The sequence below is a fragment of the Haemaphysalis longicornis genome, unplaced genomic scaffold (genome assembly GCF_048455015.1).
Source record: "Haemaphysalis longicornis isolate Haplotype H1 unplaced genomic scaffold, Haemaphysalis longicornis Haplotype H1 scaffold_8, whole genome shotgun sequence".
Classification (NCBI taxonomy): Eukaryota; Metazoa; Arthropoda; class Arachnida; order Ixodida; family Ixodidae; genus Haemaphysalis; species Haemaphysalis longicornis.
Genome location: NW_027526445.1, coordinates 42,507,476 through 42,579,564, shown reverse-complemented (window position 1 = coordinate 42,579,564; position 72,089 = coordinate 42,507,476). Strand labels below are relative to the sequence as shown.

General features: G+C 46.7%; 1 protein-coding gene across 1 annotated transcript; it reads right to left on the bottom strand.

Moving 5' to 3' along the window:
- Positions 1 to 16,419: 16,419 nt before the first annotated feature.
- Mage (necdin, MAGE family member) lies at positions 16,420 to 65,890 on the bottom strand. Its single transcript, XM_077681627.1, has 10 exons — positions 65,812 to 65,890; positions 65,163 to 65,240; positions 64,999 to 65,052; positions 62,605 to 62,668; positions 48,782 to 48,861; positions 43,566 to 43,663; positions 35,194 to 35,276; positions 31,280 to 31,322; positions 21,070 to 21,247; positions 16,420 to 17,005 (listed from the first exon to the last, which is right to left on the bottom strand). Exons 1-10 carry the CDS (start codon positions 65,812 to 65,814, stop codon positions 16,919 to 16,921), a joined length of 768 nt encoding a protein of 255 aa, XP_077537753.1. The 5' UTR covers positions 65,815 to 65,890; the 3' UTR covers positions 16,420 to 16,918.
- Positions 65,891 to 72,089: the final 6,199 nt, after the last annotated feature.

Below are 72,089 nucleotides of genomic sequence, written 5' to 3'. Positions count from 1 at the left end.
CCACCTGTTGCTGAACGCAATCCGAGCACGCAGAGAACACGCGAGGAGCAGCGGAGAGCAGGCGAGGAGGAGTGGGGGAGAGGGCACACCTAGAACGGCTGTTGCGGACGCCGAGGCATGCCAACGCCGACATCGCCGGGTGACATCGTGAGTTAAAGAAATGCTCTGCATTTAAAATGCCAGTGTGTTCGAGATTTTGGCGCACGTTAATGATCCTGAGGAGGTCAAGACTAATCCGGAACCGTGCACTACGGTGCGCCTTTTCGTCTACGTAATCGATCAAAGACAAAAGCACGGTGAAAAGGGGAGTCGGGCGAATGCATTCCTAATCAAAATACCTGGGAACAGGTCCAGGACGCTCTTGTTCACGTCCCGCTTCGGGTTTTTTTTTTTTCGATGGTTTTCCTCACTGCTGGGGTCTGCGTGTACAGGTCTCGTCAGTTGCCTCATTCACGTATGCGCACACAGCCGCGGCATGCTTACTGCGGCCGGCGATTCCCGCCTTGCAAGGCCACGTCGCGGAGGCCACGCACCGTGTGTGACCGCCGATCTGCATGCGAAAACTCAATTTAGTATCCACATCTTTGTGTACTTAGTTTCTTAGAGCCAAGACATTCGAGAGGAGCGGGCGAAACCAGCACCAGCAGCACGGGAGCCCGGTACGCGTGCGCCGCTCTAGGGCGATTTACCGCCGCGCGCGGCGCTACAAGTATCACTCCGGCGGACCACCCGGCCTATCCGCACGCCGCTATATCGCCACGGTGTTACGGTGTAGCCTTTTACAGTCCCTTCGCCGCCTTCGCCGCGGCGTACCCAAGAGGTTTCGAAAGCCAAGCGGTTTATATAGTCATAAGAGCAGGATACTCGTGAACCGCTTGCGCTTAGCAGTGGCTTAGCTCGGCTACCGCCGGATACGTACGTGAGGTAAGGTTCAGCTGGCTATTCTTAACTTTCCTAATTGTCTTGGATTAGCTTATTATCGTGCTTAGTGCTGCCTAAAATCCAATCAAAATCTAATCAAAATCCAGTCCAGTCCAATTCAAAACAAAACCAAGCCAAACCAAGCGAATGCAATGCAATTCTATGCAATCCAATCGTTGCGCTTACGAAAAATGTGCCAGTGCAACGCTGGCACCTGCGGGGAGAGAAACACAAAGAGAACAGAACTCCCGCTTGTGCAATTTGAGGCAGTGGGCGCGCGAGCACTGCGAAGGCGGGAAACTTTATTTACATGGTGTGGTAGCAGTAAGCGGATAACGGGGGTACAGCCCTATATGGCGTATCACTGCTCTGCACTTCCGAGAGTTCTCACATTATGGTAAACGGCTTTTATTTTATGTCGATGTACTTATAGGTAGGCCAGTGCGTGCCCGCAGGATTTTGCAATATAGCATGGCGAATTCATGATATCGTGCTTTAACTGGGGCGAACCATACATCGTGATTTAACAGGCATTCAACGCCTGCACTGCCTCCACGAACGTGCGGACAACCTCCGTTGTAGCGCTTCTGAATCGGCCTCCCATTCTTGTACTGCCGTGAAGCTCGTGCTTCCAAACAAATTTTATCTACCACATCAACTCGGTTGCCTCTCCACCCTCGTGCAGCCTCACGCCAAGTATGCAGATCCATCTGTCGACAGCCTTGTGGATGGTTACACTATTCTGCTTTGACTGTAGAGGTACATACAGAATTAAACAGAGCAAAATAACGGGGGCTGAATTGGAACGCGGCGCCCCCTAGCAACGCCAATGGACAGCAAAAATTCCCCGCATTTCCCCGAGGGGAAGAATGCGAAAGTGCGAATGCAGGAGTTGAATTTGCGCGGTTCGGTAATGTTCGCGAAAGAGAGATCACACATACACACAACTACAAAGAAAGAAAGATGCATTTATTCACAGACACCTATTTGTGTTGTCGTTGTACTTGATTGCTAGAGCGGATCTCAGCTTTGAAATTTTGTGTCAGTACTCCTTTAAGCGGGTGCATTACCCCTTCTAACGCCAGATTCCTGGCCAATCCCCCACGTGGGTATGTGCCATGCACAGACACCTATTTGTGTTGTCGTTGTACTTGATTGCTAGAGCGGATCTCAGCTTTGAAATTTCGTGTCAGTACTCTAGCCCTTCTCACGCCCGATTCCTGGCCAATCCCCCACGTGGGTATGTGCCATGTCAGCGGCCAGGCAGCGCGCGCCCATCTCCCCCTGTTGCCAAGGAAGACGAGGAGATTCCTGGCCAATTTCCCACGTGGGTATGTGCCATCTCCCCCCGTTGCCAAGGAAGACGAGGAGCGCGCGCACCCGCAGCTGTTGCTATGTGGACGGACGGCGGTCAACGGAATTCAGGGTCGCTTATAAAGTGCATTCGCACTTAAAAGCGGCGTTCCGGGTATGCGTGCACAGTGCAGTCCACGCCCGTTCTGATATCAGGGGCGGTATTCTCGTGATTGTCCCTTTTGTGTCCCTTTCAAAAGTGTCCCTTTTGAGAGAGCTCTGATTGCCTAAAAGCAAACAACCGGATGTGACGTAACGCAAGCGCGGCCTATATACTTCGTTTGACCGAGGCTTCTGCGAACAGGCAGTTTGAATTTCAAGCAGACGGTTTTTTTGAAGACGTCATGAATGCGCCGATTATCTCCTTGTTGGCTCGCCGGCGGAATAAGCTGTCGAAAAGCAATGTTGACCTGTTCTATGTGCCCCGAAAACCATTCTGCCACCATTTCCGCCTCTCAAAGAGTACCGTACGGTGGCTGTGCGACGAGCTCCGGGACGGACTTGTTCGGCGGACGCGCGGGTTCAGCGTCGAGAAGCAAGTGTTATGCGACCTTCGTTTCTTCGCTAGCGGTGGCTTTCAGCCAGCGGCCGGTAACGAAGAAACGATATCGCTGTCGCAGCCCTCCGTGAGCCTGTGCATCATACGCCGACGCCACACAGTTAAATAAAGGATCGTCTGTGAGCTAGCTAACGGTCAGCAGGTGCAATGGAATAAACGATCGTCTGTGAGCTTGATAGCTGTCGAGCAGACCACAGAAATTACACAAGCACTCCACATGACATTTATAACCTTTTATTGGTACTTTACGCATGCCCATACCAGCTTAACGTTCGTAGACATCTCGCTCAACATGTACGTCGTTAAATAACGAAAATCACCCCCTCTTACACATTTTACTCGTAGAGCTCCACAAAAATGTCAACGACGTAATGCACCCATCTAGGTCCTCGGAAAAGCCCGCGTCAGCATGCGACAAGTGCGTCGATGCCGAAATACGAAACACGACGGTTATCTTGATGCAGAGGCATTGTCACCGACCTCGAAACGGAGTCCAACCGCGAAGAACTCAGTAGCCGCAGCATTGTTTACACTTCACTGCCACAAGGAAACAGCTGACTGCAGCTGCCATCTTTGGACGTTCCTCAAATTGCGGTGAAACTTTCAATGTCGTTACAAAAAAAAAGTTCATCGCGTTTAGTTTTTCAAAATATGTTCAAATAATCACATAAAAGGTACACTGATACGGTTTTAGTTCTTTAAAATGCGTTTGCAAGAACAGTTACGGTGTTTAAATCAAAGGCCCACTGCTTAACCGGATGTACGTCACGATGAAAGGGACGCAAAAGGAACGTTTTCAAAAGGGCCAGTTGCGAGAATACCGCCCCTGTAAACGTCGCGCCTGTTGCGTGTTTCACTGGGCGATACCGGTATCTAAAGGGAGCGCTTGGCTGTACAATGACGCAACTTGCATTATCACTCTCAGTCGTCAGCGGAACCGTATCCACCGCTTTCGAATTCAGGGATGCTATGCGCTTAAAACCGCGCCTTATTTCTAGCCATGAAACGCAACCATAGATATCCTCCTCATGGGTGGCATATTATTTTGTGCCTAACCGCTTTCCTGGTGTCTTCATTTGAGATATAATATAACTAAACCGACAACAAAATGTTGAAGCAGAATATGCCCAGCAGGTTTCAAGAGTACAAATCTAGATAATTTTTCAGTCGTAAAAAATGATTGATTGATTGTAGGGTTCAACACGCCGACACAATGAAGGCGATGGGGCACGCCCTAGTGGAGGGCTCTGGAATAATTTTGACCACCAGCGGATCTTTAACGTGCACCGAAATCTCGTACACATGGTTTATTTGTTTTCCCCTCCATCAGAAAATCGGCCGCCGCCGCTGGGAATGAACCCGCGACCTTGTGCTCAGCAGCGCAACGGCTTAGCCACAGTCATAAAAAATCAACGTTCAGCTATTTTTATTGTGCGGAATAGCCTCATTTGTGTTTAGGTAACGGCTATAACGAATCAACTCAACAGTGTTCGCATGGCAGGTAAGCAATACGCGCACGTGCCCGATGAAAGTTTGGCTGACAGGCTTGCATTAGTATGCCGCCCATCAGCAGGAAGGACTGCGGGGATTGCGCATTATAGCCCGACACATGGAAGTTATAGATGCGGAGCATCTCTTGCTCGGGTGGATGTCACTCTTCCGTTCCCCGTCCACAGCGCCTCTGATGATGATTGTAGCAGGATGCCAAGAGTAATTGGCCAACCAAAAAATCTATCACGAGATAGCTTCGCGTCAACCACCGTCGTCAGCTTCCCGCAGGAGAACCGCTGAAGAAGAAGAAGGAGAAGAAGACAAAGGTGCGATAATGAGGGCGTGTGCGTTGCTCTCAGCCGGTGCACCAACGTAAACAACCTTTACCTCACCAACGCTTAGATGCGAAGCATCTCTTGCTCGGGGGCATGTCACTTGTCCGTGCCCCGTCCGCAGCGCTTCTGATGATGATTGTGGCAGGATGCCCCTAGGGAAGGCCAACCAAAGAATCCATCACGAGATAGCTTCGCGTTCATCCACCGTCGTCATCTTCCCGTAGGGGAACCGCTGAAGAAAAAGAAGGAGAAGGAGACAAAGCTGCGAAGAGGAGGGCGTGTACGTTGCTCTCAGCCGGTGCATAAACGTCAACAACCTTTACCTCACCAACGCTGACGGAGACTACCATTCTACCACAGAGACGACAGCATCGACAAGAACATGATGGACGAGTTTCTGCGTCTCGAGAACCACCGCCTACTCACCGTTACACAACAGTTTTGGCGTTCCTTTGCAACCGGTGTGGACCCGAACACGGAATTCCCTCTGGCGCTACTAAACACCAGATCGCTGAACATAACAGCAACACAATGGAACCACACGAAGCCCCCGTGATGTTTCGCATCCTCATCAGGGTTCTCTACGGGAGCACTCATGATGGTGTAAGTTTTTTCTTAATTGGATATTTTTCTTGGAGCGGTCGCAGCTGACGGCTGCGAGCGGTAATGTAACCAGCGCATATGTCTTGTACAGCTAAGCGTTCTATTTTGAAAACTGTCACACCCAAATAAAAACGCCAGCATAGCGACGACTGAAAATATCACACAGAGTTTCGGGGCAGTGTTGGCGCATTCCCTGAACGCCGCTCGTTGCTTCCGTTTGCTTTTCTAGGCGGTGCCGCAGAGCATTTCGGTTCTCCGTTGAAGTGTACCTGCTCCTGCAGCGGCCGTGTTGTCTTAAAGCCATCGGGAACCTTTAATTCGCGATGTAAGTTTCTGGCCGTCTTCAAACTATGTTTTTTTGTTTTTCTTTTAAAAGCCAATAAACGCAACTCTTTCGGGGGGGGGGGGGGGGCGTAATACGCCAGATGACTTCTCGCTTCGTAGCCGTTAAGCATTAAACTCACTTGAGCAGCATCAGAGACATTTGGGTTCGCTGGGCTATCTTGTGCACTGCACATGCCAACTGTGCTGCCACGGCACCCAAAAAGGCTGTTGAAACTCTTCCGGGAAAGCATTTCAAGATACTACGAATAACACGTATGTGTAGGAAGAGTTAAAGTGTACCACAAAAAGGTATGGTACGGCAGGTTTCACAAATAAGAAAACACCAGTTGAAGGGGACAAAATTGAGTGTAATATCCTCTGAATATAACGTAAACAAACTAAACATCCATGGAAAAATTTCAGACCTACGTTTTCATTGAGTATTTGTCTTGCAGCTAGCGAAGAAGAAACTGGGCAGATTTGGCCGCCCTGAATGTTGTACGTCAACTTAACCATATGCATACGTGTGACGCGCGCTGAATTGTCTTTTCATGCAGTTTACGTTACCGACATCAACAAACTTCACCAGAGTCCTAAAATGCAATTGAGTCGTTTCTCCTCAACATGAGATATTTTATAGTTCCTTCGCGGAACATTCTACGTACCGCTACAACAGAATCATAACGTTGGACGGGTTTTATCAAAGTTTACTGCTATAAAACGTATTATTGTTCCATTTCTTTTCAAAAATAAGCATATATAATGTAAAGAGCATTCCTAATTTTAGAAATTCTTTTAGTCATGAACTATATGATGAGCACAACTATATTTCAATCCTTACGTAGCATTCTGAAATACCGCATACTACCTCTAAGCCGGGGGGTAAGGAACGTATTATATAAGCGTTTTAGTTGTTCAGAATGATAGCTGTGGGTAAACTGTGTAAGAAAAACCTCGGGCGCGCAATGACACATGGAAATAACATAAAAATAAGGAGTGCTTTCGCACAAAGGCTGGCTCAACAAATTTCGCACACCCCTTTGATCCCAAGATGCAGACGTGGACCTTAGCGTATAAAGCGTACACTGCGCTCGTTCCATAAATTGCGGATTGCATGTTGCCTATTCCCTGAACACCTGACATCCTCGTGACTGTGGAACTTCAGTGCGGTTGATGAGTTGTTCGATCGGATGTCAACATCTTGACCCATATCCCTGAATTGGTTCACCACACAATACACTACCTGTTATTTAAAATACTGTTTTTTGTGGGAAAACCAATTTTTTTTACAATAAGTGCAAAAAACGCCATTTCTAAGCGTGCGTAATATCAGATGTTTTGGGTGCGATTTAAGCTCGAAGGAAAGCCTTGGTAACACAAAATTTATAGCTGGTACCCTCTCCGCTAAAAATGCCAAATATAACGCATTTCTGTCTAACTTAAAGACACGAGTAAATAATGCCACGCCATAAATGTAAGCTTTTGCTTTTATTTTGGGCAATGGTTCTACCTGCGCCAGACGCTCCAATGAGCTGATGGCTCGGCTGAGATCGTGGACCGAGTTGGCCAAAAACAACAACACTGGGCCGGTTGTCTGTTCAGGGCTCGTTGGAGAGCTTCTCTACCATGAATGCTTCTTTCTCTTGTTGCGCCTCTTTCGGTTTCTCTAGTCTATGCGCCACAGCGGGCGACAGGGCACGAAATGTGGGCCATGAAACCAGACCCGCAGTAGGCATCTGGCCTTGCACTGAGAAAATAGCACATCCATGTTCAAATTGAAGGTCGACAGAATTTTTTTTACAAAACTTCCTCCACGTGTGTTTCTTTGCTCTCATACCTGGTCCAGCTGTAAAAGACAGTTCACCTATCCCAGGTACCAGCAACAAAGTCCAACAAATGCTGTGCAACCTGCATAGAGTCCTTGAGCCTGTTTTGTTCGAAGCACCTACAAAATGCGCGGCTTTTTGACGTTATAAAGACTAGAAAGTGCTATTCCGATGTGCTCAAAATATTTTATTCTGTTTTCTTTCAAGGACGTTTTAAATGCATTGCTGTTTTGCACCATATCCACAAACGCGAGCTGTGCGTCGATTCATGGAACTCATAAATCTTCGTTGTGACGCAAATATAAAATAAAGGATTTTTATATGTGACGCCGTTCCAGGAATACATAGAAAACAAGAAAAATGCCAGCAAAGCGAAAATAATGAAAGTGAAGTGATTTAGTTGCAACGATAACTGGAACATTTGAGTCGGCAGGGAAGTGCAACTCAGGGACTTAGGAATGGTAGGCACGGACGCATCGCAAGTGCCACGACGACTGGACGGCTATATCTGACGGAAGAGTGACGCAAGGCGTTATGGGCCTTAGGGTTGCAATAGTTCGTGAGAGGCACGTACTGCGGCCATCATGATTATTTGGATTACCCTAATCACAAAAGTAGTGATTAGGCGAATAATAAACTGCTTTTGCACGAGATCACTTCTCAGGCGATGCGAGGGTGGTCCCTTGGCGTAATGATATCAGGCGTAAGGATACGCCTAAAGGCCAACTACAACGATATTTTCGAGCGCTTAAATGCAGTTTTCCAGTAGTATTACTTCAAAAGGTACTACATGCAAATTGTGGAGTCGCAAATGTGCCTCGCTGCATCGTAAAAGAAGATAAAAATGGTCTTTTTTAACAGAAACTAAAAAAAGGGCGGTCATTAAGGCCAGCCAAAATTAACGTATTAGTCAGGGATTTAGTGGAGCAGCCTGTGAGTTCTCCCACGGCTACCTGCGTTAAGACGGCGCGCATTCGATGTGTCCGGTCGTCGTTTCTTCAAAAACTTGAGACATGCGCAAAAAGGGGTTCGGAAGTTTGTTAACTGATGTAGCAGCAATCTGTGGTAGAAGAGCAAAGAGAGAAGTAGTCACCACAAAGACAGAGCTCCTTGTCAGTACCACCATAATAGCCACATCGAACCAAGAAGCGGAAGAGATAGCTAGGGCACTGGCCCTGAAGCAGAAGAAAGCCACGGTGGTCGTAACTGACTCCAAGGAAGTGGGCAGGAGATTTAGTTCGGCTTGGGTGGCACCAGAACGCAGCCCATGCTGTCAATAAAATTCCCCTATTGAAAAGAAAAGATTGTGTGGACGCCTGCGCATTGCTCCATGGAAGGAGACGAATTCGCCAACCAAAACGCCCGAGAACTCTCAGACCTGGTCTCGGAGGATGTGGAGAAACCTATACCTCTTGTAACATAACACAATATAACACAACATTACAAGATTAATCTACGGACTTCCCCACTACCTTACCCAAACCTCACAAAATCACTACAAGCATCTCTCTGACTCTTACAAACACCTTCCCGCATCAAGTTTTTCCACAGCGGATATCCCCCAGACAATATCCGGCAGAATGAAGATACTGCCCACAATTAGGTACACTCAGACATAGTATCCTAGAGTGTGGAAAAAACAAGCACCTACCACCCCTTCCCCACATCCCAAGTCCTGAACAAGCAGTATATCTAGCCCTTGCCTCTCGAACCAGCTCCTGGCCGCCTATAGGGCTGCCGGTTCTATGGTAGCTCATGGATTCTCGCGAGGAGAGGACCACTACTGTAACATCATAAATGCCGTGACAATAAATCTCTCTCTCTCTCTCTCCTTGTGTGTGTGGTGTTCGTGTGTGTCTGTGTGTGTGTGGGCGTGAGTCACGTTGGCCTCGCGAGTGGCGCGCGAGAACGCCCAACGCGAGGCCAACGTGAATTCGTGGCAGGTCGACTGTTCGACCAGCCACGATGGCGCAGTGGGCCGCCAAGCGAGCTGCCGCACTCGTTCTCGCCCAGCCCCGGCGCCAGAGCAGCGATTACAAAGGGGAAGCCGCTAAGCATCAATGAACACAGCAACGATCGCTAGAATGACCGTGCATGTGAAAATAAAGTTGCACAAGCGAATAAAAAGGGGTGACAGTGAGGTGAAAGAACTGTATTAAGGTATAGTCATTCGAAACTGTAGAGATAGCAGCGACCAAATATCTGCCTCGGTTCTAAGCCTAAAGTTCCCAACATCCGAGGCGATCCGTGCAACCCAAGCCGGCTAGAGCTGTTGGGGAAGGCGTTCTTCTAAAGTTCGTCGCAAGCAAGTGCTGCGTTTGGGTTCCTCAGCCTTTTGTGGGGCCACCAACGTTCGGTTCCCCTATTCTCAAACTGCGTATATGCAGCAATGCCATATTCTGCTGACCGGCCGCGCAGCGACCCGGCACCAGCTAGCCCCTCCGCGCGACGCGGTGACCGGCGGCGGCCGCATCGCTGCCAGTGCGCATCGCAGGCCCCTGCACAGAGCTTGTTACCGGCGGTCCGAATGTAGAAACGAAGTTACACATGCGAGGAAGGTGATGGTGGTGTGTTGAAAAATTGTGCTAGGAATTATGGCTAGCGGTGGTAGTGAAAGCGGTGAACCAATATCTGCACAACTTCCCTGCCCCCGAGAAACAGAAGTCGAACTGCAGCTTGCTGGGCCAGTTGGTACATATCGACGGTCCGGGAACCAGCGAAAAAGGACGCAAAACACGAGGAGAGACGAGACAACACAACGCTAGACTAGCAACTGAAATTTAATAGAAGAAACCGACACCCTCTGTGAACAACCAAGTCAACGCATGCGCCAACACGTGCGCGTGAAACGAATGAAAATGGTATCGTTACTAACTACCTCTGCTTTCGTATCAACCCCACGCTAGTTTGAAGGAAGCCGATGTCTTTATCGCTGAGGGCGATAGATGGTGCGCTATTGCAGTCGTCTTCCTGCTGTTGTCTTATGAAGAACGCCCCTCTAATTCTTAGTCCTGCCTTTTCCAAGGATCGTTACACTATCGAATAATCGATAGTGTATTATTCGATAGATGACTATGATTCGAAGGAGCTTCAAAGGAGTGCAGACTTTTATTCTAGTGGAACAATACGGGGCTCCCCGTTTCCGCTTCCCGAAGCCGATGTATAAACAGCAGATGGGGGTGCCCCAATATTTACAACTTCACTGTGAACTATGCAAGTATGAAGTGCAAGTGAAACTTCCGGTTCATACGACTACTACAAAACCACTACAAGACTACTTAATGCCTAAGACTAATTAATGCTTAATGCCTTAAGTTTTAATCATTAAGTCGCTGCTACGCGCAAAAATCTAATGCCCTTCGCCCTGATGTCATTTTAGGTTTAACGAGTTTTGCACAACTCATTTACCTTCGCAAACGCATCTGCCTACCCTCGAACGCGATGAGCTCCAAATGAAGCCAACGAAACTCTCAGCACCAGAGTGTTGACGCGGAAATGTAGCTGAACTTCGAAATAAGACGATTTTTTGTGCACAATTGGTGACGAAGTTTTGAAGAAGACGAAGTTCACTAGTACAGAGGCAAAAGTAAGAACATCGCGTTACTCTTAGTAAAGATGGTTTCCCCGAAGTCCGGTGTCGATCAGGAACCCAATCGCCCGGGCTCCGGTTGATTTGGCAGGAGGCTAGTAGGGCGATGGTGTTGAAGTTCTTGGAGATGGCGGTCGAATTGACGAACTCGAGGCGTTGGGGTTGATTAAATGAAACGAAGAGTTTATATACAGCTATTTACGGTGGGAAAACTGGGTACATGAATAATAAAGGAAAAACTGCAAACTTCAGCTAGACGCTAGCTCCGAGTGCGCACAAATCACTCGAGCTCCTCAACTTCGCCTAACTCTCCTATTCTCGGAGCGTACACAAACCGCTCGAGAAACCACGGCCGAGACTGTCTCGCCGCAAGATCCGTCTAGTTGCCCGGTGCGGCGCTGCACCCTAAACCTCCGACGCGATCTTAACCTCGACTAGGGGGCTCACAACTGCCAACCTAGCGTTAACGGTCCCGCCGGGAACTACCAGCTCAGCGCTCAGACAAGAACGATTTCCAACGGCCAAGTTCGGCCTTATAAAACCTCGAGATCACCCTCTCTCGGGAACGCCCCTGTAGCGTTCGTACACGCGTATGGGAGTGCCCGAATTCACGTAGACAGCTGTCACTCAGCACGTCACGGAATATTCAATGAGGCGCCGCTATCTTCGGGTCAACGGCACGCTCGCAGACGAGCAAGTTCGGGCGACCCCGCGGGGTGAAAGCGAAAGACGGCGGCAGTGCGTCATGCTGACCAGGGCGCGACAACAATGGAGACGCGGGTAATCCCCCCACCTCCGCGCGTCGAGCCGACGTTCCTGGAATTCGGCGGTACCGTTTGCTTTCTCAATGGGGGATTAACCCTGAGGTATGCGGAGGGCCAGACGATCCGTCTCCCGTGCGCGCCGTGCCGAATTAGCGTCGACTGCTCTGCAGTGTTAGCAGTGCTGTACGACGCCAGACAGGGCGGCGGGTTCCCACGCGCAGCCCGGGCGCCTGGCCGCTAATCTCATGAGTGGACCTTACACTCTTCGTGTTAAATTTTTCGGATTTGCATATCACTGGCCGGCGACGGCATGCTGAAACCACTTTTAGAAACGGCTCACGCCGTTTTTAAGAAAACACTATTTCTCATAATTTTTTTTCGCAAAAAAAAAACAGTTCTAACCCTTTTAAGGCGTTTTTCTCTACGTTAAAAACTTCTAAAATATGGGTGAATTTATCTTTTTGGTCATGAACACCATCATGCCTAACCCATTTATTGCCTTTGCATTTTCGCGTGTAGCACGGCCCGCCCAATTAATGACGTACATTTGTTATCTGAAGGCCTTAAACACTTAATGTCATTTTTCGTGTACGTGTGGCACGGGTATTGTTGTAGCTGTAGTGGGCAATTGTCATACAGTTTCTTTGGGGACAGTTCTTACAAAATGAGAGTTACTACCATTTCCTCTGACCACACTCCCTATCTCGACAGCAGGTGGTAATTTCATAACGTTTACAACTCCCTTGCGAACTAATTATGACAAGTAAATGAAGCTCTGTGTCATGATAGATTTATCGTAGTGGCGAATTCGAGCATAATTTTTTCTAAGATGCCTACATTGCATGGAGTGCTACAGAGCTTGGGAAAAACTGGAAAGGAAAATTGTTCTGTGTCAACACAACATGTACACGAGCAGACACCGACCACCACTCTCTATGCGGCAGCTCAGGAGAGACTGGTGCAAACCATTCAATACCGGCCCAACTGAAAGACAACCTTCGGAAACTGTCAGGCCCACCAGCATCTTGTGTGCTCACATATGTGGACAAGATGCAAATCAAGCTGAAGCTGCAGCACTGCAAGCAGCAGGACACATTGGCACGGGCTGCGGCGTAACAAATGAAGCTGGAAGCGAGTCTGAACCAGTAAATTCTTCACTGCACTTCCTTATTTATGTACAACGCATATTTTACAGAAATCAGGTTTCAATATTTGTTGTTTACCAAAGGACCAAGTCGAATCCAGCTATAGAAGTTCATTCACCATGTGGCAGCTACAGCAGAATAGGCTGGATTACACACAGTGAGCTTTGTGAGCGGTAATCATAGGATCATAGTTGGTGCCATGATATATCTTTGTGGCGGTTTCCTCGCCTATAGAATCAAGCACCCCCACGACCAGGGCTGACTGCTTAACTAAGAACAGTCACTCACTGCCATGTGTGGCCCAGGCTGAGCCGCCCAGTGCGCCGCACTTTTATAGCTACCACCAGAATCCCACGGCAGTGGGACCCCCTGCAAAAGCATTGGCTTGCAACTCTGGCAACGGCGCACTCCTGTTGCTTTCCCCATGGCTTGACAGGCACAGAAAGCACAGAGGAGGCCATGGCTTAGCCTGCGCCGCCCGTTCAATAGACCTCTTTCCAAAGATGACCTGCCAGTTCGACAGTTCCCCAGGGACCCCCTGGGAAACACGAAAACACGGCACAATCTCACCTTGCTGCTTCAAGAGCAGTGACCACTTCTTTGCGCTGCACTTCCTTATGCCTGCTTTTTCGACATCTCACAATGAGCTGCTTCTGAAGCATGGCTACCAGCAAGGGAGCAACAAAGACAAAAAAAAGGGAAAGAAAACGGCACTTCATTCACTGCGGATTAGTCCGTGGAATGTGCACCAGCTTTCATGGCTTTCATGTGAAAGGAACAAATGACGGGTGGAGGGGGGGGGGAGATTGAGCATTGAGGCTGTTTCGTGCCCAAGCTTTCAGATGGCGAAATCATAAGGGGCAGATCCTGCCCTGAGCTTTCAGTTTCTCGTGGCAGCTGCTACTGGAAAAAGGTCCATTGCTCCATATGCAATCTATACAGCTGGAAAAGTGTAAATAGCAACAAAACAATGTGGTATCCATCAATGCGGACGAATATTTACAGGCTCAAGAGCAACTGAGGGCAAAGGGCACAAAAGGATAGTTGTTCATTTGAGTGATATGACTACTAAAAAAACTTCAGTAAAAGTAAATGTAAAATTAAACAAAAGTCAGTGAAGATGACTGGTGTAAAGGGCCAGGTTGTCATGATGCATGATAAGAAATGAGATGTAAAAATTTGACACCAGTGAGAAACTCAAAGCCGCGCTTGCTTAAAAACATGGGCTCGTCTCCTAAAAAGTATAATGGGTGTAACGGATGTGTAGTCTGTATAGTTGTAGGAAGTGTTTGCGTCGTGTTGTGTCAAGTGCCTTGCATTGGATGAGCATGTGCATTACGGATAGGACCTCTCCACACCCACTGCACATGGGTCTTGGCGATCCAGTGAGCAGGTGGGAGTGTTACAAATATTTACTGCTGCTTTACTCACTGCAGAAAGGTACACACATGTCCAGTACTATTAGGGTACCAGCTAGATAAGTGTGAAAAGGTGCTGTAGCTTTCTCCACTTTTGGGCACTTCAGTGCGGATGTGAAAACATGCCATTTTGACAAAACCATGGCACTAGAACTTAGATGGTCGCACTAGTTTATTCCCATTGTGCAGTGCAGCCTGGCCATGGCACACTGATACGCTTAAGGAGGTACATGGCTCTTAAAACAATTTCTTTTACTTGTTACGTAAACTCTGTGGAACTTGTCAGTGTTGCTACTTTTTTTTCTCCCACTGATCTAAAATATGCAATTTTTTGACTAAGTCATTTATTTACCAAGATAATTAGAGATAATTAGCCATTTTTGGAGGAGCAATAAAAAAAACAGTGTCTGTCATAAAACTGTGATGTTTATATTTTCCCATACCGTGAACCCTGGTGAATGCAATAATCAAAGCAATTTTTTTATGCATTGCTTGGAATTAATTTTACAGCTCATTAAGCTTGCGTGCTTGAAATGGGCATTCAAAATGGTTCCTCGGCACTGGTGCCACCAAGGTTTATTGAGCTGTAAAATTAGTTCCAAGTGGTACACCAAAAAACCGATTCTCTTATTGCACTAACCAAGGTTCGCCGTATTGTAAAATGTCAAGAGTACAGTTTTATGACCAACACTGTTTTGTCTACTGTTCCTCCAAAAATGGTTAATTATCTCTAATTATCTTGGTAATGAATTGAATGAATCAAAAAAGGATGCCATATTTGAAATCAGAGGGAAAAAAAGCTGCAAGACTGACAGGTTTAACAGAGCTTACTTAACAATTAAAGGAGGCTGTTTTAAGGGCAGCGTCCCCCCTTAAAGGGACCCTGCAACACTTGCCATCGACTACTAGTAATGTATTTTGGGATAAAGTCTATTGTCCCAGAAATCTCCTCCCGCAAGAATTATGAAAATCCGTTCACAATTAACGAAACAATGCGCGATGAGAAATCGCGCATAATCGTTCCCTCTCAACTCGACCGCGGACAACGCGACGAAAGTTGCGCGCTCTCTCCCGGAGAGGGGGGCGGCTCGCGGCGTTCTCTTCGGCGGCCTTCGTTATATCACATGCCGGGTAGTTTTCTCCTTTTCTCTGCAACGCGGAGGGGCCTATTTCCGGTCTGGTGCCACAAAAAAGCAGGCATGGGTGCCTGCTCGCAAGTGCGTGCTCAGGCTGGTAGGGCGTTTTTGAAGCAATAAAAGTTTGTAGTCGAGTGGTCCCGTTGAAAGGGAAGTATTGAGCTCATCACTCAAACTCCGAGCGCACTCAAAACACAAAAGAAACGGCAAAACTGTGCCTACAGGTTCAGGCATAGAAGAGATTCGTACACAGCGATGACGACAACGGAAATGGAAGAATCTAGCAGCGAAGTTGACCAGTGACAGCCGATCGGGCAGCCATGGCCTTTGTGACGTCCCTTAGGCCATGCCAGGGGTTGCATAATGAGGACAACTGAAGAGAGAGCGGTTGGTTTTTCTGCGTCTTTCACATCGATTTGCGCACTCACCGCTTCACGTGCAGGTGTAATATTTGGCTCAGGTATTCCCGGCAGTGTAATCTAAACGTCGCGCAGGTTTACTTGCACTGCTCAAAGAGTGTTGCAGGGTCCCTTTAATGCCATCCGTCACCACGAAAAGAAACAGCCTCGTTTCTCCTCTGCTGTCACCATAGTGCCAGTGAACATATGCAAAGAAAATCTCAAGCACCTAGTGGCCTTGCTTTCCCGAGCGCAGTATTACAACTCTTTTTATGTAGTGATCAAAACTAACGCACTTTTCCTTATGCATACAAAAGATTAGAGAAAGCCTGAAGTGGAAGCACCTGTTGGAGTTTTATGTTTGAAAACACTGTACATGAGTATTTACAAGTGCCCTGATAAACAAGCACTTTGAAATTGTCAGCACAAAACACACTGGGCTTGCAAACTGATTACATTTTCCTGCGCACACAAAATTGGCCTTTAATATTGAGTGCGCAATCTTGGGCTTCATAAGGGCCATCGTCAATGCCCAGCCTCCAGCATTCTGGCTTCAAGGTGGGAGCGGAATGGAGGTGGGGTGTGTAGGTTTGTTTGCAACTTTTGCACAACAGGTTCACACGTGCAGTCAGTTCTGTCATGTGTTGGCTGCATTTTATTTACACGCAATTATACAATGTCAGCAAAACTCTTTCAATTCCTACAGACAACTAGCCAGCAGTTGCACAACTGTATAGCAGGTTGAATTAATCTGAAGAAGTAAAACTTCATCATCAAGTAGAAAATGTCTGGTGAACAAAAGACTGCATTGTCAGCCACAGACACACAAGAACTATCTGAAATGGGATGATGAAAGTTGCCAGACAGACTAGTTATATAAACTTGACCCCTCTCCCCTCCCTGAAGCTACAACCTTCTCACACAAATAACAATGTTGACTCATTCCAAGAACCATACAAACACAGTTCTTCCTACATGTGCCACACAGTAGTAACCAATCACATAGCAAAGATGTAAATGAACAGGCAGCATGAAAGAAGCAGTGCTTCCATTCCATCAGTTCCCTTGCATGGCTTGTTCTGAACGGACGACGTCGTCGTAGACAGACACCCACTGCTCCGGCTTGGTACCTGTGCCCAGGATCTGCATAACATAAACAACACATTGTAAGTATTGTTTGAACATTTGTTGATGTTAATATACAACAATCCCTCGATAAATCGAAGTTGTGAAATCCCCTGAAAATATCAAGACAAGCAGAGTTGGTAAAATCCCCTGAAAATTTTAATATAAGCAGAGTTTCGAGTTAATTTAAGCAAAATGCCGAAAATTTGTGGTCAGGTCACTGATATGAGGGCTAGTGCTGTTAACAAAAGCTCCACTGCACAGGGGACCTTTTGTAAGAAAGGCAAAATAGGTTGCGGGAAAAAAAAAGTTTTGATTATTGCAGATGAGCGAACTGCGTGATGGTCGTTTGTATTGTGTCCACATCTGGTCCCAGGAAAGTGTTCTTGAGCTGCTCAACGCATTGCATCAACTGCTGGTCACCACCGCTACATTCTACCTTGTTGTGAAGCTGGTGCACCATGTTTGTTGATTCTGTTGTTGTAGGCACTTGTCGAGACTTCTCTTTCTCCTCATGATCAGCTGCATCTTCCACAGCCACCTCAATCATGTAGGCGCCGAACAGCATTCCAGTAATGGGGACGACATCGGCCTTGTACGGCCTGCACTCCGTGTAAACTTTTCATCCGCAACTGCATTCGGCGCAAAGTGGGAACTAAGCATTCGAACGGAGACCTAATCAGTTGCCTGTCGCAGACTTTTCCTTCTGTGCTCTCTGTCACCATTTCGAGATATCTGTGGTGCCCCGAAAAAATGTTTTGAGGTCGAGGTTCAAGCTAACGAAGGACTACTGTATATAGCTATAGAGGTGACACTGATTGAAAGTTGGGTGCTCTCAAATATGCACACAACCTCTCAGCATGCAAAGGAGGAATAATGTTTGGATGAGGGACACCTGCATCTCAAACACCATCACGTTAGGTGCCCTTAAACACCGCCATACTTCTAGCATCAAAGCACTGCGCAGGATAAGAGGGAAGACACCGCGCTATGGTGACTCCACGTAAAGTTCTTTTGGTGCGCAGCGAAAGCTGCGGAGCAGAAACATGCTCAGTGTTTCTATGCAGTGGAATATAGTGCCAGCTTGCAGTTAAAAGGACCTCTTCAAACGGGGTACCATGTCTATATTCAATACTTAAGACGTATTTTGAACACAGCTGTGAACCTTTAGAGTTGAAAATTAAGAGATGTGTTTTTATTATAACGCCAGATTGACAACTCAGATTCGCAACGTGCGTCGACCAACTAGAAACCACAGTAGATGGTGCCAGGTGTTCCAGCATAGGATTGAAAGCTACTACTGCCCCTACTTCTGTAGAGTCCCTTACGCTGGCACAAGCTATCGTGACACACGAAATTTTCTTTCACCTTTCAGGAGCGTGGGAAACATGCCAGAACACAAGGGGAGCATACAGGAGGTCGGAGGGGGGAGGTGACGACTTGCAAGCTAAGCTGTATGAAGCTAGTTCCCACTGGAACCAGTAAATCCAGACGGCATCATCAGCGACAGCTCCGGAGGGCTGTCCACTTTTGACTTTCTGTTACTGGAGCCAGCATTACAGTGAATTTCGCTTCCTTTATAAAGTACAGCTAATTTTTCCTGACAAATTCCATGAGTTTTCCCTGAGTTTTTCCAGACTATTCAAAATCCCTGAGGATTCCCCGTTTTCCCTGTTTTCCAGGTTGGTAGACACCCTGTTACAAAAGACGCATTTTCCGGGTCCCTTGAGTGCCTCTTGTAACGACGTTTGACTGTAATTACAGTCCTTGCTGGGGACTGCTGAGGCTCCAGTCACAATAGGAAAGCCACGAGAAAAAAAGAAACCACTTATTTTCCCCCCCATGCACACGTATTAACCGGTATATAGGTCGAGTTTTTTTCCAAAAAAATCCGCACAAAAGTCACCCCTTGTCTTGTATAGCCGTCATTGGCAGAATGTAAATTGTTGTCTAACAACAATGTGCAAAACTAGTCCATCGCTGTCACCCTTTGTGTCGGACTGCTCTCTCGCACTATGAGGCCTTTATTTGATTTTTGCTGTTCTCTAGTTTTTACTCTTTTATGCGTCTTCTGTGTGTGCGTGCATGCATTTCTAAACGTGTCTGCTCCGAGATGCGCAGCGGAAGTCGACGCCAGTTCACCCCTGCGTTCAAGCTAAAGGCGATTGAGTTCACCGAGCAGAATGGGAATATGGCGGCGCAATGTCAGTTTGGCGTTTCGGAGAAAAGTGTGCGGCACTGGCAGAGCCAGAAAGCCAAGCTGTGCACGTGCAACCCCCAAAACAGATTGTTCCGTGGACGTCAAGCGGTGCACCCAGAGTTGGAGAACAAAGTGGCGGACTTCATTAGGGAACTTCGCTCACGACCGCTGCCAGATACAGCGGAGGCCATTTGCGGACCGGCTCCGCAAACTGTACAATGAGTGGATAGCCGGCGACAACGAAAAGGCACCTACGGGCCGGCTGCGGAGACCATCCCTCGCGACCGTGTCAAGCTGGGTGTCTTTCTCTTGGCAGTTGCTGCCCGACGACATGGTTGCACGAGCGTTCAGGAAGTGCTCCATCACCAACGCGCTCGATGGCACTGAAGATGACAGTGAGAAGCAGCCATCCTCGGACGACTCTGACAGAGACGAGTGACTTCGGCAGGCATAGCGAGTGGCAGTGACAGACGGGCGTCCAACATAAGTATAGACATTGTGTGTGCGCTTCTGTGCTGAATTATTTTTTTTTGTCAACGTTTCCCACCTCAAGGTAGGGCGCCGACCTATATACCGGGTCGACCTATACAGTGGAATCTCGGTCATACGAATCTCAAGGGGCGGCAAAAATATTCGTATCACCCGAAAATTCGGAGTCGGCTATTGCCGCGAAGAGGTGCAGGTAGCTTCAGCAACCGCTTCTAACCTTTTGTTAAAACGGAGCTCAATGTGTAAATTAAATTGCTCATGCGGGAAAGGAGCTGACAGTATGGCAGAAGCACTATAAAATGACATCTACGCCAAATATCCACCGCGGAGGTGGCCCAGCCAGCTGCTGCTGGCGCTCCGAAATTGCCGCAATCACAATGAGGCGCGCGTCTCCCTATTGGCGCAAGTCGTGAGGCTCCTCCCAATGCAGTTAGCGGTAACGGAGGCAGAGGCTGGCGCCTGGCTGCCGGGCTGAATCGTCAGCGCGGGCGTCCAAAGAACGCGCGCTCATCGCCGACACGACGCGCGCACACGAACTCAAGCCTGAACCGCATGCCATTCGGGCACGTCAGCGTTTGCGCGCGCGTTCTTTTGACGCCCGCGTCGACGATTTCGCCCCCACGTCAGATTTTACCTCGCTCGTAAAATGACGCGCGACGCGCGCGGCAGTGGGAGGAGCCTGCCGACTTGCGCCAACGGGGAGGCACGCTCTTCATGGCGGCAGTTTGAAAGCGCTCCGGACAGCCCGCTGGCTCCGCCGGAGATGTTTAGGCTTACCACGGTGGCGGATATTTGATAGGCGCTTTCCCTAGCCGCGCGGACGATGCTTTACAGTGTCGTTTTCGGACTCATCAGCTCCCTTACTTCATAAGCAACTTCTTTTGTTCTTTAAAGAGCGGTCAGAAGCGGTCGGTCGAGCCACCTGCCCTACTTCGCAGCCGTTGACGCCGCCATGTTGCCGCGGCTTACCGCGCCGCGCGCCGCATGCGGGTGGTATTCGCGGTGGCGTCAGTGCGCCTGTGGCTTGCGCGGCGCGTTTTCGTGAACAGAAAACGCTCCATGCAGTTCACGCTTAATGATTTTGTGCCTGCGTGCGACCAAGGCCACACGGCCGCACAAACACTCCCGCCTCCCGTCCACGCCGCAGTCATCTGCTCGCGGCTCGCGTGTTCGTATCACCCGTACCGGGTGATAAATGCGAACGGATCATCCGAATTTTTTTACATTGTGTACAATGCATTTTGGCCGGGGAATTTTGAAAATTCGTATCACAACGAAATTCGTATCAACCGAATTCGTATCACCGAGATTCCACTGTATTCCGGTTTATACGGTACATGCTTCCTCAAGGCGGGCCCGTGAAATGCGCTGCGTTATTCAATCTCCCGCTCACCTCGCACACCATCTCGAGCACCCTGCGCTTGGACAGCTCCGCCTTGGCTCGCATGCCCCAGCTATACTGGGTGGCCGGAGGGTCCGTGCCCTGGGCAATCGAGCACTCCAGGTAGTGCTTCTTCACCAGCTCCGCGTCGATCCACTCCTCGGCATAGCCAAACGTCGGATCCCGGACGCTGGACAAAGAAGAAGAACCATTGCAGTTGGGGTTGGAACAAATCGGGTGGGGCGTTTCACGCAAAGCAGCAACTAAGCAAGGAGAGCCACCTCAGGCACAAGAAAACCAGCTGCACCTCTTTGCGGACCCAACGGCATTCAAGTTGCAACCGTAAGACAGGAGGCCTCCCTGAACTCCTCCTCACCATGCCTCTGTCTACCACAGGAAGAAGGGAAACAGTCCCAAGACCCTACTCCACCCTTGACCTTCCACACCACTCTCTAGGGCACCACCAGCAATGGGAAATGGCAGTCAGGTAGCATTAGGAGCCCGTTTCACGATGGCTACAAAGACAAGCTCCCGCCACACACACAATTTCCTTACCTCTCGCTTCACACAGCACGCCTTTGTCTCTCCACTGAAATTTTAGCATCCTTCGTACCTCCAGCTGCCCACTCATACACTGCACTACAGGCACCTCCTTTTAAAAGCAACGGCATCGTTACCAAACACGCGGTACCCTGATTAAACTGATGCTCACATCTACCTCAAACCTCAAGCCTCATTTGACTCGGTGTGCAGACAACAGGTTCCACAGTGTGCAATTAGGGCCAAACCATCTTAGAGGCACCTCAAAGGAGCAGCACAACAACGCACCACAATCACCTAAGCTGCTGCTGCACACACACAACGCATTGTGGCAACACATGGTACTGGTGGCTGAGATGTGGGAGAGAGAAGGGCATAACGCTTTGGTTGCAGAAATGGCAGGCACAGTTACACACACAAACACTGAACAGCCGAATCCCACTACGACGAGTTTGACAGTACGTGCAAACGATTTCGTTGAAGGGAAAGCGAGCCAGACAAATGGCTCATTGTGGCGAGGACTTTGTTGCATTGACTTCTATGGCTAGCGGACGGGGAAATGTCGTTGAAGCGGAGTTCGTTGTAGCGGGGTTGGACTGTATTCGTACACCAGAAGGTGACTAGTAGGTGACACAGGGGTGTAGGCAGGAGATGAAGCAGCCTGCCTGCAGTGCCATTCAGAATGTGTTTACACTTGCACGTGCAAGGACAAATTACACACGGTACATGCAAACACTGCCGTAGAGAGCACCCTGAACCAGCTATATTTCCCCTTTTTGCAGTTTCTATCAAACACCAGCGACAATGGGGTAGTTGGCATAGTGGTCTTTCAAAATCTCAAGACTATGCCAAACTGGCATATACACACACACGCACAAAAAAAAAAACATTGCTCCAGCTGTAAATATGGTTGGCTACTGGCATTTTTCCTTGAAAAATCGGCAAATCTTACTTGATATCTTGTGATGTGTGTGCCCATCATAGCTAGGTTGTTAAAATTTAAGCGTGCACGTCGCTTCTAGCAAACTTCAGTTGCAAGTCAGCGCTATGGTGTGTCTAATTGTCTCCTCGCATCCACGTCAGTTTTGTGTGGTCTCAAGATGTTCAAGAACGACTGAACACATAAAAATACCTGCAGCGTATAGGCAAAACCACTCAAACTATCGAGGGATGGAACTCATGGCAAGAACTTCCTTAATATTTTCACTGCTCGATTTTTGCACTCCTCACTGTGAAAATGTCATCAATGTGAATTTGTTCGCACACCCCGGCTCTTCGTATGGCAACGCAGCTTTTCAGAGCCTTTGCAGTGACTAAATCAAAACGCAGACATCTCCCACAATGCTTACACACACCTCCTTGTGCCTACACTCCACCTTTGTGACTGCCAATCTCAATATTGTCTAGAATGTTCTATAGACAACTTCGGGCATTCCATGTTGCTCTGGGACTTTGCAGTAAAATTACCCAAATCGTGGCCACCGTAAAAAACGCAACAACCACATCCACAACAGCAACAGCAAAAACACTGTCACCTCCTCTCCTTCCTTTTTGCCGAAAACGTGTAGTGAGTGGAACCAACTGCCTGCTTCATTAGCTTGTAGTACTAACCCTGACCATTTCCGGGAAGCGCTTTCAAATTCAAATTTGTAGTAACTTTCTTGTATTTTTTTTCCGTCGAGTAGACTCACGGTAGTGTGTATTTTTTCCCCTTTTGCTTTATTGTTTTTTGTCAGTATATTATATGCTTGTATCGATCCGTTATTTCAGTGTACATATTTATGCTGTTGTACTGCAAATTAAGTGCATTTATCCTATTTTTTGTTTCTTCCTCAAAATCTGACTACGCTTACCGCTGCGTTCATGGCGCTTGCTATACTATGCGTTTTCTAAACACTATTGTTTTTCTGCTCGTGTACAACCTGATAACACTTGTTGCGTGCCTTTTTGCTGATTTTTTTTGCTCTTCTATGTAATCCCCTCCCCTCTACAATGCTGTACGCCCTGAGGGTACAGCATAAATAAAAGGGGGTTGTCATGGTGCATTTCTGCTTGGACAGGGAACAGTACAGGGACAGACGACCAATTTTTGTGTGAGCGCATGTCCCCTTGCTCATATGAAAGCTAGAATTTTATATAGTGGGGTAAACACAAGGAACTGCCCAATAAATTGGTGGAAGTGATCCTAATTTGGCACTAAGTAATTTCTGATGTCTCACCCCTGTGCCACGTACTGTATAAACATCGCACTATTGTACCTATACAAGCAGCTTCGTGGGGTTTCAACGAATGATTTAAAAACCGTTTCAAGTCTTAGGAAAGACTGCATTTTGTTAGTGTTTTAGCTGGAGACAAGTTTTTTAAATGCCTCTTTTCATTTTGCATACAATTAAAAATACAATGCTGCACAGCTCACTGTTATGGTTGCAAGCATTCCTTTTGGCCGCATACGAAAGGCTCGTAGATGTAAACATTCCACGTTTAAATGTTCTAGGCTCCTGCCAGGGAAACCGCTTCACTTCAAGGTGTTTTAAGTGACGCCCATTCATTGGGATAGAGAGCATGTACTCCACAAAAATCAGTTGTCCATCCCTTTAAAGGAGCCATGAAGACAAAATACAAGTTGGGTTTATTAGAAAGACTGCTTAGTCCCGATAACAGTGATATCAATATCATCGCAACCTTCGAACAAATAACGGTGATATTGAAGAAAGCGTGTGAAGCAGTCGCGACCCCCTAGCCAATTTCCCGCAACTTTGCTATGACGTCACGGAACCTTTTTTGGGCGAATGGCGGCTGCCTAACTGACCTGTCACGACGACACGTGACTGGACGTCTGTAATGGGGCCTCTAGTTCCATTTGACCGCATCACTTGAATGCTAACGTGCAGTTAACGCACTGATAATTTTGTTTTATTGTTGGCCCGAATGACGTCATTCTTGCTCATAACACGTCACTGTGGCGCAAAATTTGAAAGCTTTTAAATACTTGCTTTTTTTTCGTTAAAAAACATCTTTTGGGGCTGTAATGGAGCTGAGTGAGATACTGAATCCTAGTTCTTTCAAATTAAATGAAGTTGTATTTTCTCTTTGTGGCTCCTTTAACTCTTTCATTACTGCAGCAAATTGACCGATTTTGAGGGGTCTAAGAAAAATTTTTTTTGTGCTAAACATATTGGTTAGGCACATAATGCAGTGACATCAAAAGCAGCTGATTCCATGCACTTTCCAACGACACCAGTTTTAATAATGTCTTCACAAATAATGATTGCAAAAAAAATTATCAAATTCAAAATTTTTGCCCAGGCATTGAAGAAAATCATAAAAAAAGGAAGTTGTGTATAACAAACCACCAGCAGGAGAAAAAATTTAGAATAAACTTTCGTAGTTAAAAATTTCAAAAACCCGCCATAGAAAAAAAAATTGAAGTGCGAGGAAAAATATGTCAGATGTAAAAGAAAATGTTAGCATGCGTGGTGCCCGTGCCTTGTGGTGAATGAAGTCCAACCTTAATTTCAAATTTGCAATTTTGGATGATTCTCTGAAATAAGTCTGGTGGTTTGACATCATTAGAGGCATAAATGAGTCCCCACGTGATGTACAAATACCTTGTCAATGACTACAGTCAGCACATGGTTCACAGCAAGCAACCAATGCGAAGAAATCCGCTTGGAGTTGAAAACCAAACTTGTTGGTGGATGCCTGTCGACATTCTGATCATAACTTATCATTCAGGACGTTCATTTGTTGTTCACAGCAGAATCTCGATGATACGATTCAGGGTGATACAAATTTCTGAGAAGCAGGGGTGGAAGCAGGGTCTAGCTTTTTGGAGCAGGCACGGGAGCAGCAAAAGTCTTATTTTGGAGCAGCTTTGGAGCAGCAAAAATCCCATTTTGGAGCAGGTTTGGAGCAATTTAGGGGCTACTTCGGAGCACTTTTGGAGCACACTGACGGGCTTAAATAATGCGACTGAGCGCACTTTTTAAGAGCAACTAATCCAAAAACTACATGAAAAATAGAATTGGCCAGAATTATTTAGAAAGAGCGCAATAAATTAAATAGGAGCTGGCACCTTGATATTACCCTTTACTCGGGACTGAAACCTGCCTTTTGCCTATTCCTTTAAATGTAGCGACTTTTTGGCCTTTATTTGTATAATAATCAACACTATGTTACTAACAGTGGCTGCTTTTTTAATTTTTTTGGTAAAGTAGTTTCGAGCTAAAACAATCGCGTGCAGTGCGCCGCCCCGCTGCCGCTGTCACCGCAACCATGAAATCAGGCGTCGTGAACGTGCCCTACCCGAGCGGCGCTCGCCGAGCGCGCATCGTCTCGCATCGATATTCCCCAATATGAAGACGGGCGCCGTACAATATGATGCTGTATTCGCAGCAAGCTGTTGCCGCCGCGTCAACCGAGAAGGCAGGCATCATCGGCAAGCAAAGGTAGGCAGCGAACGAAGATGGTGATTTCACGACGCGTCATTCCGTAATAGACGAGAAGGCGAAAGCGGGCACGGCATCCCGTCAAGACGCCCGCTTTCGCGGTCGAGTTGAGCCTCGTCGGCGCGCGAACGAGTACGGCGACTGTGTGGCCCACTGCACGCAACTGTTTTAAAGGAAAGTGATAGTGGCCGCCGCAACACTCTAGAGGAGCGTGCGCATGCGCTCAGTATCGCAGAAGAGCAGTTCGCGCGGAAGCTCGCGTCGTCGCGGATCTCGGTTCATGCAGGTAAAGAAAAATTAGACTTCAATCACCACAGTAACTGCGTACTCGCGCAAAAATAATAATAAAAAAAATACTGAGGCGAAGGGTGTGCGAAGGGGTCGTTCGTCTTACTTCAAGCAGCTGCAAATTCCAGAGGCCATGCCTCAAGTTATATCACTAGATAACTGTTCAAAGTACTTTTACTCATGCTAGTGACAGCCTTACGGGAAAGCCGCGGCGATAACAACGTTGCGATAAACTCCACGAGGAAACCACGAGTGTACCGAACTGCCGTGGCTATGGATGCGGCGTGGATGCGGCTGCGTCTATTGTGTAGCCAGCGCTCAGTGTTGCCCGGACCACGACAAGACTCGGCTAAATTTGGCATTTTATGCTCTCAATGGACAATAATCACGCAAATTGCCGTTTCTGCGCAGCTTGGCGCAGCAGGGCAAATTGGCGCACAATGGCGCAATTGGCGCAGCAGTTCCACCCCTGGAGAAGTCCTGGTGGGATTGCATTGCTTGCAATGGGCAAAATTTCGGCTATTACGAACGGACCTGCGCGGACCGGCGGATGATACGAATGAGCACTCGACGGCGACATTACGGGCTCTCTCTCCTTTCTTGGTCACTCTTTCTCAGGGAACGGCGGGGCTGTTGTTTTCTGCTCGCGAAAATGCGCTGACGCCGTTGCAGAACCACCCGCACGCTATGTGGGGTGGGTGGTTCCACGCTTGAGCGACCGCTTTCTAACCGCTCTTTAAAATGCCACTCAAGGCACACCCAAAGTTGCTCGTGCGGTAAGAGAACTGATAAGAACTGAGAACGGCACTATAAAACACAAAAAAACATCACCCGCGCTGCTAGTGAAAGCGCCCATGACATATCTGCTGGGGTGGTAAGCCTAAACACCTCCGGCGGAGCCTGCAGCTGTCTCGAGCGCTTCGAAACTGCTGCCATGAGGTTCGCGCCTCCCCATTGGCGCAAGTTGTCAGGCTCCTTCCACTGCTGCGATCGTCGCACATCATTTTCTGAAGCTGCCGCGGGTGCGGAATCGGCGACGCAAGCGTGAAAAAAATCGCGCGCGCAACACCGATGCACACAAATCACGTGCAAAAACTGACCGTTGCGAGGCATGTAGTGAGCTTGGGAACCGCGAGTGAGGAGACGAGTGCAAAGTTTTATGTGCTCCAGAAAGGACTGCTCGGCGACATGGAGGTAAAAAAAAAACAGAACAAATCAGGGATTTCTTCACGCGGAAGAAAAGAAAAGAATTAAATGAATACTTTTTTTTAGCGCTCAATTCTTCGGTCTGTGTTGGTTCATACGAATTTCGGATGATACGAATATTTCTCACGGTCCCGCAAGATTCGTATCGAGATTCTACTGTATTATCATCTTCTGATTCGCTTATGGTACCCTGCTAGCAGGAATAAGGCGCGATGCGCTAGAATCATGCCCACCAAGCTTTAGCCAAGCAGCTGTCCTGCTTTGAAGGGAGTTCAGCACTACGAGCCTCCTAAGGTTCCTAAGGGGCCTTAGAGCCCCCTACCTTGCAGCACCACCTAACATTTTCGAAAAGAAACAATATCAATCCTGCCCGAGACTGTCAGAATAGATAGCTCTACTAAGAAGTGGCATTAGGCCTCTGGAAATACCCTCGTACGGAAACGAAATTGGGCGGTGAACAGCTGGCAGAGTGCAGGCCGATTAGAAGTGCTCTCTTCTTCTGAACTGGTTCTCTTTTGACTTTCAGCTCGAGCTGTTATCGCGAAAGTAAGGCATGGATGAAGTGGAACCACGAGCGGCGTGCTTTTTTTCGAGCATCAGTAGCTTGCGACCGAGGCGCCGTGGCAGATCAGCTTGCAGTTGGGTAACTGCGTAGTAGCGCCACACTGGAATTTCCCGATGCAAAAACGAAACTGAAACTGGTGGAAACTGGCTGAAAATGCAAGGTCCACTTGTAAGACGTGCCCGGGACCTTCAGAAATAAAGTTTGGCAGATTAAAGCTACCTTTTCTCCGAATCAATGGTCACTAGCGAATAGCTGGTGTCATCTTCATGTAATTATCACCTCTCAACACTGTCGGATTACAAAGCTGACAACATGATTTGGTACTTGACATGCTAAGAGCCTTTTGATAAGAAAAAAAAAAAATTAGTGGTAATGCAATCTAACCACAAGTGGCATGCTTTTTTGTCGAGTGCAGCAGCCACGCCCCCTTTCACACAAAAAACAGGCACCTCAGCTCGCAAAAAACGCCATAAAAAATCTCAATGTCGCCGGAGTGGAAAAATTTAAAGGGGGACGCGGCTTTCAACTTCGGGAAAATGACCAAAACATCGTTTTTTTGAAACCCGCATATTCGGCTTCTATGTTTCCTATTCGATGCGTCTGCAAAGTTTTTAGGCTGAAAAGCGTCGCAAAGTGGCATAAAAAAATACTTTTGTCAGGCGCGGTGACAAACTATCAGCGCAAAAGGGCGAAAAAAACGGCAATTTTCGGAGCGCTCTACCTCCGCAACGGTGCCACCGGGCGCGGCCATTTTGATATGGTTAGATCGGCCGAGCGATCGTCTTTCCGGTTCCGCTCGTCTCTTTTATCTTCGTTCATTCACAAACGCACAAACGGCAGAAAAGAAACGACGCACAAACGAAGCTAGAAATAGATGCTGAAGCGCTATTGGTCCTCCGTCGGGGCGCAGAACAACGACCCTCCTGATTGGATGTCACGGGCGCAACGCAAGATGGCGGCCGCTTGAGCTGCGTAGCGAGCGGTTTGAGCTCATTTTCGCCGCTTCGCTAGGCCGAGTTTCTGTTCAATGTATAGTATTCAACACGGACGTTATCGCGGTGGGAATGCCGGAGATAACGAGCCAGATTACGGGAAGTTGTGTGGCTCGAAAGGAGGAGGTCATCGAACGCTATGTGGTGCGCGTGACTCTACCGTCGCCAGACCCCGGAGGGTGACGCGGTGTGCGCGCTTGCGATAGCGGTTCGTGAAGTGAACTTTTAGTCGGGTTTGCGATGTTTACACGCTTAGTTATTGCTGTGTTTTGACTGTGGGCTCGCTAGCCTTGAGAAAGAAACGGTCGACGCGTCAAACGCTGCGGCGCGCACGGCATAGCCGACGCGCATTGGAGCAGCACATGACTGGGCAACCAGTTACGATTGAACGCCAGTAGTTGTAATTAATGCCTGCGACGTTAAATTTAATCTTAAAAGCGACCTGACCAGCCATACAAGGTATAATCAAAGTTCGATATGTCGCGGTAAGCGTGCGCTGTGATGCACGCGAGCCATATCGCCTTTCTTGCGCAACGTTTCCCGTGCACTTGTAATTTTCATGCAAACAAGTTTGAGTTAGTAATATAGGAATAAAAATATGTTCTCTGCATTAAAAATGTACGTTACTGTCGCAGCATTTAACAGTGATTTTTTAGTGAAATTGATACCATTGCTTAGGGCATACTGGCTGTGCTGCGAGAAATATTGGATGCCTTGAATGTCAAAAGTAGTAAAAAAATATGATCTTGCATTGAAGTTGGGAGTTATGCAGAATACTCTACGAAGCTTCAAAGTAGCTCATTTTCATCCTTGTGGTATGCAAACTTTTGGCAATGAACACCTGCACGTATGAGTACTAAGTTGCTGTGCCAGGCAAGATGATAAAACATAAAAAAAGCCAAAAATGTTCAACTTTAAGTAAAAAAAATGCTTAACTTGTTGCCATGGTGAAAACACTGCAAAAGGAGGCTGTTCAGTGCGATACAGCCAACCAGCTAACCTACTTTGCATTGAAAGCCCATTGAAACCCATCTCCCCCTTCGTTTGGTCTGCAAAGTGGGGTGTGTACTCTTCACAGAGGAGCTGAAAATGATGTTTTCTGGAAAGAGAAAGGCTGTAAAAGACACTCCAATTTCAAGGCAAGGCATTCCAGAAGCCCCATGTTCAAAAGGACATGAAAGGCTACAACCGTGACGACTTTTGATAAGTGAAACCTATGTTGCAACTTCGGAAGCCGTTTTCTCAAAACAGTTTTTTTTGCCACCTGTGTTGCTTGTACCAGGGGTTTCTTTGTGACCGCTGGGTCTATTTTGATTCCGTTTCTTGCATTACATTCCTTGATGAACAGTTCAGGTCGTGACACTCTTGGTTTTCAAGATTTGTTTTTTGTAATTTTTTTATTCAAATAATTGTTCACAGTCAACATGCCTATTGCACATTAACCTCTAAAAAAATGAAAACTAAAAAACATTGTGTTGTAAAAAAAAAATTCTAAAACTGTCACGACCTCGTCCATTCATTTGGGAATGCAAAGCACTTCGAACAAGTTTTCTATCATGTTTTATAAGCCGCTCAAGCTCGGTACAAGCGGAACAGAAAGAAAATTTAATACATAAAAAAGTTATCAAAATATTAGTTTGAAATTTTTATGGTGTTATCACGGAAGCATTTCCAGTTGCTGTGCCAATTTTCATCAAAATCCACAAAGAAATAAAAAAGTTGATTTTGAAAGCCACGTCCCCCCTTAAACTTATTCTAAACCTGCAGTGCGTAGACTAACCACTGGGGCAGGGCCGTACCCAGAAATTTTTTTCGGGGGGGGGGTTATCAATTTTGGGAAGGAGGTAGTTTTGCTGAAAGCAACAGTAAGTATTGTTTACGTGCTGCCTGGAAAAAATTTCGGGAGGGGTTTGAACCCCCAAACCCCCCCTCTGGGTACGGCCCTGCACTGGGGGTGCATAAAGTGTACGAGATACGACTAACACATGTAGAAATAAGCGATATAAAACATCGATTGCCGGTGATCGATTTTAATAGGCGTGGTAATGAAAGAGTTAAACCCGAATTAAAAATATTGCTTGCATGCAGGCAAGCAGGGTCTCAGTAAAAGTACTGCAGCTGCTGCATGGATGCAAACGTAGGATGACTGAGTGAACTAAAACCAAGAGCAGAACGGAACTCACTCCTTACTGATGCCAAACGGTGCCAGCATCTTCCAGAGGTCGCCTGGAAAAGCAATAAAAGAAAAAAAGAGAACATCATCCCATCTCTCTCCAACCACTTCTGCCACTCTTTAGAAAACCTACTTAGACAATAGGTTACCGCGACACAAAGCTGCCTGTTCGGGACACTACCGCGAACCACTCATCCTGCACAAATACCGTAAAAACCCGCGTATAATACGAGGTTTTTTTCCAAATTTTACTATGCAAAATTTGTGCCTCGTATTATATGCGGATCCCAAAGTTTTCCGCCGAAAATTTGCACTTTCGGTTTCGTTTTCAGCGGAGGGTGCGCCACCTTGCGGTGGCGTTAGCTGGCTGCTGCTTCTCTCAGCCGGCGCTATTTTGATTGTTTTGACCCCGCGAAGGATTGACACGCTCACCGCAAGTCTATCACGATGTCGCGTGCTCGAAGGCAGTGTTCGGCTTCAAGTAAAAGAAAAGTTATTTTACATGCCAAGACCATCAGGAATTGCGCCGCAGGACGGCAGTTCGGCGTCACAAAAGGCAGCATTCGCGGGTGGAGAAACGAACTGGTGCTTGACTGGATAAAGTCTGGGTGGTGTCGGTAGCCTGGAGCACTGTTGGGGGTTCCCGTCAGTGCTCTTGTTGGACGCCTTTCGCTGCCACCTGGCCAATTCCGTGAAGAAGTTGCGCGAACCCCGCACCGAACTCATTGTCATTCCAGGAGGAATGACATCCCAGCTGCAACCGCTAGACGTTTCATCAACAAGCCTTTCAAAGACTGAACCAGGTCCTGCTACAAAGAGTGGATGAGGTCAGGAGACCCGTAAGTGATAGCTACCGGATGCCTGACGCGGGCTTATACAGCGGTGCTTTGTGGCTGGATCGCGGATGCGTGGGCCAGCATCCCCGAGGAGCTCGTCAGTCGTTCTTTTAAGAAATGCAGCATCTCGAACGCCCTTGATAGCACTTAGGACCACTTTCTGTGGGAAGACATTTCCGACAAGGTGACTTCGGGAGACAGCGGCAGTTAACCTGAGGATGACTGAACGGACGTCGGGAGACAGTGCCAGCGAAAACTGACAATGACTGAAGGGCAACTGTAGTGCAAATAAATGTTTTCTGTGCTCTTTACCTCGCATTATATGCGGAGGAAAACTTTTTTTCTGATTTTGGTGTCCCAGAATTACACCTCGTATTATACGCGGGTCCGTATTATACGCGGGTTTTTACGGTAACTGTCGACAAGACGGACACCGAACATGAGCAGTAGCAACAAACCAAAGCCCTGCTGTGATCAGCACATTTATCCCAGTGATGTTTCGTGCGTGGTTATTTTACCTTTTGGCCAAAAGTGAAAAAGGGAATCTTTAACACTTACAGGGAATTTTAGGAGTTGTGAAGTAAAAAAACAAAAAATCACTAAACTACATCTTGCATCATTTATTTTTTTGTTCTCTTTCAAATAGTTCCCGCATCATCCTGTCAGATTTATGCCCAAATATCCACAACATCCAACACAACTTCCAATCCAGTTCATAAGACAGGACGGAGCATACAGAAAAACACTATTTCATTAAAAAGATGTACAATCTATGCCTATTACAACGAACCCTCTTAATCTGAAAAAAAAAAAAATATCCGCTGTAGCCAAGTATGCAATGAAGTATCCAACCTAAAAAGGGGGGGGGGGGGAGGGGAGGCCTATCCACACTTTTTTTTTGGCAATGTCAACAAACTCCAGTTTGACTTTGAACTGTCTAGTCAGCTTGTGTTGAAGACACCCGGTAACCGACAGCCTCAAAAATGGCTCTTCACACGAACTAAAAAATACTCGTACAGTTTTAGTTCACAAATAATGCAGTAACTCTGAACTAAAAGTGATTGCTTTACATAATGAACAAAAAAACTATTCGAATTGCAAAACAACTTTAGGGAGCCCAATTTTTTCACCCACTAAACTACATGCAAAGAACTAGCGAAGCACTGGACATTTCATGAAGGGGGAAAAAAAAAGCCCTGGCATTCCCCAATAGCGAAACGCATCTTGCCACAAGTTGAGGGCACAATATTATAAGGAGTACAAGAAAAGCAAGGAAAGTGTCAACGAAGCAGTAAAAGTGGGACTCAAGATCAACACAAAGCACTGTGGAGGGTTCCTTGAGGAGTTTTCTCAACGTGTGCAGCTGGCTGTAGTTCCACAGACAGTTGCATGAATGATGGTACTACAGTCGAACCCCGCTACAACGAACGCCGCTTCAACGAAATTTCCGCTTCAACGAAATATTTCCAATTCCCCGTCAGCCAGCCATAGAAGTCCATGCAACAAAGTCCTCGCCACAACGAACCATTTGTCAGGCTTGCTTTCGCTTCAACGAAATTTTCGATGATTTGGGCTGGGTTTGAACAATTATTTTACAATACAATAAGCATAGCGCCAGCTATCTGTAACTTTTTATACATTCAGGACGCTTAGTTTCACCGAAAACATGCGCGGTGCGACCACACCGCCACAAAAAAAAAAAAAAACTCATAGGCGGACGCCATTGTTTGATGGTGATAACGATGTGGCTGGCCGTCTTTACATGAGGCGCAGGCCCGGTTCGCCAAGCCGGAGCATGGCCGGAGCTACAGCCAATCCGTATCCAGTTGAAATCGCACAAATGTGCTCCGCTGCTGGCGCGGCGCCGTCATGTATGCATTGTGAGCAGCTGTCCTTGCCGTTTTCCTTCTACCATTCTTAAAGGAGCCATGAAGAGAAAATACAACTTCGTGTAATTTGAAAGAACTAGAATTTAGTATCTCACTCAGCTCCATTACAGCCCCAAAAGATGTTTTTAACGAAAAAAAAAAGCAAGAAGTATTTGAAAACTTTCAAATTTTGCGCCACAGTGACGTGTTATGAGCAAGAATGACGTCAAACGGGCCAACAATAAAACATAATTTTCAGTGCGTTAACTGCACGTTAGCATTCACTTGATGCAGTCAAATGGAACTAGAGGCCCCATTACAGACGTCCAGTCATGTGTCGTCGCGACAGGTCAGTTAGTCGGCCGCCAACTTACAAACAAGGTTCCGTGACGTCATAGAAAAGTTGCGGGAAATTGGCTAGGGGGTCGCGACTGCTTCACACGTTTTCTCTAATATCTCCGTTATTTGTTCGAAGATTGCGATGATATCAGTATCATTGTTATCGGGACTAAGCAGTCTTTCTAATAAACCCAACTTGTATTTTGTCTTCATGGCTCCTTTAATAGCCAAGAGCAAAAATCATGTTTGCGTGTTTGGTCTTGAAGCCAAGTCATCCTATCTTAGTCATGAGCGCGCAGTTGTGTTAAATGCAAGCGCGCGCGTCTAACCTGCCAAGGTCAGTAGCTGCCGCGCCGTGTCAGATGATAAGATAACGGCACTGCTCCTGCTACAAGTGAGAGGGGGGCTTCCGACGGCCCAGCAGCTATCTGCAAGTAATCAGCTCGGTGGACACGCCTTGTTGTACAGCAATACGTTTTGCGCCTGCATTTCTTCACCTCACTCCGCAACGCGTTCTTCGCGTGCAGTGAAAGAACACATAACCGTTGGTATGTTTGTTATCCGAATAAACATGACGTTATTGCGCGTGACTCCTTTTTCTAAACATTGTATTATGCTGCCAATGATGCGGAAGCATACGGGGCTATTTTTCTGGCCTTTCCGTGGTGTGTTGCGGCAGATTTCGCCTCAACGAATTTGCGCTTCAACGAAATTTTTGCACGTCCCGTCAATTTCGTTGTAGCGGGATTCGACTGTATCACATTTACAGACACTTCCCACTTCTCAATCACTGCTCCAAACAAAAGCAGTGCCCAGTGTTCCCTATAGCCAGCGAGTACCACCGATCGCAAGCCAAAAAAAGTAGGGAACCTGACACCAACCTGACAAAACGGATCCACCTTTCATCAGGATCAAGGTCAAGACGAGCAGAGTGAAGCCTTCCTTTGCGAGCTCTTTCTCACTCCTGCAATCAAAGAAGAGACAGCACATTGTGAGAGCAATGGCAAGAACACGGAAAAAATGTTGTCTTTCAACTTAGCAATCCATTAGTCCAACATTCAAATTTAATGGGTATCTATGCACAGTGAGAAGACATTATTTGCCAAGCTTAGGTGGACTTTTACTGAACTCAATACATTGTGCCAAACAATTGGCACAAGGGTTGCTAAGTCCCCTTGGCCACATCGGCAAGAAATTGTTCCACAAAATGCTTTACGGAAGCTTACACAACATTAAACGTGAAAAAAAAAAAAGAATAAAAACGTACAAAATTTACCGAAAAATATTTTGCGCTCAATTTGTAGAGCTTCTTTTCTTCATGACATTGCACCATTATTTCGATGAAATATTGTTCCTTTATTACTCAAACTGTGTACCATAGGTTGATTTAAGATGACTTTACACGGCACCATTGTTTCAATGAAATAACGTTCCTTTATTTCTTTGTGTAAAGAACATTGCTCGAAGATGGCTTCACTGCATGGCCACAGTGTCTTGCAAAAAAGTGCCGTCAGGGCTCTAAAATAGCCGATGGACCAACGACGACTACACTCGTCACCGGTCATTTTGGTACAAAATCTCAGGACAACTACACTTGTAAACAGCAGCGAAAGGGTTAAAAGGAGTTTTTTACGGAAGAAGCACCTCTGGCTGTCTGCATCTCCTGTTGCCGCCGCCTTGTGTCATCACAATAAATCAAATTGTCAAATGATGGTCAAAAAACAAGTGTGTAATGAGCAATACCGGTTCAAAATCAATTAACATGATAAACAACATGATAAGCATGACTTACATGATAAATAAACTAGCACATTTCAGGGTAGCTTGACTGCAATAGCCCTCAAGCACTTGTTTAAGCATGGACGAGCGTAGCCCATCTTTGGGTGGAGCCGTACAAACCCGTGTGGACAAGCTTAGCTAGGATACGGAAGGCAAAGGGTTAATACAGCATCACATCAGGCAGCCCCACTAGCAAGCTTGTACTAATTTAACCTTCTTCATTCACTATGCTGACAGAGTGAGAGCAATGAGGAACACGTCACATGTGTCTACGCGGTTGTGACGCAGGAAAAGAAGGGACAAACAGGATAGCCAACGGAAGTGTTGGAAGCTACCACCACCCTCCATGTGTGCTCGTTACGCATCCAGTCTTATGTAGGTCGTTAAAAGCGTACAGCGAAAGCAAAGAAACAACAGAATAGGAAGGCTCGCAAGAGGAAACACTCTCGCTACCAGTTAAGACAAGGAGTGTGTCCTTTCTAGTGGTTTCCCGCTGAGATGTACCGGTCCTGCTTTTGATTGTTTGCACTTCTAGATCTTGTACTGCCCGCGGCCTATTATAGTCTGCAATAAACCTTGTGTTGAACTATACAGCAGTGGAACTCCAATCACACGTCCCCCAGTTTCACAACAACCTACTTCTTATGACAGATCATCGCAGTCCATGCAAACCCTCCTACAAACAATGCATGAAAAACCCCGGTTATACAATGCTCCTGTGCAAGTGGTTCGCTTCATACAACGACAGATGCTGCCAGGGATAAACAGACAACGCACCCACATTTTACAACGCCTCGTCCCGACCTTTCTTGATTCTTAACCCCCATTTGATGCTCCTCGATCTGCAAAGACAAGAACTCCACGAGGGCCCAACAACCAGCTGAACAGACACAAGCAAGCGGGCGGGAAATGGTCGGCAGGAGCTTAACCTTCAATGTCCCCATGCATCAGCACAACGCCAACCGCAAGAAGTTAAACCCCAGGCGGCCAGTGGACCACGAATGTGAAGGTTCCATCAAGCCGACGACATGAAAGCACACACTCCCACTTTCCTCGCCTGCTTGATACAAGTTTCTCTCTTGCACTATGTTCTCTCTCTCTCTCTCTCTCTCTCTCTCTCTCTCTCTCTCTCTCTCTCTCTCTCTCTCTCTCTCTCTCTCCCCCCCCCCCTTATTAAAGTTTGAACCTACGCATTGCCGCAACCGTCGTTTCTTTCTTGCCTTTACCGCTCTTACCACCTGATCTCTACTTTGGGATTTCAGTGAGGGGATCGCACTTTACGCGAGAACGTACTAAATATGTACCCATGATTTAATTAAGTAAGTTGCAAGCCCACCTTTCGCGCAAAGTTATCTTGGGTAGGCATTTACCCCCTCCCTATTCTGACACTCTGGTCGTACAACAGTTTCACACGGTCACTTGAAAGTCATATTATCCGGCTTCCACTGTTTAAAAAAACGCAAGTCAGCTATATTTTCTCTATTGTTTTTTAAAAGCCTGAAGGGGCCACAAGGACAAGACAAAACCTTCATATTTTTCAGAACACTAGGCAAGCTCACATTTCATTACACAATTTTGTCTGATCAGAAACGTTACTGTCGTGAGTAAGAAATGAGTGTTTGAAGGGAAGTAATTCAAGTTAACCACTCGCTGCACCACGATATGCCATGATACAGGCCCTGTGACTATTTTCAGGGAGGAGAGAGAGACCATGCAGCCAGAATGCTGACTCAACACTGTCATGAAGGAATCGTAAATGTGGACGGCAGTGACTAAACACAGCTGGGCACTTTTCATTCTGGCTTCAGGCGATAAAACTGGCTCCAAGTGGATGTTTGCCTGAACCCTCAATGCCTTCCGAGAGAAACTTCAGCCACAATTTGCACGCAATTCTTTCGACTTCACTCACCTGTTACAAGAGCCCCTCAAACATAGCAGAATGCCCTCGCAGCCCCTACCGTTTGCCTCCGACTCAAGTTTTTGTCGTATGTTGCCCACGTGTTTGCACTGCAGCTGTTCATCAATCGCTTACCAATCGCCTAATACAGCAAAATAATGCCCATTTTTGTTCGCAACACTACAGGTTTACTCAAATTTGTGGTTGCTTCTGTTGGTATCACCCAATCATGCACTGCAGACAGCTTACTTGATTGAAGTTCAACTAAAAAATATGCGAGAGTGTCATTCTGGTGAGGCAATGTTTCAAACGAGGCCAGGCTGTACCTTCTTTGCGATCCCTTCCAGAGTAAACGTATGACGGCCATTCTGTGGTGAAATTCGTGTGCCTCCATGGCTTTCTTTTTTTCGCTCACCATATTTGAAGCCAGCGGGCGGGGGGGGTGCGGGATGCTGGCGGAGTAGGAGTGTCTTCCACTGCGGCCTGCGGGCCAGTGGGCCATGTGTTTCGGCGAGGGGGGGGGTGAAGAAGGGAGAGAGTACTGCAGCCAACAGAAGTCCCACCCGCTTGGTTCTCAGAAGACGTGCGGTCCGAAAGACTGTGTGCTCGGTGCAGTGCGGGGTTCGCGACTCACGGGGGAGAAGGAAGTGAGCAGTGACGGTTGAGACGCGGCAGCCGGGTCTGAGGGCTGCGGTGTAGGCCCGAGTGCGACAACAGCGCCGACCTTGGGCCCCGAGAATTCCCCTGGAGGAGGGGACAGTGCGCGGCCCAGGTAAACGCGAATTGCGTCGCCGATCAATGGGACTCACCGCAGGTGACTGGCGGACCAGCGCATCTTCCCCGGCGAGACCACCGACCAAACCGAGCTAAGCCATCCTCCCCTTCCCCACTCTTCTGTAGACTCTAAAATCGCCCTCTCTATTATCGTCCTGCTTCACTTAGGCTCCGCGGACTTGATTGTCCTCCTTTTTTAGTGTACCGTGTTGTGTGTACAGGTGTGTGTGTGTGTCTAGCAGGCCTATTGTTAGTAGACGGTGGAAGCCCTCCAGCCTACCTATTGTATGCCTTACTCCTCCACTCCTGTTACAGTCGCCTGGATCCTAAGACGAGCTTCATTTTCTTTGTCGGCATTACCCCCCTCTGTGTCGGTCTGTCTGTATTTCCTGTGTGGGTGGAGAAAGTAAATGGGCTTTGTTTTGAACCGGTTATCCCGTGCCCCGTCTCGTGCCTCACGCCAGCGGCCAATCAGGAGTGGACCTATCACCTGTTAGCAGGTCAGAACCACACCATCGAATTCGCACGTAGGGGGGAGCTGTTTGTCGCTCCTCTCGTCCGAGGCATCGGCCCCTAAATTACATCTCAACTCTGCGACACATTCAAACCCTAAGTCAGTCACCATCATTTGTGCCAACACTCACAGATGACCAGGCCTTGATTACGAATGCGCAGGCGACAAATTTTTAGTGCGACAAAGTTTTTCAACCCCTATTTTGAATGCAATATTCACAAAGTTTGCCAGCCAATCGAAACTAATTTTAATGAATGGGTGGTTCGCAATAACTGCACTACGTTCCAATTTTCCCATCCATGCTTCAGCCATACTTTACAAGTAAAAGACTGATGCACTTCTACTATCATGATGTCAACACCAACAAAACCTGGACAGAATCCACTCTATCCAGTTATATAAGCAGAAATGATAACACCCTATGAGAGTCTAAAAGTGAATCATGTGCTATAAAAAATGATTTAGTCCTACAATGAGTGAACAGTTGCAGATGCTGAATACTTCCTGCACAATCAACATAATGTCTATCACCATGTGTACGAGATTTCGGCGCACGTTAAAGATCCCCAGGTGGTCAAAATTAACCCGGAGCCCTCCACTACGGCGCGCCTCATCGCCTTCGTTGCGTCGGCGCGTTAAACCCTACAATCAATCAATCAATAGTGTCTATCATCAGAAGCAGTGATATCTGTGTCACTGACTATCCTTAGCTCATTCACAAGCGCTCTATGGTCTTGGATAAGTCCACACTTGCGCTTCACCTTAGCGCATTGCCACTGGCTACTGTGGAAATATGCGGTGCTTAACAAGTTTTATTGTTTTCCTGCAAGACACATCCTTCCAACTTTTTTTACCAACGTAACCCCAAACAAGCCCAACCATGGGGGGTACGTCATCTTGGGATCAACCCGCAGGGATTAGCACTTTTCAATTGAAAGACTGAAGTACCTGCGAACATATGAAGTCAAAATTTCAGAAACCTAGTTTTTCCGAGAGTGCACTGCTCCCACTACTCAGAGAAAATTGGAGGCAATGGCAGCGACATCATTATCCGGACTTGTTTCGTACACAGCTGTTCATTTGTAATGGGAAACGAGCAAGGGTGCCTGCTGACGCACTACTGCTTCCTTTTTTACACAAATTGTAGGGTTTATTTTATACCAAGTTTTCATGCATCGATTACCAGAACAGAAGCGAAGCCTCCGAAGATGTTAAAACAACGCCATCACATAGACTTGACAGCCAAATGCAGAGCTCATTAACAAATGCGCTGCTTTGCAGACATTAGTGCAAATTTCAGATTTCAAAGGACCGTTTTTTTTTTCTTTTTTTGATGGAGTAGGTGCTGCCATTTGCCAAAAGCAGAGAGAAAAACAGTGCTATCGTTCCTCACTTACTGGCATCCACTGCCTTGACTTGACGAACCATTATTCACCGTGTAATGTGCAGAGTCTACCGACACTGCCACCGTTGCAGCCTGCACTGATTTGATTTCAGTACAAAGCTTGTTCCTTATCAATTCACTTTCTCACCGTGTGTGAATGACACGTGCCTCGGGGGATCCTTGAGAACAACCTTTGTGGGCACAGCCTTTTGCCTCGTGAGCGACGTTGCAGGGTGAGGTGTAGATGGGGAGATCTGTTTGAACCACAGCCGGCTTTATAGATTGTGACCTGCCCATAGCAGCCGGCGACAATGAGAGCAAGCGTGCTGAAAAACTGCTCTGTAGGGACGGTGCACTACATTTGGTGGTGCTACGCTTAATCAACAAACTCGGCAGCTTTGCTTTGCTCGCAGTGCGACCAGCGCCTACTGGCATGAAATTTAGCGGTGGCACCAACCAGTACCGATTGTACCATATTTATTCGAATATAAGGCGAGGCTTTTTCCAAACTCCATAGTCCGAAAGTCATACCCCGCCTTATATTAGAAGCTCAGTGTATATATACGGCGATATTTTTGACTCTCCAAACTGCACCCTCGCCTTATTATCGTGACCGCCTTATAATCGAATAAATACGGTATGCATAGTACCTATAATACTGGCTAGTAACAACAGATGGCTGAATGTAGACGTGCTCTGTAGCTAAGCACTAAACTTGAACTAACACAAGTAAACCACAGTGCTACCATACCTGCCTCTTTGATAAACATGAATTTTTTCCAAGCATTTCATTTTATTCAAACATTAGAAAAGTTTATCAAATCTGGATTTGCACTGCCGAGCTCTATTTGTACTCGAATCTTGTCTATGCACATGTGCAAGCTCGCAGGGAAAGCTAAAATTTGTACACAGCAGCTGCAACACGCCCATTCTGTGCGTGGAAGGCTCCACCATTCTTGCATGAAAACAGTTTTTCTAGCGAAGCGAGCACTAATCCACGGCAACTTCTTCAACGGCTGCGGCTTTTTTTACTTCAACTGTAGCCACACTTGTAGGGCCTTGCTTGGGCGGCTTACAAGCGCAAGAAATGGCAAAGTTGCGTACAACAGCCATCCCCAGCCAGTGGCTGCGGTGAGAACGGCCATTGCCTTCGGGACATCTTTTTGAGCCACGGCCCCCCGTACTGAAGCGACGGAAGCGTGGTGCAAAGAAATTTTCTTTGTCTTCATTTTTTTTATATACAGGCTATGGAACAAAACGTGCTTAATATTTCTTTGTGTTTTATTTTGTCTGATACACGCGTGCTATGAAACGCGTGGAATGGTATGGAAGGCGTTATAAAAGGGTTAGCATCTGTGAACGCTTTTTGCGGACAATATCTGGGTAGTTGTGTGTTCGGTGGAGACGCCAGCCGGGTGCACGCTTTCGCCGCAACAATTTCGTGTTAAAGGAACTTTTCCTTATGCACACCACCCTGCCCACAGAAGGTGCGTGCTTCCCCTGGGGGGATTGGCAAAGACTAAGTGCTACCAACTGAGGAAAATACGAAATAACAACAACGCAAGGCCATTGAAACGCATGTGGAGCGAAAAACTGGGGATTCAATGCAGCGCTACTGGGTGCAGTGGCATCGGGAAAAACTTAAAAAAAAAAAAGCAAAACAAGCAATAACAAATTGGGCACACGGAATCGCTGAGCAAGGGCAGGTCGCCATCTATAAAGCTGGTCGTGGTTTGAACCCTCCCCCTCTCATCACATTGCCGCCATCTCATTGTGACGGAGCCACCAGGCCTGTGATTGGACATCGGGGTTAGACCCCTTCCGACTACCTCACTTGTGGCCTCGGGCAACCAGCCACTGAGGAGCAAATTAGTATGTTGTAATTACCCTGTCTCGTTGATGCCAACACTGTCGGAACACAGCACCCACATAATAAAGCTTCTGGTTTGCCCTGTCAGTGAATCGAAGGTGCCGTGGCAGCCCAAGTTTGCGACGCCTCGAACTCTCAGTGGATTGTGGGGATGCTGTAGCTGGCTAATGTAGCTAGCTAGCCAAGATTAATGCGCCCTATAGCAACAAAGCAAGAAACTGCCCTAGTGCTAACTGGGCTCTGGGTAAAAGGCATCCTCGCAAACGACGCTACGAGCTAAAGTGCGGCTATTTCAACAGCTTCGTTAAGGGGGCACATGGGTCTTTAGGAACAAAAAATTGCCCAAAAACGCATTTTCTAGGTATCACTTTTCTCTTGAATTGCAGTTTTTTATCTGAAAATTCCGTAAGTGGAACAGTACCGGGTACTTATAAAAGCCACAGAGGCCCGATTTCGACAAGGAAAAAGCAATTTTTCCCCAATTTCCCACTTTTTCGCCACGAGTGGTATCGCAGTGATACAAAATTCTCGAGGGGTACATCCCAACAACTAGTGCAGCTAGGAAGGTCATTTCTTTTGCACTGTGAAGCTGAATGTGTAAACCGTGCGATATGGAAAGCAGATTTCGCATTTTGTGTTTCAGTAGTTGTTTAATAAGCGTTATTTTTAATTGGTTAGCAGTAGCAGTTCAAATCTAGAAGTTAGAATCGATGTAAACATGTATGTGATTGCAAAACAAGCAAACTACTTTTCACATTTCATTCTCCACAACTTCTGGTATGTATTTATGCTTTGCTGGTAATCTTTTGTTGAATATTCTTTTTCCCGTTGTTCTCAAGAACAATCAAGAAAATTTTTCAATTAACTTGGAAACTCGCTACCTTACATCGAAACTAATTAGATATTTGAAAATTGAATCAGCTAAAAAAATTGAACCAGCCCATGAAGTTTCGTCAAAATTGGTTGGAAAGCAAAAAGTAAGTTTTTAAGACCACACCTTAAGCGAAACCACGAACTGAGTGCAAGAAGCCGTACTTGTTAAAAAGGGACTCGCAGCCAGACAGGTCCATCTTGTTGATCAGTATCACACTGCCATGCTTGTCTCCAAGGTCCACCAGCGTGTAGCCAAACACCTGAAAACAAAACAATGAAGGGGCATCAGAGCCAGCGGCTGGCAGCATGTACTAGTACTAGAACACAAACAAAAAATTAGAAAAACCAGGTAACACTTTTTTTTTTTCTTTCGATGCAAGCGCACTGCGCAACAAGGGAACCAGAACAAAGCCACGTTGAGGCCCGACGCAATAAGTGGAGTGGAACCTAGGGATCATGGGTCGGTCAAAATTCACACGTGCTGAACAAGGCAGGAGTTAAAAAGGCTTCTTAAGTTCTCTGACTGAATTCAAGAACCCTTATTGGTGCGTGGCGTAACCCAAACAGATGCGACGACACCAAACCCAAATTGTGCTAGAGGGAGGAGGGCTAGGGAATAATTCAGGCCAACCAACCTCACGCAACAGGGGCTGCCCATTCTGTGAGCATGATGGAAAGGTGAGGACCAACCTCGAATCACAAAGCAACGTACAATGAATGCTGAAAGCGTACAACACTTGGTTGCTGGCTTTCCTGGTCTCCCCTAAAGTAAGCAGCCGAATCAACTCGCCCCCTCCTTTTCCTCCACTGCTGAGTTTGTATAGTGCTGTGTTCCACTTTCAAAAATTCCACCCCACAAAAATTGCTGACATGGCCACAGGCAGTATCTCTGTCGGAAGTGAGAAGGCATGCCCCTTTGGGTTGGCTTTCCTGCACGACGCAGGAGCTGTGCAACACAGCCCACTACGTGCAAGCCTTGAACACTGATACAAGGGTACTGCGTTAATCGTGTAAAATATACAATCCAAAAAGAAGTCTCCCAGAAAAATAGTGGCCTGAGAAAGGAGTCAGCAGTTATTCCCGGTTCGCAATGCTTTACGAAAACCGCTGGTACTATCAGCCACCAGCAAGCTTTTTCAACCACCTTAGGGACTGGTCAAATATAATTTCTGTATTCGAAGCGATCCAGGATACCAGATTCATTGGCCATGTATGCCTAATTTCAAGGACAACATTCTTTCTTGGGATACTGTCACGAGGTGAAGTGAAAACGATAATGAAGATGCGCTCTACGGGATATGCTCCAAACCCCCTGAACATCACCATCGGTGTCTCCAACATCATCATCGTCGTCTTGCCAAGTATCCAATGAGAAGATGTCAGCAACTACGGAGGGGTGCGGTGACGGGGAAGAAGAAGAAGACGTGTGTGGAACACTGCGGAGATACATAGCTGTCGGGCGTTCGGACCCGAGCGTGTAGTGGCGAGCATCGATGGGTGACATCCGCACCTACCATCCGCCTGTCCTCAACTCCAGCATCGGAAGGGGTCGACCGTGCGTCCACGAGGGCCGCGTCCTCTTCAACCGCGAGAGCCTGGAACACGGTGCACCACAGGGGGCATCCACACGTGAGCGGGCCCCCACCAACGAACCCATGCCGCGAGTGGCCCACACCGACGCCGCCACGCCTTACCCGGACTGACGGTGCGACGGGACTCGTGAAACTGTAAGCCGTGCGCTGTGTTCGAACTTTTGTATAGCCTCTTCCAGGAGGTTAAGCTGTCCTCTTTTTGGTGATACATGTCTTTGTTCTGTGTGTATGTCGTGGGTTGACCGGTACATAAACGCAGTTATCCCTGGTCCTTTCCTCTATTACTCCGCTTCGACTAAGAACCTGACAGATACCTAAAAGTGCGAGAATTCGGTCTGTCCCTCACTCGATTCAGCCAACCGGGCAAAGTGAAAGAATGAGTGGAGAAGAAGTGCGTATAGGCACGACTTTTCCAAACATCCAAACCTCCTGGCGTGGCTCTTGCATGGCCCCCTTATTCATTGCGCAGAAACATTTGCAGGAACATTTGAACGTTCCTGCAATGTAGCCTGCGGGAACGTCTGAATAATCTAACAGAGGAACCCTCCTCCCACTTATCAGTGCACTGCCGAGCACGTGGCTGCAAGCCGTGTTTTGATGAATGCCACATTTTGTTCACACATAAGGACCAGCTGACGCAAGAAGTTGTTGAAGCGTATCATATCAACAACACGTGAATTGGGTGTGTAAGCCAGCCTTCTCCGACGCTGTACGAGGAGGAAAAAGCTTTTTTAGATGCCACCTAACTCTGGGAGTGGTTACCAGGCCTTTACGCGGTTTTATGAGGGGTTTTAACATTTGTTTGTTTTCCCCACATCAGATTGCACGTGTCAGCTATAAATTTGTGTTCCTTTCCAATAAAATACTAGTTGCGAGTCAGCGCCCGTCTTGAGAATTTCTTCTGTGCCCCTCGTCGTTTATTGCGCTGTTACTTTCCATCATGAGCACAGAGAAAAACTTAGCCATGTTTGAGGCAAACAAGTACTATTGTTCTACTGATTATGAATACAGTCGAACCTTATTCATTTCAACTTGCTTAATAATTCGAACTTCTGGTTGAATCGAACTGACGCTGCGGTTCAGGCAAAGTTAGGTGCATTTAAATAGCTTTCATAGAATCAAATTTCCTTCAATTCCAACAAATTTTCGGCCCCTTCTAGTTTGAATTAACGAGATTCAGCTGAACCTGTTGCATCGGTTTTCACAATAGCAAGTGAGATACAAAAACAAATGGTTATAAACAGTGTCAAAGTGAAGCGCGATAAAAGCAAGTACTGAAACAAGCGATGTCGGCCTGTGGCGTTCCAAGCAAAACGAAACGGAAAGATAAGAAAGACAAAGTCTGTTACGACAGACAGTGTGCAAGCGATACAAACATGGGAAAATTGAACTGAACAAACCTGCGCTGTGTTCACAGGGCAAGTGAAAAATGAGGGAAAGAGGACAAGGGGTTGGGGAGGAGAGATCACATGGCAGGGGCAGCAGAAGACTGCCGCCGTCTTCCAACCACTCTTGCAGTGAATCAATTTTTTTTTTCTTTCCGCTTGCTTTGCCACCTCATCTGAATTCTCCTTGTTATTTTAGTAACAACTTTACTATCAAGCACTATACAGGAACAGTCAGATTTGTTTCTTTAAGTTCTGACTGCATGTGTTGTCTTTTCCTTTATGACTCATGTTTCAGAAGCTCTAAACACACCAAAGCAAACACATATGCATTCAAAAATATTTTGTTCGATTGGAAGTCAGTTTTTGCTACTTTGTATTTGGTTTGCGGAAGCAAGCTTCACATTTGCACACCTCCAGATAACATTAAACAACAAAACTAGAGAACTAGGAACTGAGGGACCCTAAAATAACTTCAGCTAGCTGCAACTTTCTGCCGCTAAATGACCGCATGATGCACACCACCACAGGCCCCTAGTTTTGTCAGCCGCTAAACGTAAAAGGAAGTGTCAAGGTTTTGGAAGCAAAAACAGTCTCAGCCTCTGATTTGCCTGAAATCGTGGGCACCCGAGATTCACTCCGTTTGGCTTCAGGTGGTGCCACCTGACGACAGCAACTGCACGAAGGTCAGTTGCTAATGTGAGCCTATGTGCTATCTGCTTCTCCCTTGAAAGCAGCTGGAGCGTGACTGGCACACAAATGCACACCCACCGTGGCCAAATTTCATTTATTTTTTTATTTATTTATTTAGATAAGTGCCCACACACAGCATGATGCCTTCAGCGTGGTGCACAGAAGAAACCAGGGAAAGGATAGGAAAGGGAGATGTGTACAATGGGGAAAAAAGAGTATAGTAAAAATAACATCAATGGATCAAACATTATAAGGCTGACTCACACATGATTCTACGACGCAAAAGAACACACTCAGAAGATGTGTACCATAGCGAAAAAAGAGCATGAGAAATAAAAATAACCTCAATGGAACAAGCATTACATGGCTGACTCGCCTGATTTTACAACACATAAGTACACACTTACGCTTTAGATCTATCTTTAATAGCTTGCACAATTGCGAGCTGTTTTTTTTTACCTTTTTTACCTTTTTACCTCTTGCAGCTGACAAAACTAGGGGCCTGTGGTGGTGTGCATCATGCGGTCACTTAGCGGCAGAAAGTTGCAGCTAGCCGAAGTTATTTTAGGGCCCCTCAGTTCTCTAGTTTTGTTGTTTAATGCTATCTGGAGGCGTGCAAATGTCAAGTTTGCTTCCGCAAACCAAATACGAGTAGCAAATTGCGAGACACACTACAGAGAAAATTCCTTTGACATAATAGCTGGTATTCCAGGTAGGCACGAAAATGGTAGGGACGCAGCAATGTTGATAGAACAGGCTTCAAGGTAAAGTTTTATAATGACAATTAACCACGACTCCCAACTATATATCAGTGTTGTCAGTGCTGTTCTCTCTGTTTATGACCTTTGGTGCGGGCAGCAAGCCATCGACAATGACTACACAGGAGTATAAAGGCTTCGTTTCATTCTTGCATGAGGGAACTTTAGTCTTGGACAAAATGATAAGGAAGCTTGTTGGGTCCTTCAATTTTCACTCAATGTTGTGTTCTGTGATGTTTCTTCAAGGGTTTTTTTTTACAGCAAAAATAACGTGTCCTAAGAAAAGGGAGCAAAAGCGGGGCAGGTTGTGACGTGCCCTAGTAGATGTAAGCACGATCCAGTTCGGAAGGTTCAGGAGCATTGAAGACACACCTGCAGATGGTTAGAGAGTAATTCTGACAATGTTGATGTTCTCCCCAAGATGTGCTAAAATCTCAACGAGGATGCTTCTTTCTACCTCAACTATCAGGTGGTTTAAAATCAGCCCCAGCACGCGTCCGCCTGCACTCCTAAAACAGTGAACACCTCCGCTCAGTGGCACGCAGAGTTGGCCAGTTGAAGAAAGAAAAAGATAGAAGTCGATGTGCTAGGTCTTTTTGACACTATATAATTCAGGGGATACGCCATCAAAAATGTTTTTTTTTTTCTCTCGAAATACCGCGTGTCGATTTTTTTTTCACTTGCGTTCTCATCTTTGACTAACCTTTGAAAAATAAATAAATACGTAAATAAAAACGAAATATAACGATAACTTAGCAAGAAGCGTGTCGGAATTTCTCGCGGTGACTCAAGAAATCACACAATCAGCTACTTTTCTCGCACTCCCCTCATGTTAGCCCTTCTTCAAAAAAGGCTCACATGAACTATGGCCATTCAAATGTGGCCGCTTTTGCAAGTCATGCTTGAGGCTGACTAAGTCACCGGTAAAAAAAAGCAGGTCTTCAGCTTACGTCTTCCAGCTTCTTCTTGGCCAGAGGCATCACGGTACGCAGCACTCGCCCGTTGTTCTTCAGAGCATTCTTCACTATGTCTGGAAGAGTTGCAGAGGTTTAGCACGTGATAAATAATGACTAGCAGTGATTTTGAAAGGACCATGAAGAAAGACAAAATACAACATTGTTTGTTTGAAAGAACTAGACTTTGGTAGCTCACTCTCCTCCATTCAAGCCACTAAAGCCACTAAAGATGTTTCTTCAGCCCAAAAAAAAAAACAATGTAAGAAATATTGAACAGTTTTCGTATTTCGCGCCATAGTGATGTAATATAGGCAGGAGTGACGTGTCATGGGCCAGCACTGAGAACATTTTTAATCAGTACGGTTTTCGAAGGAATCCACACAAGACACAAGCTCCCTAGCATCACATTTCTACAAGACTGGCTGTACCGAAAGAATCATGCTAACAATGTGCTTCTTTCACTGTGGTCCTTTGTAGGGAGGCACCTTGTCAACAGAACATGAATTTTACCAACCCCTAACTCCTTCCCCTATCTCCCCAACAAGCCAGAGGGCCATCTTTGTACAATAAATTCATTCATTCAGTCCTCTGTGTTCACTGGCCATCAGCATTCAAGAGATACAACAATTACTGCCCTACCAATCTGTGAAGAAGGATGACCTGCAAAGCTGGATGCTGGATGCAGTACATGAAATACACAAAACAAGACATGTTTTCTTGATACTTGTGATCAAGCAATTAGCAATTGTCCAATGAAACTTTAAAGGACTCGAGATTTAACATGGAGATTTAATTTAACGTGGAGCTGTCTGCTTCCCTCCCACATCGTAGACATCTCACAGTCACGTAACACACCAACCCAACCCGCTCGACCGCTGCGGACAACGGAAAGTTCGCATTGGAGCAGTGGACATACTTGTCTAAACCTCCCACCAGAACAACAAACATGTCATCAGTGAGGGCATGAAATTTTCCTCTGCGGATGCACGCCTCCCTCCACCCCCTCCCTCCAAAACCAAATCGTGACTGATAAACCGGAAAACACTTGTGTTCCCGTGCTTAGCAGTGAAAAGTGCCTCCAAAATTGCCGCTCTAGAAGTCCTTCAAGCTGAACAAGAAATATTGGCTCACAACGACTGCTGCGGCAGCACGGAATACAAGGGCCTTGGAGTCATATCTCTGTGACTCCGACCTAAACGAAACCCTGTGAACGTTTGCCTTAAGTTTACTACTGTGCGCGTTCTTGCGTCGGTCAGTTTGCGTGTGCTCATTTGCGTTTGTTAGTGTTTTGAGTTTTTGTGTCTCCGCTTCGTTCGCTTATTTTCACACCTCATGTTCATGTGGAGTAGCAAGCCAAGCTTGCTGCCAGGCTGACATCTCTTTATCATTCAAGGCATATTCCTCCTCCCCTCAGCTACTCGGCGAACTGGAACTTGTGGGGGAAACGGCGTTACGTTGTTTTTGCACCCATTCGCGCTTCTGTTCTGGCAGATGCTACTTCAAATCCCGCTGTTCTTCCTCCGAGCGAACGACCCGCATCTGTCCATAGGGAGCTAAAACCTGGAAAGGACTCGAGCTTCATTCCAGTGGACAAACATATGGCTGCCCGTTCCCGTACCATGTTGTAGAAATCTCTCTGTCTGTGTAACACACCACCCTAAGCCCAAACGGTTGCTCGACCACTGAGGACAGCCGACAGGTTGCATTGACTCACGTGAGTTCCAAGTTCAAATTTCCCGCCAGCTGAACGCGCATGTCTTCAGTAGCGGCATGAAGACTAGCTGTGCATGAAAGCCCCCCCTTCCGCCCCGAACCAGTGTGCGCATAAACCAGCAACCGGTGATGGGCGCATGCTTAGGCGTGAAATACGCGAGCGAAAATGTCGTGCGGAAAGCCTGTCAAAAACAATTATGGGCCCACGCTGGCATTCAAAGCATGCATGTTCCTCTGGTAACACCTGATAAGGGCCTACCACCGTTATCAGCTGATTGCGCAGCTCGTGAAAGAAGCACCGGTGATGGTGAGGAATACAGGGTGTCTACCAAGTTGACATTTTGAAATTCCCTGAGTTTTCCAGGTTTTCCCTGAGTCTTTTTGATAAATTCCCTGAGTGACACAGAACTCTAACGTCAACATGGGCTGACACCCCTTCACTGGTTGCCGTTACCCTCTAAAAAGCGCCTTATAAAATAAAATATAACATAATAAAGTGTGAATGCTAACTAGTAACTTTTATCTCATTCGAAAGAAAACATAACAGGGTGGTAGGAAAGTTCACAGTGAATGAAATAATGAAAAAAAAAAAAAAAAGGTAAAACCGTACTGCCATGTTCTCAGCTCGCACTCAATGCCTCAGTGCTGTATTTCACTGCTTCAAAGAGTTTTTTTTTTGTTTGGATGAGGGACACCTGCATCTTGAAACACCGTTACATTAGGTGCCCTTAAATGCCACCATACTTCTAGCATCAAAGCGCTGCGCAGGATAAGCGAGAAGAGTATTTGGGATTCACATTGGAAATCAGAAACACCTCAACTACACCCCACTATTGTGACTCAGCGTAAAGTTCTTTTGGCACGCAGCGAAATATAGTGCTGGCTTGCAGTTAAAGGTAACTCTTAAAACAGGGTACAATGTCTGTATTTGATACTTAAAGTATTTTGAACACAGCTGCGATCTTTTAAAGTTGGAAATTAAGAGAAATGTGTTTTTATTATTACGCCAGATCCACATCTCAAAGATTCACAACGTGCGTCAACTAACTAGAAACCACAGTAGATGGTGCCAGGTGTTCCAGCATAGGATTGAAAGCTACTACTGCCCCTGCCCCTGCAGACTCCCTTAAGCTGCCCCAACAAGCTATCGCGGCGTGCAACATTTTCTTCCGCCTTTCAGGAGTCTGGGAAACATGCCAGAACACAAGGGGAGCGTACAGGGGGTCAGGAGGGGGGAAGGGGGGGGGGAAGTGACTCGCAAGCTGTATGAAGCTAGTTCTCACTGGAACCAAAGACTTCAGACGGCGCCATCAGCGACGGCCCCAGAGGGCTCTCTACTTTTGACGTGCTGTTACTTGAGCCAGCATTACCGTGAATTTTCCTTTATAAAGTACAGCTAATTTTCCCTGATAGAAGGACAAATTCCATGAGTTTTCCCTGAGTTTTTCCAGACTGCTCAAAATCCCTGAGAATTCCAGGTTTTCCCTGTTTTCCAGGTTGGTAGACACCCTGGGAATAGTACCATATTTTCCGGTCTATAAGTCGCACCTTTGTATAAGTCGCACCCCCCTCAAAATGACAGTTTTTCCGAAAAAAAAACGTATATAAGTCGCACCGGTGTATAAGACGCACCGGTGTACAAGACGCACTTGTTAATTAGGTAAACTCACAGTGAATCAGATCGTTAGAAAGAGCGGCGAAAGTACATGGTTGCGGCGGCCGCCGCCTATCAACGCATCGCCCGGTGAGGAGGGCTAGACACGTGCATCTCCCGTCCAAAATCCTGACAGAACAAAGTTCTCAAAAATGGTTTGTTGATACACACAGATGGCATGTACTTACAAACGGCGTTAGGCAAAACCATCGAAGTCTTCTTCCTCCGACTCGCTAACAAACAATTCAGCAACTTCAAGTGGGAGTTCCGCCCAGCACATCCCTATCACCCTCCGACTCACTGATATCTTCTCGCCAACATCGTCACCACTCGCGGGAACGGATCATTCCGGCCTTTATGAACCTGGCTACAACTGCTTTTGTAAAAATGGAGTCCCAAGAGTCGGAGACCCATTTGGCCACCTCTCCAAACGTAGCGCGTCTCTTGCGTGCTGTCGTAAATCAGCGCAATAAAGGTGTCATGCGGGCGGAAGTGACGCGACCGGAAGCGGCCTGAAAATCTAAACTTATCAGCAAGCTGTCATTTTAAAAATTAGCCGCACGTTTACCTCCTTCAGAGTAACTCTGTAATAATTTATAAGCTGGATTTTATTTTTGCTACCCAGTTTGATATTACTTTGGCATTTGATGGTCCACGCGGAGGGAAGAGCACGAGAGGGGAGTGTGCCGGCGGTAACCAGGGGCGAGACAGCGCCAGTACTTCTCGGGAGGCGGTTCGAGGCAGGCCAGGAGCGTTCGTGCACCGGGCTCGGAGAACCGTCTCGGGGGCTGTTCCGGGACTACTCTGCCGCGACGAGAGCTGCCTGTTCCCGCTGGCGAGGTCCCGAAGCGTGATCCGGGCCGAGGTTCGGGGCGAGGCCTAGAGAGGCCAGGCACGAGCGCAAGCATCGGCGTTCCGACCGACGACCACTGCGATTCAACCGGCGACGGTCCCCCGACGTTCCACACATGCCATCGACATAATCCCGCCCAGCGTCGAGCAGACGGGAACGTGAGCGTGTCCCCTCGTTTTCCGTTTCGCACGAACTTTGGTTTGGACTGGTGTTAGCCATTCCGCCGCGTCGCCCGCGTGTTGTTCTCTGTTGTTGCCGTTAGTTCCCTAGTGTTGTTTCTTCGGGTGTTTGTGTGTCCTTCCCAGAATATATGTTTCTTACTTGTGCTGAGCCCACGGCATCACTTGTCGTTGATCCTCCTCCGCGAGCCTCACACCCGCCTGCTTAACACGCGGCCTCACAATTTGATATTACGCATGGCAGAAAGTGGCGCGCGGTTGTCGCAGGCCATTATCATTGTTTTCGACTGGAATAAACTGCTAATTCTGTGATTTAATGTCCTGAAGTGACATATGGGCTATGAGAAACACAGTAGCGTTGGGCTTCGGATCCATTTTGACCATAGAGCTGTGTCTCCTAACGTGCGCTGCCCACGCGCGGCCGCCGCGAACCGGAATTCTTCCATACATAAGTCGCACCGGTAGATAAGACGCACTAACGAAAATTTCAGAAAAAAACCGCGACCTACACACCGGAAAATACGGTAGATGTGAAAACGGGGTCGGCGTTGGCGAGGAGAAGCACATAAGGTCCCTGAAATTACTAAGGTAGCGCCATCTTTAGATCTCGCCGCCTTTCGCCCTCGCCCGCGCTCCTTTCCTCCTTCGTTTTTTGCCATTTTCTTTTTCACCGGCGAACGCCGCGTGCCATTGGCCAACAGCCAGTGACGTAGTACTTCGTCCCCGCGTTTGTTTTTTCTTCTCTTCGCCACCACTGTCCATTTAAATTCGCCATTTTAGGCTCAGCTGCCTCAGAGCAGGCCTTATCGAAGCCGCCAGCGTATAACAACCGATAACAGCCGAATGTCAGCTGCTCGTTTCAAACAAGTGTTGCGCCGGCGTCACTTTATGCAGCCTCGCGATGCCGAGTTGTTGTGCCTTCGGCTGCTTGAATAAGGTCAGTGCAGTCATGGCCTGCTCGGCTGTAGCAAGCTGTAATTTATCAAAGCCCACACATGAATCAATGTTAGCTGTACAGCATAAAAAGGGTTCACAATTGCGCTTGTTAGCGCGCTTGTGGCCTTGGAATATGGTAGTTATTATAGAACTGGGCACTACAGCTAATTGTAAGCTGAGCGCATTCTTTAGCTGCGCGTTCTTTGTGCCAGCCTTTTCCAGATATGCCCGACAGGGCCTTACTCGAAGTAATTGTGAACGCCAATCGCACGAACATTGCTATGCCACGGACGCACTGCCAAAAGTACAGCCGTCATGGGCGAGGCCAACGAGGAGACGCGAGAACTTTGACCCTGACAGCAGCCTATAACGACGTGAAGGTGACATATATTTTGCAACAGCGTCAAAGCACCGGAAAGTGCACGAAATAAAGGTGGCATGAATCTCAGTAGCTACTGCGGGACGCATACTGAGCGCTGCCTAATGATCTACAACTAACGCAAAAAACGCGAACGCAAGAAAGCCAGCGCAGCGCTCGAACTGCCGCGAACCAAGGTCACCGCAAACCATGCGCGAGCCCTCTGTGCAGCGCTTGCACGACCACAACTATCACGCAAATGCAAGAACGGGATTACTGTAACAGAGCAATTTGAAACGTCCACGTTCGATCCTTTCACGTTCACGAACTATCCTGAGCATGCCGCACACATAAACAAATAAAAGCAGCATCCACCCCGCAAATATCCCCTTCTAGACAAAAATATACAACAAAACAGCCTCACTTAATGCGTGTTGGTAAAACGGGGCTTTAGAAATACTATTAATGCTACCAAAGAGCGACTGCGGCGCGAAAACAAGAGCAAACTGCACGAAAAACTGCAGCGAGCGGCCCGAAGCGATGCGAGGGCGTCTGCTCTGAGGAAGCCAACAAATATGGCGGCCCCGCCGCGGAGTTAAAGGGACTGCGGCGCCACGGGTGAGGGGAGAGAAAAAAAGAGGAGGGCAGCGGAGAGGGAGGGAGCAGTTGGCGCTACCTTAGTAATTTCAGGGACCTTAGAAGCACACGGGGGCGCCAAGTAATACCCCGGCTACACTAGGGTTCGAATGTCATTTGAAACGAATGTCATTTGACTCAAATGGGGTGCTTCGAATGCCATTCAGAATCCGCCGTACTACACTACAATTTCGATAGCGATTGAAAGCTTTCACAATTGCTCGCCGTGCTGTAGCGGCGCTGTTGTCGCCCCGTTCTGTTTTCGTACAATAATACAACAATCAAATTTAGGAGCAGTCCAAGGCAGTAAAATGGTATTAAATTAGAAGAGACGCCAGTTTTGACTCTAATGTGGTGGCTGTTCACATAGTCTTTTTTTGTTTGTTTGCAACTGACCTACTGGTTTTGAGAGAATGAAAATTAAATATGTTGATTTCATATTTTAACTAAATGAACAGTGAACAAAGTTCCACAAACAAAAAATTTGTTTGTTTGTTTTATGTAGGGAAGTATTGTATTTTTATTGCCGATCGAAGACTCAATGAAGACTCAACGCGAGTGCTAGAAATGGCACTTTAAATCCCAATTGTCCCTCTCGCTGCTCATTTGGCTCGAATGTCATTCGAATGTCGGCGCTTCGTTCGCTTTATTTTCACACCTCATGTTCATGTGGAGTAGCAAGCCGATCTCTCTGCCAGGCTGACATCTCTTCATCATTAAAGGCATATTATACCCGTGCCACACATACACAAAAAATGGCATTAAGTGCTGAAGGCCTTAAGATGCCAAATGACATTAACTGGTCGGGCCGTGCTACACGCGAAACAACACAGGCATTAAATGTGTTAATTAAATGTGTTAGGCATGATGGTGATCATGACCAAAAAGAGAAATTCACTCATATTTTAGAAGTCTTTAACATAGATAAAAACATCTTACAAGGGTTACAAATGTTTTTTTTTGTGAAAGAAAACGTTATGGGAAACTGTTTTCTTAAAAATGGTCTGAGCCATTTCTAAAAGTGGCTTCATCAGCTGCCATCGCCTACCAGTGGTAGCCAAATCCGAAAAATTTAGCACGACGAGTGACACGATGTTTTGTTTTTTGCCGCTGTTTTAGTGAACTTCGTCTCCTTGAAAACTGCGGCACCGAGGCTGCACAAAAAATCGCCTTATTTTGAAATTCAGCTATGTTTCCGTGTCAACACGCTGGTGCTGAGAGTTTCGTTGGTTTCATTTGGTGCTAATCGGGTTCGAGGGTAGGCAGATTTAAGGTGTTCGTGAAGGTAAATGAGTTGTGCGGAACTCCTTAAACCAAAATGACATTAGAGCGAATGGCATTAGATTTTTGCGTGTAGCAGCGAATTAATGGCATTAAAAGTTAAGGCATTAAGCACTTAATGTCATTTTTCGTGTAAGTGTGGCATGGGTATTAAGGACATCTCTTCCCCAGGAATGGCATTTCAAAACCTAGTGTAGCAGCACAACTTGGCATTTGAGTTAAATGACATTTGGTTTAAATGACATTCGGACGCTAGTGTAGCAGGAGTATAAATCAGCTTCACCGAAATGAAAACTGGGGGTGTTGGACACATACTGCTTTGCAGTAATAAAATGAAACTAGAGGCCCCACACAATCGCACAGCCACGTTTCTTGGCTCTGGCTTAGGTCGGCGTCCGTAAATTCCACAAACAAGATTTCGCGACATAGAAAAATCGCCACTGTTGATCATTTGTTCAAAGTTTGCAATAAAATTGGCATCATCGTTATCGCAGCGAGGCAGTCTCTTTAACCCTTTCAGAGGCCGCAGGCATTTCTCCCTACAAAATTTTTCTTGTGGTTTCTATACTCTGTATCTCACCAAGTAATATGAATTGGCAAGTCACTGACCCCAACACAATCTTACTTGTTTTTTTTTTTCAAAGTCATGTACAGAATTGTGTACATAGCGTCCAAGAGGTCAGGAGAGCCAAGTAACAGTGAATACTTCCGCGTACGTATATATTTGTGTGATATGCATTGTTTCTATATTTTCTAGGGCTGCTAAGTCTTTTGAGAAAACGAGGAGAGAGGGTTGAAAAAGCTCACCTGTTGAAGCCGTCGCGTGCATCGCCGTTATGTTTGTTTATGCTCTTAGTAATTTTACTAGCCCCCAGATGGCCCTAAAATCTTCATTGTTAGGCGAAAGATACAAAATTATGCTAAACTAGCACAAACTTTCAGCTTTGGTATTTCTTTTTGTAAAAAAACGCAGGATTGAAATGTACACAGTTGTGTACGTAGTGTCTGAAAGGGTTAATGAACTGGACTTGAATTTCGTCTTCCCAGCTCCCGTTAAGCCGTAGAAACAGTTGGGCGAGTTCGTTTGTATTCATGGTTTGCGCAAATGAACAAGGCACTACATGAGGGGAGGAACAGGCACAGCTGGAGAGACACAGCCAAAGCTCCAGCATCATGCTGTCCGTTTGCTTGCTTGCGTCTGCCGACCATTGCTAAGAACAGGCTTGACAATCTAGCTGCAGGCTGTAAAATTTCACGCCACATTGCTACTTCAAATGGCATCTCTCGCAAAAGGTAAATAAAAACTCTGCATTACTTTACTGACCCCATTGCAAACAAATGATGGCCTACAATGAAAGGGCAGTGTATTGGGGTGGGGGGAAGTTTGCTGGTCGCGAGAGAACTGACATCAAGTGAGTACCTTTCCAGCACAGCTAGCAGGAGATTGGCTCGAGCACGATAAGACAGCCACTGAAGCCCCTACTTTCGCCCCACCACCCTGTGCAACTGGTGGCGGACAGTGCGGTGGCAACGGCCTCGACTAGGGATGCAGCAAGCGTAGTGGTGGCTAAATTTTTCGACACCTGTTTTGTTTATCCGCTCTTTCTGTTAAATCTGATGTTGATGTGACATGGCAGTCTCGATTTGGAGTTAATAACAGCTATGCATGCGGGTGCGGCCCAAATATGGTCCATTCAGATACTGAACCCATCTAAAATGTGCTGCAACGAAAAGGAAATGATGGAGAAGTACAGGATGTGTGAGGTTAGTTTAAACTCCAGTAAAAAATATAAAAAAATGGGCACACCATCTCTTCAAGCAAAACATCCTGCCCCTATGGAATGCCATCTACACCGCAAAAGCTTCACTTCAGTTCTAATGAGTGAAAGTTCGAAGAAACCAAAGCAAGGAACAAAAGCCATACAACACAATACGGGAGCAGCAAGGTACGTCAGAAATTGCTTGAAAGAGCCCGTGACTGAAGGCTGCCTTTTCTATTTTAAAGCATAAACCAGCACTTATTTTGTCTAATGAGCGAGTGGCCTCCTGTTCGCACATACTCCAAAACTCTAGAAGAGATGGGCGGCATTCCATCCAGTCATTACTTCCAAGATATGGTGGCACCGGTGCTTTGCTCACTCCCGCTTAGCAACGACAGCTTCTAAGCGTCTAACCTAAGAAATGATGCCATCTGTCAGCATGCCAAAACACCCTGAACTCGCGTCCCCATTGACGTAGCCAGGAAACCTCTTTCCAAAACGTCCCCCATCGCTGTCTTCGATTGTTTTTTTTTCTGCTTTAACTTCTCTCTCCATTTTCTCTTCTTCCCAGAGGCGACGAAGCTTCGTGTGTTGACAGCGAGTGCACTTCTCTAGTTGTTGCCCAGGCACCAAGCTGCCAGCACAGTGGCGCATGGTTTGAATTACCCGTGGCTGAAGCCACGTGTGTTCGAAGTAACAGGCTTTATTATACATGGACTTCTAAGGAAGCTCCAGTGGACAGAAATGTGCAATCCGACTTATCCATTAATTCGAATTTATGAGCTTTTATTGTACTACCAACAATGATTTCTATTAGAGGGGCCATGAAGAAAAAAAATTAAAGCCCCTTCCTAATGAAAAAGGTTGTTAAGATGCAAAGCTTTCTCCTGTGAAACCTGAGCGAAAGCCCGAAACCCAAACGGCCTTGACTTTGTCAGAATACACACTTGCACAGACAACTTCATAACACGAGGGACACAGATTTGCTTACGACGAGAAGCGTTTCTTTTCTCGAGGCGCTTCATGCGCCCATTAAAGCGTAGTCAGGGGTAAGACAGCTGAATCAGATTTGGGAGCAGTTTTTGAAGCAGCGAAATCTTGGTGTTGGAGCAGAAGAGCGACATTTATTATGTCACCTTAGGAGCTCAAAAAATCAATTTTTTGGCAACTCGGGGGGGGAAGGGGGGGGGGGAGTGCACTTTTTAATCGATTTTGAACGTACCTAACACTGAAACAGCCTTTCAATAAAGTTTTTCCTACCAGGTTATCACAAGGTACAAACTGCACTACCTTTTTACAACCAACTTTTAAATCTTAGCCTCTATGCATAGATAGAGTGGAGGTCCATTGAAAATATAGAATTGAAAACGGAATTGTAAGGCCCTTCTATTATGTGAATGCCCAAATTATTTTTGTAATCCCAGACTCGGCTTTACACACCAGTGTAGACTCGTCACAGCAAAAGTTGCGCAGAACGAGGTGACAGTCTTCACACCCCACCAGCCCTCCCATTTCAATACCCAAGGTGCATGTTCACTACGATCGTAATTTGAGTAACATTCGTATATTTAGCCACCTCCCTTTTGGCATTACATTTCACTTCAGATAGATGAACCATTATTACTAGCGTGCAATAATAGCCCGTCCCGCTATCGGACACTGCTTGAACATTTTGCGGCGATATAGCCTGCACCGCCACTTCTGCAGCATCGATCATCCCATTCCCACCGCTCGCAAGCTCGCTGTCAAAGGCAGCAATAACTCAGCGTTTTATAACACCACAATGAGTCCGAAATTTTACTTCAAGCGCACACCACGCCTCACACTCAAGGGCGAAACACAGCGAATTCGCTAGCACTACGTTGTTTCGGATGAACTCCCGTCTTTCTAGCCGCGCAACTCCCAGCAACAGATCACGAATAAATGTGAACCCAGCCAAACCCATTACAAAAACCACAGAAGAAGTCGGCGAAGGGCACTCTGCCTGAACCACGATCAACTGCTTCACCCGGCAGCCATGTTTTCCTATTTTCACCACCCCAAGATGGCGGCGCCCAGTACAGTTGAACCCCTTTAAAAGAGACACGTAGCGGGGAACAGTTTCTGTCTCTTATATGAGATGTCTCTTATAAGCAGGGAACCATGTTTTCACTTACTAATCAGACCCTAGTTCAATGTGGACACCGTATGACTAAAATAAGCTCAAAACAACGCTACAGCATGTTGCAGAAGATTCATTCTAATTTATGTTTGGCCCCCAGAATTTATGAAACAGTTCTCAATCTTTGTTTGCTTCACGAGTGTATTTACAGTGTTTTTTACAACCGATTCTACAAGCTTTTTTTCCTTTTACTGTTTGTGGAGGATGAATTGTAGATGTCGAGTTCACAAGCCTGATGAATAGCCAGAGCGCACAGGTTCTTCCACTGTGTGCTCAGGCTATTCATTACGCTTGCAGGACTCAACATCTGTGATGCTTCTTGATTGGGAGCTACGCGAGTGGGAGAGCCCGCATGTGCGGTCACGCTCCAATAAGCTTCAACCACTTCTGTAAGTTGCATTTCCATTGGCAGGGCTTCTCATCGTCATTTCATAGCTGACTGAACCCCTGTGTGTTTACTGAAGTTATAATAAATTGCGACTGCAGGTGTCTGTCGTCCACCTGTGTTTCCACAATGGAAGCAACTGCAATTAGTGACTGGTAGCACTGCATCTGAAGGTAAAATGTTTGTTACAAGCGAGATTATTGATTAAAATTCAAGGATAACTTGTCCCTTATAACCAACTGTCTTCTACATCATCCGATGTCTGTCATGAAAGAGGTCAATTTAATAGAAAGATAGGGCAGCCAACCATGTGGGTGAATAGCGTCTCTTATACCCATTTGTCTCTTACATCAGTGTCTCTTATAACGAGGTTCAACTGTAATGTCATTCAGGAGATACGGCGCTCCAAAAATTGCCGTTTTTTTCATCACCTTGCACAAATAGTTTGCCGCCTCAGTGCACATAAGTAATTTTTCTACAAGACTTCGCAATGGTTTTTGATGGGATAACTTTAAAAACTCACGTGCAACCCGACATTGCGACTTTCAAAATAACTATCTCGGGTTTTTTATTGAATGATCAATCAATTAAACCGTTACAAATAGCATCACCTTGCAGATGCTGGAAAAGTATGCCGCCACTAAGCATTTTCCCCCACTGAAACTGACGGGAGCGTTAAAATCCTTGGCTCTCAGACCATTTTGGAGCAGTTTGGCGCAATTTTCCAAATTTTTCAAGCATTTGGAGCAGCCTGGCGCACGAAAACAAATTGTATCAAAACTGTGCAATATGCGCAGCTGTCTCACCCCTGTGAACTGTAAAGTCGGCTTTCCTGTAGTGCATTTTACAAGTTGAATGATGCCATCCGTGAGCCATAGAGAGCTTTTCATTAACATGAGTGTGGCCTATTTAAAGGATGCACCGTCAAAATAGCAATGATAGCAATTTTATCACGAACTTCAAACAAATAGTGAAGACATTCAGGAAAGCATACAAAGCAGTGGCGACTCCCCTGCTACTTTCTGGCGAAGTCTCATTGGCTTTCAGATAATCGTATTAGTACGAACCATGGCTGTTGGCCTAAGGCAACGCCAAACAAACCAAACATGACTGCAACTTGCAGTGGGGCCTCTAATTGCATTCGACCGCATCACCTGAACGGTAACGTGCAGTTAACACACTGCTGAATATGTTTATAGTGCTGCCCCATAATCATTGCAGATCACTGGCCCATGATCACTGCACATAATCATTGCAGATTATGGGCAGGCGTGACGCCTGCCCATAACACGCTACTGTGGTGCAAAATTTGAAAGGTTGACATATTTCCTGGGTTCTTCTAGCTAGAAAACATCTTCCGTGGCTGGAATCGGGCTTACTATAGCCCAGATATTTCAGATTAAACAAATTTGTATTTTATCGCAATGGTCCCTTTCAGATATTGTGGATGCTGTTTTAAGGAACGTGCCTTGTCTGGCATTTGCTCTCCCGCAAGTTACACCCCCAAAGTTTCTTCTGTGCGTACTCGAATCTAGGCTGGCCTCAAATCTAGGCCGAACCCCGAAATTTTTGCCAGACATTTTTCGAAAATGAACGATTGCATAGTTTTCACATTCATTTTCACAACAAATTCATGGCGAAAACAAGCATTGTGAACGAGTGAGCTTTGAACATGCTACGACAAGCGCCGCAAGCGTAATAAAGTGCATGTTCTTGCTTCAGTCCAGTGCGTCTTTCCGCTTGGCTTACATTTGAGGAAAGCTTTTTTTGTTTACTGACCCTCTGGATTTCGGGGTTCGGCCTAGATTTGAGGCCGACCAAGATTCGAGTAAATACGGTACTTTTAATTAAGAGGTGAGTGATACAAGTTATTTTCTCCAACATGTGAACCCAGTGCTTACCTTTCTTCTTGGCACCTTCCTTGTGTTGGTCGGTGATTAAGAGGTAGTACACCGTGTCGTTCACCTTGTGGAAGGGAACAGGTGGGAATTACAACACTTGCAGACACCAGGTTACGGGCCATTACCGGCCACAACTAGTCCGCCACAGTAATAAAAAGAAAAAGAAAAAAAAAAACTAATCCATCGTTAAGCGAGCAATCCACAAAAGCAGGTGTGTTCTTAGCACCTTCTGATGCAAAGGCAACCGGGGCTAAAGAGCACCACTCTCGTGGTGTTAGGTCAACATGAATCTGAATGCTATATCGCTAGAAAAATGATCATTTGATGACATACATTTGATACAATTAAAATCCACGCAATACGATACAAAACCAGGAAGTCAACATACTACTTCACTAAATTGAAACATAGTCTGGTGGGATAACCACTCATTGCCACATGAACTTCAATCAAATAATCTACACGACAAAAACAAAAAGAAATGCAACTCCTCATGAGCTACTTTCCCATACTTAGCTTATGCCGTTACAAGTCTACTTGCGTGATTGGTTGTTGCAAACCCATTTAACTAATACTGAAATTGTTTTGTGGGCTTCCAGCTGGATAGTGTGCTCAGATAAAAAGTAACGCTATTTTGTGGCGATTTACAAACGGCTAAATTGCAGAAACGTAGGGGAAGTCAACGTGAATCATAGGAGATACTTGCAGCATCACTTCACGTTGGCTCTATTCGTCTCCCCAGTACCTTGAGATACAACACGGTACCTTTTGAAGTTGAACTGCTAATGGAAAAGCCCGCCCACTGGTTCCTCGCAAGGCACCAAGGGTTTAGGTGAGCTGGCCCAGTTCTAGTACCTTTCACTGCCTGAAGCAAGAACAAAGCCGTTACATGGCCCACTGGAACGCCCCACTATTTTACTAGCTTTGATTAATGATTCCAAACTTCCGGCTTGTTTGCAACAGCATCGAGTAGACCTAACGGACTGCCTGTTCCTGCCTATTCCACAGTGCACCACAAGGAATATGCCACATCACACTGAGAGGGCACTTAGAGAGTAATTTGAAATATACCCTTGCAAAGAACACTCATTTCTCGGTGCTGGTAGAAGTGTTCCTTTCGAAACAAAAAAATGTAGCAAGCTAGAGGCGTTTATGGTTTCAAGTAGTGCCATGTCGCATACGGTTATCATAGTTTAGCTGAAAACGGTTGTCATGATAGCAGGTGATACACCAGGGTTCTCTCCCTAAGGAGGCTGGCAATAGAAACGCCAACCACTGCTCTGCTTCACTGCCCACTACTTTCAGTGGGTCACCAACCACTACGACTAACCTGTTTGAAATGCACGCTTAAGGAACTAAAAACGGCCACTCTGCAACTGGAATATCAGTGGCAACGGGTTGCACCTCCACCACCTGGTTACGTGAAAAGGAGCCCAAACAAGTTGAGTTTTTCCAATATCTTTTGAAACACAAGTTCCACCCGTCTACGAAAGAATTCTCAATGTCAAAAGCTTCAGTGTTCACCTACAACGTTTTGTTGTCGCCACTGCTGGCAAGTTTCATTCTTGCAACTTTCTCGGATATTGGTCACAGAAACATATTTAGTGATTAGAATTGCGGAGATTGGGGAACTTATTTATCAGGTGTAAATTGCCTTGAAGAATTAGGCTATAGTTAGGAACTGGCTTTTCATTGTCCAACAACAGTGGATCTTCGTTGTGCTGTTTTTTGTTGTTTTATAACTCTTGTGTTCTTCAGAAGACCTTCCCATCCAAAATTTTGTCGAGGACTTGCTCTTTCAGCTGTAAACTTGCTTACGATTGTAGGGTTAAGACGGTGAACACACGAGTATGAGTGTTTGCGATTCAAAGGCAGTTAAAGAGCCTCCAGGGTTGCTACTGTCCTTGTAGATTTGTTTTATTTCTACTTTAATTAATGTATGTGTGCGCGTGTGTGTCAATCAGTTTGGGTTATCGGGCTCTGTCAGATCACATATTTCCGTTTATTCATAGAGTTACCAGTTGCTGGTAAAACCGCATCACCCTGTGCATTTTTTATTCTCTGTCGCTGTCTTTTTTCGTTCCCTTTTTCACAATGTGCCCCTGTGACTCGGATGGCATTTTAAAGACATTGTGCAGTAACTCTAAACTAGCACTTGTGTTGAGTGATGCGTGGTTCAAAGGCACTTGAAATGCCACGTAGCACACAAATTACAAACAACTGTGTAGAAATATCTGCACTAATATTTGTGTTGCACGCTTAAAAACTGTGAATATGTTGAAGTGGTGGTTGGTCACTTCCAATAAATTTTCCAAACGACATGTCCCGCAATTCAGACAAAAGTTTACATGATGCAATGTGATTTATAAATAAAAAACAGCACGACGTTCTCACCAAGCTTTCAATCTCGTCCGTTGTCGGTCCATCTGGAACAGCGCCAGCACCTGCCTGAATGAGAAAAAGTCAGGCGAGGGAGGCACACCTAGCTTATAAAGGTGTGCCTCTAAATAAAGGCTTATTTAGTGACGCTTGGCCCACCACAATGATTGTTGGCTCACCGGTGACGAAGAGGTTCCGGCAAACGAAAGCTTGCTTTGGGTGAACCTGTCGGACTTCCTGGAAACACGGGATTTTTTCTGTTCGTGATGAAAGAAACGGGAGGAGGAAATGCTTTAGTAATCGTCTACACCAGGACAGTCGGAACCCTGGTTAGCGAAATAGAACTCAACATTTCGACAGGAGCAGCTGACCAGGAAATAAGGGCAAGTAAACGTGAAAAATCGGCGAAACTAGAGGGCGATGGCATCAAGAAACAAACTGACAGACGCGAAATTAAAGGCACTAACCGGACTTGCATTGCCATGAACGTGAAGGAAAGCAGCGATATTTAACGCAAAATGAAAGCGCTGCTCGCTGCAAAGTGCATGGAAATGTGAGGAGAAAAAAAAACGACAATAAGGTCACGGTTGTTAAACAAAATCGAACGCGAGGAGGAGTTATCACGAGATTGTAAGCTATAATCAGAAAGAACGAGCGTCAAAGCCCGACGACACGCGAACGACAGTCGTGACAGTCGACGTGCACGGAGATAAGCGTTCATTGAATAAAATTTTCAGCTACTAAACGAATGATTGCGTTGTTTAAAAGCACACTAAGGTAAAAACGACGTGCCAGCATTACGGTGTACTGCGGAAACATACTACTTACCATCGTCAAAGTCCGCGTGAAACCCGTGAGATTACCCGCCAGACTATTTTTTTTGTTTGCATGGAACGCATGGACAAATGGAATGAACCTGCCAACTAGACCGTTGTAATGCTTTTCCCTATTTAGCGGGCCGCATCTGCTGCTACTTCTACACTATCTGCTGTCTAGGCTACAAAAAAAAAATAAGACTGATACAAACTAGAAGAAGCAATTAAAAACGACGAAACTTTTTGTTAACTTTTTTGTTTGAACATTTGTGAACCGTGTTGTTGATGATGATGGTCCCGGCTTGCCCGCGCAGTTTGTTTGCGTGTTTCTGAGACTGCTGCAAGCACCGACACGTTGTACTAGCGGCAGCGCTTCGCGCAGCCGGTTTAACTCGTAAACTGAAGCAAAATGGAGCAAAATGGAGAGACAAGACGAGAGAAGAGCTAGAAGAACTCGTAAACAGGAAACTGGAAACCCTAGGAGCGTGTACGACTGTTTGCATACTTACTTACAAAGGCTGCTGTCTCACTCTCGGCAGTTATAATTACTTTTACAAAGCTCCTAACGGCGCGTACGTTTCCGCCATGGCTTCCGCCGTCTTGCATTGTCGCTGTTTATGCTGCCGTGCTCGCGTCTAGCTGGCAGCGTTCGCGCGATGCTCCATAGACTTCCTTAGTAACAATACTCTTCCAGTCAAAAAGACCATTGGACGTTCAATTGCAACCAATTGCTTCCGATTGGACTTTCCATACGACGGATAGGAAATCAAATGGAATAGATTGGACCCGAACGGACACATTAAAATATCCTATTTGGACTTCCAATCAGACCCGTTGAACATTGAATTGAACCAATTGGACCTATTGTCTTCAAGGCTGTACCCCAACAGGATGACCATTTGGAACTAGTGACTCAATTCCGTTGCAATAGGATCGGAAGCGAGTCCAAATGAACCTAATGATGACTTTTCCGAATGACTGACAGTAACATCCCAAATGGGCAGTTCGGAAACATGGGTTCGGATTTTATCTATCAACGAGTTTGTGAAAATAAAATATCACAATAAAACCTGCTTATTGAATTCAAGAATTCTCGCTTCAATTTCAATATATATATTTCCATTGAAAAATAAATAAATATCTGTGTTTATCAAACAATTATTTCTGATTGTGTAAAAAGAAAGCTTAAAATAAAACAGGTTATCGGGAGGTGCGTTAACCAAATTATAGTGGTGCCAAGGATAAAAAACACTCCGGCACTATAAAAAAGGTGTGAAATCCAATCACGACCTCATCCAATCCAATCTATAGACGTGTAAACATCAACCAGCCACTGTACATTAGCGTGGTATCGCCCGAGCTTTTCTATTACTGATTTGCTGTGCTTTCTCGAGGCTAGTCGTCCAATTTATTGCACTTCAAAGGTCATACACAAGCGTTTATACGAGTGGCGACGGGGATGTTGTAGGCCCATAACCGCAAAAAAAAAGAAAAAAAAAAGAAAACCCGGGCATCTCCGCGAACTTGAAACCTGAGGAGGGGAGAAGCATGCAGTATATTAGTGCATTCAAATATTGTAAGTCTCTCTTTTGCCACACGGCGTGCGCTGATTAGGCGACGGAGAGGCGCGGGGGGGAGCAATCACGTACTTGCTGATGCAGTGGCGCCCTTTCGCGATAAACCGGATTCAAGCGATTGAGAGACAGACTAGCCGTAAGTCGTCTTCGTGTCACATGCCTCAGCGTGCTGAGTAGTATTCTTTACAAGGAAAAACCTGGTGTTTGAAACCAATTCTGAGATAGAATTTAACAAGTTCCTGTTATTAACGCAATTAAATCCTGATTATTCCCTTATTTGAAATTTGTTTACATCATGTTAGTTTACTTTGAACCGGTTTTATTCATTATACACTTGTTTTTAGACCATCGTTTGACAACTTGACATCTAGACGTCGACAGCCCAAGCCCCTCAGGTGCTTCGCCCTAAAAAAATATGCGATAGGATACATCTGCATCGAACGCGGCTAAGCCTTGCATCATCGGAAGCAGCCCCTGCATACACAAGTACCCTGATTCTTCGAAACCCTGCCAGTCTTTCTCTGATGATCATTCGCGGTCTTCAAAAGAATGAACATCTGTGTGTCTGTATTTCATAACTGCACATGTTGTGACTGAGAAAAAAGGGAGGCCAGGGTTGTTGCTGCGCACTATAGTTCGACCACACTGGCCGTTCATACGCTGTCAGAGGTAAGCTCACATCGCTTGACATTCACGATTGAACTGTGGAACTATTCTGTATGGATTTGAAGTATCTCAAAGAATTTTTTTATCGTTGTTTAATTGTTCTAAAAAGTTTCTTTTCTAAGCCGCGCCCAGAAATCAAAAGCTTGGATAAACCTGTCTGCAGCAACTGCAGTACATACGCATTCGTTCTCTGAGTCCTCTCAGGTAGATATATGAAAGGGGCTGCTGATGTCAGCCGAGACACGGGACCATATCTAAAACAACAAAATGATCATTTTCGTAAAAAAACTACTTGTGGCAATCTGGAAAGCTATTTGCTGTTGTACCCGTTGCTTTAACTATATTCCTTGGTTTGCTGCACTTCTTGGTATAAATTTAACACTGAGGGCTCAATTGGTTTAAAATGTTATTTGGCTCACTTGTATAACTATAGTCGACAGGGTGGATCTCTGCTATGCGTTTCAGTTTTTCTCGTTCCTGTTCGTTTGTAGGAAAGCATTGCCAGTGCTATCCAGATTAGCCCAAAAAAGTATCCCCTGACGCCATGGAAGTTAGGCGTGCTAGCTGCGAGGTGATTGTCTGCGTATTGGTCATTCCACGCCAAACGTCACTGAACACCTCTGCTTATGCATGTACAGGTAACCAAGCTTCATCGTCTTCCATTGTTACTTCTTCGTTTTTAGATGCGACTGCATCTCATTCACTCGCCTTGTCCCTGCATCCGGCGTCGGCGTTGTTGTCGGCGTCCGCCGCTCCCCCATTCTCCTCGCTGCGTGAGCTGCGCTCTCCGCCGCTCACCCCCTCTCCTCTCCGATAGCGAGCACTCTCTCGCGAGGGTAAAGTGAACACTTTAGCGAGGGGCATTGGATTGGATTCGAATGGATTGGCTTGGCTTGGATTGGATTGGATTAAAGCGGGTTGTGTTGCGTCATAGCCGCGGCAGGCGCACTGGCGTCGGCGCGTCCCCTCCACGTTATGCGCGCTATAAAACGCGGTGCCTGCGCCGCTCCGCTCCATCGTTCCAGCGCCGTTCCTCCGCTGTACAACGCTGCAACGTGAAACCCCTATGCGTCGCATCTACACAGGGGTTCCCGCGAGGGGAGGTGGGAGTTTTGTTAAACAGGAAACAGCCATTCATCATAAGAAATTGATGCTCCGGGAATTCAAGTAGTGAGTTTTTAACATTTCTTTTCGTTTGCAGAATGCCTCAAGGGCGACTGGAGGCAGAAAGCCCTGTGTGAACCGTTGTGGCCCGCTGAGGTGACAGATTTCAACTGCTATGTCAGCGAAAAGATCGTCCACGTTGAAAATGTAGAGAAGAGGTATGTTTGTCAAGAGCTTAAAGCTATTGCTTGGTGTAATGCGTTAGTTGCGTCATGTCGGTTTCTGATGATGGGTGATTTCTCTCTGTGAACAGGTGATACATGTCCACAGTGCTCGTGTTCGCGTTGCCCCTTTTTTTATCAGGCAGCTCCCAAACAAGTGGCAACCTACGGATGGAGCTGGCAAAATGAACAACATCCGCCACTGCTGTTCACTTGTAAATAGGCATGAACTAAACATAGGCACAATCAAGTTTTGTTGTCGAACTGAGTGAAATATGCATGCCTCTGTTTCAAACAAGCTGGGATGCCCTTGTGGGTAAAAATTAGAATGTGATTTCAATGGTCCTGCGGGGTCCGAACTGGACCTGAATGGTTTTGTCAGACCAAAGGGGTTCAACGGTTCAATTGAGTCCCATTGGGGATACCCAACGGGATCAAAAACACAATCAGACTAGGTACAGTTTAGTCCCTTTGGAAAACCTAATGGCGATGATATCACCCTCTGGATGACGGGTGGCAGTGACGGCGAGATTGAGGCATCCCTGCAGCAAGCCATCGACGTCGTTGAAGACCAACTGCAAGGCACGGGCCTCCAGTGCTCCCCAGCCAAGTCAGAACTGCTCCTACTACTGCCACACCGCAAGTTCAGATCCGACAGCGCACCTGACATACAGCTCCATGCGGGTGAAATCTCCAGAGCCATCAGTTTAATTAAGAAGATTTCAACCAAATACGCTGGCATGAGAGAGCACAACCTGCTCAAACTCGTACAGTCTTTCGCCATCAGCCACCTGGCCTATGTCGCGGCCTTTCATGCCTGGACCGACCTCGAGCGTAGATAGCTGGAGGCGCTCATACGCAAGCCACACAAAGCTGCACTTGGTCTTTACAACCACACTAATAACGAACGGCTCCTTGAGCTAGTCGTGCATAGTACACTAGGCGAGATAGTCGAGGCGCAGCAAGCCGCGCAGCTTACACGTCTCGCGCAGACCCGAACGGGCAGGGCAATACTACAAAGGATAGGATATCAACCGAGGGTGCCGGAAGGTAGGGACTGGCTGCCGCTTCCGCGGGACCTACTGCGCAAGCTGCAGGTCGCCCCACTTCCCCGCCACATGAATCCTGGGGAGAACCACGAAAGACGGCTCGCTCGAGCGCGGGCACTTACAACCACTCACTCCAATGACACCGGGGCCTTCTACGTGGACGTGGCCAGGTACCCGGACCGCAGGAACACGTATGCCGCCGCCGTCGTCGCAGCCACCACCGGTGAGCTCTACACGGCCGGCAGCATCGTGGCATCATCCACTGAACAAGCGGAAGAGCTGGCCATCGCGCTGGCTCTCTCCAACCCTAACTGCACCACCGTCCTCAGCGACTCCCGGAAGGCCGTCCGTTTTGAGGGTGTGCGGGGCCCTACGGTCATCACAGACAACGGTGTGCATCAAGTCGTTCCCAGCCCACATGGACACAGTGGGACCCGAAACGAACCGCAACGAGGACGCGGACCGGATAGCGAGTGCGCGCAACGCCGGCTCGGTCTCCCCTCCTCCAGCGGACGATCACGACGACGAAGGTGAAGACTTCAACCCGATTACTACGTACGGGGAGGTACTGAAGTGCTTCCGGGACTCCCGGAGACGATACCCTGGGCCTCACTCGAATCTCTCTAGGCAAGAGGCAGTACTGTTCAGACAATTGCAAGTGCGTGCGACGTGGACCCCTGTATGGGCGAAACACGTCCACCCCGAACTACAGCCGAGTGATGTGTGTGTGCTGTGTAGTGCTAGCCGCGCTAGTATGGCGCACATCCTATGGACATGTGCTGTGACTCCGGACCCAACAGACGTGCTTCCACCCCATCTTGAGCATGCGGTGGGCAAGGAGGACTTAGACTCTCAACGGGGAGCCATCCAGTTCACGATGGAGGCCCTCCAACGCAAGCAGTCATACATGCTGCCTCCCCTACAGGAGGCTGGTATCTGCGACTAATTTAGCCGACCAATAAAGATGTTGTTCTCTCACTCTTTTTTTTTTTTTGACTGGGATGGGCTGCTCAGAAAAAAAGTCATGACTGAATGTCTCACTCGTTGGCGCGCAAACCTCCTCCACACAAGGAGTCTTTTCGTCTGTCTTCCGTTGGGGCGTTAATACGGCACTGAGCATATTTAAAAATTTTCTACTCAACGTACATACGGGTTTCTCGCGAGTCAATTGTCTCGTCACATTCTTGAAAAGAAAATAAACTAAATAAACTAAGTATGGCAGTGAAATATCTGCGTAAAAGTCAAGCTCGAATGAGCGCTCTTGGCAAAGTTTTCTGTGTGTGCGTAGGCAAAGCTCGAGGCGGACACAGGATGAGACAAGAGATGTGACTAGGACGAGCGCTAACTTCCAACAAAGTTTATTTCGAGAAGCAAACAAATATATACCCCGCGCCAAAACTGTGAAAAAATACACAGAATCATCTAGAGATAACACACTTGCCATGTGCGAACATTCTGTAGCCTCAGGAATTTCAACTCTTTATCACAAAGCGCGAAAGAGGGGGTGCTGACACATTCCGGCCCCACTCTACAAATCTTTTCCACTTCGATGATTTCGCGCGTGAGCCTGCTTTTGCTTTTCCCTATCACAAAGCTTTTTTGAAACTCCGGCTTACAACCCTTTACAACACACGTGCTGCAGTGCAGTGCTAGGAAACTATCGCAACCATTCAT

What these genes read in the sequence shown, in the direction of transcription:
- Mage (XM_077681627.1), bottom strand. An exon ending in CGGACGAGATTGAAAGCTTG is followed by an intron (nt 62,669 to 64,998) that starts GTGAGAACGTCG and finishes CCCTTCCACAAG; the next exon opens with GTGAACGACACGGTGTACTA. An exon ending in AGGTGGATCCGTTTTGTCAG is followed by an intron (nt 31,323 to 35,193) that starts GTTGGTGTCAGG and finishes TTGCTTTTCCAG; the next exon opens with GCGACCTCTGGAAGATGCTG.